Genomic DNA, 60,948 nt, shown 5'->3' on the forward strand with positions numbered 1-60,948 from the left:
GGTAAATACTATTCCTGTTGAAAAAGACATAGTAGAGACACCCGCAGTTGTCCAAAATTCTGATATAACGCCAGAAGACGTTCAGGTACCTGAAAATTGTGAAAATGACGAGATCTCGATAAATTATGTCTTTACAGGAGAGAAATGGGACCGAAATAAGACAATTGTCAATGAAATATTTGCATATAATGTGGCATTAGATATCATGCATGAAAGTAAGGATCTTGAGCCAAGATCAGTCGAAGAATGTCGACAAAGAAGTGATTGGCCAAAATGAGAAGCAGCCATGAAGGCTGAATTAGACTCACTTGCAAAACGTGAAGTCTTTGGACCTGTAGTCCATACACCTGCAGATGTAAAACCTGTTGGATACAAATGGGTATTTGTGAGAAAACGAAATGAGAAAAATGAAGTTGTGCGCTATAAAGCCCGACTTGTGGCACAAGGTTTTTCACAAAGGCCCGGTATAGATTATGAAGAAACGTATTCCCCAGTAGTGGATGCGATAACACTGCGTTATTTGGTCAGTTTATCTGCATATCATAAACTGCATATGCATTTAATGGATGTGGTAACAGCCTATTTATACGGCTCATTAGATCGGGATATCTATATGAAAGTCCCCGAAGGACTAAAGATATCTAAACCATCCAATGAATATTCGCAAGGGTTATACTCAGTCAAATTGCAAAGATCTTTATATGGTCTAAAGCAATCTGGACGAATGTGGTATAATCGTCTTACTGAGTATCTGGCCAAAAACGGTTTCAAGAATGATGATATATGCCCGTGTGTTTTCATAAAGAAAACTGCTTCTGGATTCATTATAATTGCTGTGTACGTTGATGATTTAAATATCATTGGGACTCCTGAAGAGATTCCAACAATTATAAAAATTCTAAAGGAAGAGTTTGAGATGAAAGATCTTGGAAGAACTAAATTTTGTCTCGGCCTGCAGATCGAGCATATAAAAAGTGGGATCTTTATTCATCAAACAACATACACAGAAAAGATCTTGAAAAGATTTTATATGGATAAGTCACATCCATTAAGTACCCCAATGATTGTAAGATCTTTAGATGTGAAAAAGGATCAATTCCGTCCTAAAGAAGAAAATGAAGATATCCTTGGTCCTGAAGTACCATATCTTAGTGCCATTGGAGCGCTAATGTATCTTGCTAATAATACGCGACCTGACATATCTTTTGCTGTGAATTTACTAGCAAGATATAGTTCCTCTCCAACCAGAAGACATTGGAGTGGAATCAAACAAATCTTTCGATATCTTCATAGGACGGTTGATATGGGTTTGTTTTATCCCTATGGATCCAAGTCACAATTAGTTGGCTATGCAGATGCTGGATACTTGTCTGATCCACATAAAGGGAGATCTCAAACAGGATACCTGTTCACATATGGTGGTACAGCTATATCATGGAGGTCCACGAAACAAACGATTGCAGCAACCTCCTCTAATCGTGCTGAAATACTGGCGATTCATGAAGCTAGTCGCGAGTGTTTTTGGCTAAGGAGTTTGATTCAATATATTATGTCATCATGTGGACTGATTGATCATAAGATAGCTCCAACTGTCCTGTTTGAAGATAATACAGCATGCATTGCTCAACTTAAAGGCGGATACATCAAAGGTGATAGAACAAAGCATATTTCTCCCAAATTCTTTTTCACTCATGACCTTCAAAATCAAGGGATAATTGATGTCCAACAGATCCGTTCAAGTGACAATCTGGCAGATTTATTCACAAAGTCACTCCCGAAATCCTCCTTTGAAAGATTGGTACATGAGATTGGGATGCGTCGATTTCGAGATATTAAATGATGTCGACAAGAGGGGGAGACTGTACTCTTTTTCCCTTGGTCAAGTTTTTTCCCATTGGGTTTTTCTTGACAAGGTTTTTAATGAGGCAGTCCCCATCACTAAAGGATATTGTACTCTTTTTCCTTCACTAAAGTTTTTTTCCCACTGGGTTTTTCTTTAGTAAGGTTTTAACGAGGCAATAATCCTGAATGGTCATCCAAGGGGGAGTGTTGTGATATGGATGACCACGTAGACTCACCTTCTCAATATTGAAGGAATCATTCTCAAGAGAGAATGGATTTAATGAGGTTTGAAAAAGCTAGTTTTGTATGCCTATAAAAGGATGTACGGGCAAAAGGAATAAACAACAATAACAACAGAACAAAAATATTATTCTTCCTTCCTTTTCATACAAATAAATCAATCCTCTTTTATGCAATCAAATACCCTTCTCCTTATATTACTATTACAATTCTTTCTCTTCTTTTATTTTATAAGTATTTTAAATTCTATTTTCTATTACTCTTTACATATAATATTAATAGCAATATTAACCATCTTTATTATATTGAGATAGTATCAAATACAAATCTCTCTCTCTTTATTTTTAATACTTTTTCTTATCTTTGTATATATATACACAATACAACATATAATATTATTATATATATAATAATTATTGAGCTAATTATATTAATAATAGAGTCTTCTATTTATACATCTTTATTATATATATATATATATATATATCTTTTATTTCACAACAATAATGACTATCCTAATTATGCACAATAAAATAATTAGCAGACGGTGCACTGATTGATTGCTTGACATTTAAATATCTAAGATTTATTAAACCAAATCAACACTAAGGTCTAAGAAGAATTCTTTCACAACTTATTTTAGCCATGATAATTAATAATTAATTAATTATTATTTCTTTTTGTGATATTTAAATAACATTATTCATTCGGAAGAAGCTTCCTTTTGACATGTGCTACTTGGCCAACAAAAACATTTAAATTATGGTTACCTATGGTTTTCATTTGGGTTACGGAATATATTTGCATGATTGCCTTGGCTGACGATAGACTTGCGCCATTTATTGCCCAAAAAAACAATCATAAATAGAGACTTGCGCCATTTCTTGGACCATGGATACTCAATAACCAGTTTTCCACCTCTGGTAAATGTACCCCACACAGCAGCTTATCTATTTTGTTATTATCCATTTATGAATAATTGAGTTGTGTTATCTTTACAATTGCAAACAAATCGTATCAACTTTTGTTCTCTTAGTAAGTATTTTATTTTTCAAAAAATATTATATTATAAAAAATTAATTATTAAATCAGTTACTATATATTTATATAAATATATTAATTTAATTTATTTTTATTCCAAAAAATATTTTTAATGTATATTTTATATTACAAATTTTAATATAATTTTTTTATGTTCTTTTATTATATATAACTTATAAAAATGGATTAATAGTTAAATTAGTCCCTGAAAGATAAGACATTTTTTAAATTCGTCCTTAAAATATTTTTTCGATTAAATTGGTCCTTCAAATATTACGAATTAATCATATATGTTCTTTAGTTACTCTATTCACAATTTTTGTTAACGATTGATGATGTAAAATGTTAACTGATAGCATACATGACAAATAACATGTTCAATTGAACGTTAACTAAATATGTTTAAGAAAATCTATCAATTTAGTCACTAGGTCATATTAGGAATATAATTTTTGTAATTGAAAAAAATGACTAAATTAATAAATTTTCATAAATATATTTGGTTAATATCTAATTAACCATATTAGTCGGGACGGAGCCACATAGTGGCAAAGGGAGGCAATGTCCCCCTTAATTTTAATTTTTTACATGTAAATTATATGTAAATTTCAGTTTAGCACTCTTTAAAATTTTATTTTAGTCTTATTTATTATGTAAATATTTTTGGGCCTCGTCTAATATTTCATCTAGCTCCTCCCCTACATATTAGGTATTATATATATATTATGAATTAATATTTTACAACATCAATCTTTAAAAAGAATTGTTAATAGAGTGATTGGAGGACAAATATAATTAATTCGTAATATTTGAAGGACTAATTTAATTAAAAAAAATTTTAGAGATAAATTTAAAAAATATCTTATCTTTTAAAAACTAATTTGACTATTAACTCTTATAAAAATATACTTTTACTATTTTAAAGAGACCAATTTTATAATAAAAAGGTTTTTATATGCATAGAATGAAAAGAGATAGTTAATCTTATTTTTAAAATTAACAAAAACAAAATAGCATATTTTATGTAATAATTATCTAACCACTCCTCATACTCTCAGAGAATCTTCATTCTCTTCACCATTTTTCTTTTTCACCCTAATATATAGGGCTACACACAGATCGAATCGGATATAACCTAAAATTCTATCCGATCCGCACTGCATTTATTGGATCAGATCGGATACGATATTTACAAATTTTCAGGTCAGATCCGATCCGATCCGCAAGTATGCGAATCGAATCGGATCGGATATTGGGTATATCCGCATAATTCAAAAAAAAATGTTTTCAAATTTTATTTGGCTATTTTTACAAAAAAAAAATTCATTTTTCACCTGTTTAAGCATATTTAATTCTAAAATATTATCAATAAAATTTCTCTTGAATAACAAAAAAAATAATAACACAAGATTTAAATTTAATTATTCTAAGTCGAAGTACAACATAAAAAAATAAAAAACAAGATATCATAAAATTCATAAAACAACACACTAAAATTCATATCACATTAGGGTTTATTTTCTGAAACTATGCTATTTATATGTGATGTGCGGATATGCCGATTTACGGATCGGATCCGCGGATATCACTACTAAATCCACAATTCGATCCTACCATAGTGCGGATCGGATAATATCCACAAAATTCGGATCAGATGCGGATAATTACCACGGATATGCGGATATTATCCGATCCATGTGCAGCCCTAGTAATATACATCTTTCAAATATTCAAACTCGAAATTTTATGATTAAAATATTATATTTTTGAGAAAATCTCTACATACAAGTGTTTTGCGTTTACAAGCTTACAAGTCTGAAGAGAACGAAACCCACTAAACGTGCTGCTTATGTTACGTGCCTCTTTAACAGACTTTTAAATCAATTCAAATCAATTAACGCGCAAATATATAACTTCCATTTTTCAAAAGATTTCGTTTCTTTTTTCAGTTTCTTGCCAAATTTGTTGGATCTCCTTCGTGCGTTATCTCTTTGCTTCGTTTTTTTTTCAATTTTCATGGTTTTTGAAATCAAGCTTTGAAATCGTTTTGAAAATAATGGAACTTTAGAAATACACCCAAACGATTACAGAAATACACCCAAACGGTTACAGAAAGGATTACAGAAATACACCCAAACGGTTACAGAAATACAGCCAAAGGATTACAGAAATACACCCAAAGGATTTAAGAAATACACCCAAAACAGGGGAGACAGTATATTTCTTCTTGAAATCTTTTAATGTTTTGCTGGTTAAGGATGAGGCACATGGCAGAGACAATCTAGAAGAAAAATCTAGTACCTTGAATAATGTTTCTTCGTTTATTCTGGTGATTTTTGATGGAGATTTGTATCTTTTTTTCTTGATTTCTTCTACTCTTCGCGAGGAGTTGGAACGTTTCTGCAGAATTGTAGTTTGTTTTGAATGTCCCTTAAATCTTGACGGTTTACGTTTTGATTGAGGAAGAAGAGGAAGAGTGAACGTGTTGTGGAAGGGTGATTAAGGCGCGTGCGTTGGACGCTTGATTCTAAAAGAGTGGTGCGCGTGTATTTTTTTTTTTGAATTTGGAGCAACTTGTATAGCTTGTAAGCCAAAAATGCTTGTATGTGTAGCAGACCTGTATATTTTTACCGTCTTAACTGATCTCATATTTAATATTATTATTATTATTATTATTATTAAACTTTACACGTGACAAATTTTTTTGAGTGCTTATTCGGTTATTCCTTCCCCCAGCACAATGATGTAACTCAAACTCTAGTTGATTAATGCAAAAAAAGTTTCCACCTCTAAATAATTTATAACCAGAAAATTTTCAAGTGGCATTTTGTCTCTTTGAGGATGAGTCCAAAACATTATCTAGTCAGATTTTAGCAATCTTGTCATTTGGTTTATTTACCTGCAGCACCTAATTCAAATTTTGTACAATCTTCCTTACCTTTACCTGAAGCATTGTCACCAGCAGTTACCACCACAATCATAATTCATAATCATCCTATGCTAAGTTATTCAATTTTGCTTCAAATTTTTCTGGCATGAGATGAAATGGATCCCTCATGCTATAATATTTTCTGCATAATTTTGTTGCTCAATCTTCTAGCAGCTATAGTTCCATACAGATTTGCTGTTTCTTCTTATGCTAGTGATGTTCCAATCAATGTTACCAAACACTTTTTCTTCCCAAATTTCAACTTGAACAACAACCCTAGATTAGTCCATGAAGTGAAGCTTCTAGGCAGTGCCAAATTCTCAGATGAAAATGGTGCAATTCAGATCCCAATTGAGTCCCAAGACACTGACATAAGGCACCAAGCAGGTAGAGGAATCTACAACTTCCCAATTCGCCTTCTAGATCCAAGAACACAAACTCCGGCGTCTTTCGAAACCACCTTCGCTTTTCAGCTCAACAATTCAACATCCGCTGATGAATCCTCCAATGGAGGAAGTGGTTTAACTTTCATAATTGTTCCTGATGAGTTCACAGTTGGAAGATCTGGTCCATGGCTTGCAATGCTCAATGATGTTTGTGAGAATGACTACAAGGCAGTTGCAGTTGAATTTGACACAAGGAAGAACCCTGAATTTCGTGATCCAAATGATAACCATATTGGTATCAATTTAGGTACCATAGTATCTACAAAAACTATAAATGCTTCTGATGCTGGTGTTTCTCTTAAGGATGGTTCTGTTCATAGGGCTTGGATCAAATATGATGGTCAACAAAGGAGGATGGATATTCATCTCGGCCTCGCCGACCAATTTGTTTATCCATCCAAGCCAATCTTCTCAGAGTCCATTAATCTTACTCCTTATCTGAATGAGTACATGTTTGTAGGGTTCTCAGCTTCCACAGGTAACAAACTATCATCTGCATTGCATAAAAAATACTATATGCACACAAAATCAGTCACCATGTATTTGTGTATAAATATGTGTGTTGTTTGATTCATTTTTAATGTGTATTTTATATTTGAATGTGTATTTTATACCAGTAGCTGATTTATTCACTGATTTTTAGTGTACAAGTAGTATGATTGGTATTGGATATTGCCATCTTCTTAAATTTACCACTAATTTGTTATATCTAATACTAGTATTTTTATCTGTGCAACATAGGTAACCATACTCAAATCCATAATATACTCTCTTGGAATTTCACTTCAACTAGCCAAGCTTTCCTCCGATTACCATCATCCGAAACTTGCCAGGGCCAGATCTTGCTTCAGAATAATACTGGAGCTGCAGAAGAAGCTACCACAAAGTCTTCAAAGGACGAACCTTCTAAAAGCTTCTTGATTTTCGTGGCTGTGGTCGTGATTGTTCTCGTTTTTCTGATTGGTTTCTACTTTGTAAGCAAGCACAGAAGAAACGCTGCCAAATCAAAAAGTCCAATGGATGTAGAGATTCACAGGCCAAGGCCTCCAAACAAGCCTCGCCGCTTCACCTTCTCTGAGCTTTCGTCCGCAACTCGGTCTTACAGTGAAATTGAGTTGCTTGGAAATGATTCCAGAGGAGTGTACTACAGAGGGAAGCTTTCTAATGGTACACAGGTTGCTGTGAAGAGATTCTCGGAGCAGTTCCTTGGCACACACGGATCTGATAAGAAGCGTTTGTTAAAGGAAATCAAGACAATCAGCGCAGTTCGCCACCCGAATTTGCTTCCCCTTAGAGGCTGGTGCCAGGACAATCATCAAGTCATGGTGGTTTATGACTTTGTCCCCAATGGCAGCCTAGATAAATGGCTATTTGGGGCCGGCGTTCTTCCGTGGACGCGAAGATTCAAAGTCATAAAGGATGTAGCTGATGGCTTGAGTTTCCTCCACGGCAAGCAACTAGCCCACAAGAACTTGAAATGCAGCAGTGTGTTCCTTGATGTCAGCTTCAGAGCCGTGTTGGGGGACTTTGGATTCGTCCTAATGGGGGCCGAATCAAAACAATTCGAGGCTCAAGTGTGCCACGGCGCAGACGTGTTTGAATTCGGAGTCCTTGTGTTGGAAGTAATAGCAGGAAGGAAAAGGAATGAGAGTGATGAAGGGAAGCCTGAGGAGAAGAATTTGTTGGATTTTGCTTGGAACTTGCATGAGATTGATGAGAAAGTGAAGATTGTAGATAGAAAGATGGGATCATTGATAAACTTGGAGCAAGCAATTAGAGTTCTTGAAATTGGTTTGCTTTGCACTTTGAATGAGAACAAAGGGAGACCCTCAATGGAGCAAGTTGTGGAGTTTCTTGGTAACATGGAGAAGCCTATTCCTGAGCTTCCAAGAACTCGCCCTGTTGCCTTGTTTCCTTATAGTAGTGCCAATACTGGACTTTGCAATGCTTATTCTTGTACCTTTTAGTGAAGCAAGATTGCTGCTGCTGATGAAAGATTATATATGTGTGTACATATATTGCCTTTGTTAGTTGGGACATAACGCAAATATAGTTGTATTCTTTTTGTCTCTACTATTTAGAAGGACAACAAAGATACAAATTTGTGTCTTAAGATTTGCTTTTTGTATTTGTCCAAACATATTTTTCTATCTATCTATCTATCTATCTATCTATATGTATTTGTGTCATTATTCAATTACTAAACACAATTCTTAATATGAGAGACTACATTGATTTATGCATTTCTCAATATATTGATGATCCCACTTAAAATAAACAAATCTCAGCTAATAGTGGATAAATATTAAGTTGATATAGAGTCTTACCCTCCTCCTCCTCCTTTTTTTCTTCTTCTTATTATCTCACAGCATGGAGACCAAAAACTAATCCATTCACAAATTAAAATTTTATTTGAGAATTTATGGCTGATCAATAAATTATTGTTTGTACAGGATAGAATTTGAACCACCCATAGTTACTTTACGAGACTAATGAGCACGTAATACGATTGTTGTTTATGAATTAATCGGATAAAGACCACGTATTGGGCTTGCAAAAACTGATTGAGTAGTTTGAATATGGACATGTGCAGAAGAAGATGGGATGTGTTCGGTTGATCTGCTTCACCTTCATGGCGTTCCAGGACACGACACTTCTCTGCGTCATTTCATCAAACATGTGGCGTGCACACTCAACATAAGTGCACTTAGCATACATGTCAACAAGTGCAGTTTGAACAAATAAGTCATCTTGAAAGCCAAGTCTCACAATATGGCCGTGAATCATAGTCCCATGAATAATGAAACCAAGGTTGGCACAGGCCTTTAGGAGCAAAGAGTAAGTGAAGGTGTTCCCATCCATGGAAGTGTATATGTTTAAGGTTTCAGTAAAGAACTCGTTATTAGTAGAATCTTGAATCATCAAGTTTTATAAGTAAAAGGGCTTTCTGAAGCTGCTAAGTGACGCAGAACGCATTACTATTTGAATAATGTACAATTATCTGATTTTGTTCTTAATTGTTTTCATTAATATTCAGATATCCGAAATTGATTTGTGTGATATAATTGATATTTATTAATTTATTATTTTCTAACACCAAATCGTATTTTTTTAAAATAAGAAACTTAATTGACTATTTTAAAACTTAATTGACTATTTTAAAATATTAGAATATATACAAATCGATTTATCAACCAAATTTTAACTACCAATATGAATATTATTATCTTACATATAAATATTAATTATTAAAATCAGTTTTCAACTTTTCATCAGAAAGTTTACCTCCACTTCCCATGCTCCATCATTGGCATATCCTATTTAAATGTGCTACGGAAACTTTATTACTCTCCCCATACTCCATGAATGGCATACCCCATTTAACTATGCTACACAACCTAAGTACATGTTCTTTCTTAATCATTTCAAGCTCTATAAAAGAGACCTGGACCGGTTTGAATTTTTTTTAGAAAAAAACCATTTCCAAAACGACGCCGGTTGACGTTTTTTTTTTTCCAAAACTCTAGCTTAGCTTAGTCCTTTCTCAACCCATTTACCCACCCCCCAACTCTCTCACTCTCACCCCACCTTCCAAAATGACCACCACCCCCGAGCTCTCTCTCTCTCACCTCAATTCATCGCCACGGCGCCACCGCACGCTCGCCTCCGTATTTGCGGCTCTCGTCGGATCCACCTCACCATATTCTCGTGAGTCGCGTCTGGCCTCTCTCTTTCATGTGTGCTCGGCCGCTCGCGTCTCGCCGTGCCTCCCCTGATGAGTATTCGCGCGCCTTGCTTGTGCTCATTTTCGCCGGCGGAAGAAGCAGCAGGTCCCAGACTGGTCGTCGTCGTTCTCTGTCTCGTCATCCCCATCGTCGGCTTCTTTCGCGCAACCAGAAGCTGGTCCCAACAAATTCCCCGATAGTCCGACCGACCGGTTTGATTAATGGTTAACTATGAATTACAGTTTAGTTTGTTTTGCAACATGTCATGTTACAACTATTGCTTTGCAATTCAGTTTACTTTGTGACCCATACTCCTAAGAGATCCATACTCCGACCTATTTGCTTTGATGCATGTTACAATTAAATCTTTTCTTCTTTTGTATATATCATTAATTTATGAATAAAAAGTTGTGTTTGCTTAAATCAATTCTTTAGATGAATTCTAACCCTCTATTTATAGGAGGAGAGAATCATCACTCTCTCCAACCCTCTAAACTTCTACAATGAAATCAGTTTTTATTGTTTTCTTTATCATACTAATTGCATTTTCATCTCCTCCTACTTCCGATGCTTATCAATTCTTCAAATTTGTCCTACAATGGCCACCATCCTTTCAGCTTGAACATGGATTACTAACAACCCAGAAGAATTTCACAATATACGGTTTATGGCTTGAAAATGGCTCTTATCTTTCGCCAGAATATTGTTCTTTAAACGATTCATTTGACCTAAAGGAAGTAAGTTAATTAATTAGATTTTATTTATTTTTATATATCTTGTTATTTAATAAATTACTTGTTAATTATTATTGTGGTTTATTCTCGCAGATAAGCAATTTGACATCTCAATTAACGAATGATTGGCCAAATCTATTACGTGGCAAAAAATTCAATAGCCAATTTTAGGAACGGTAATGGAATAAGCACGGAACTTGTAGTGTTGGTAACTTTAAACAATTTCAATATTTTAAATTAGCGATTATTATTAAAAATAAGTTGGACATTCTGACCATATTAAAAAATATAAAATTAGGTCCTAATGCAATTACACCTTATAATTATGTTGATATTGTTAATGCAATAAAAGTTAAGATTAGACAAGGTTAGGAGTGGTAACATGTACTCTACCCGCGGATACCCAATCCGACCCCATCCGGTCGGATAGGGTTGCCAACCCAATCCGCAGCGGGTAGGGTTCTCGTGCGGGTCGGGTATGGTGCGGGTTGAGCCTCAACTCTACCCGACCAACCCGCACTCTATATATGCATATGTTATATACTTATATAAAAATATGTTTTAAGTGGATGTTGAATCAAAGACCTCTCATTAAATGCAAAAAATCTTTAGTCATTAAAAAAAGATCATTAATTGATAATTTAATAAACTTTTTTTACATAAAAGTCAGTTCTATTTTAAATTATAATCAAGTTATATAATAATGTTGTTTCTTTTTTTGTAACCCGTGGGTAGGGTCGGGTACCCGCGGGTTAAAAACGGGTAGAGTTAGAGTTGAGATATTCTCAACCTGTGAGTAGGGTTAGGGTTAGCTCTAAATCCTACCCTACCCTACCCATTGCCACCCCTAGACAGGTTAACCCCAAACTAACGTGCATACAACTTCAACCTCAACCTCAGAGTGATGTGTTATTACGTGATGTTCGTTTATGCCTTGATGCTAATGGAGTGAGATATATCTCATGTCCTGTTAATAGAGACATCCATGCTACCTTATGAAAAATATTCTATTAAAATATCCGTGTAATATTTATTTATATCAATTATTATTATTGTTGTTATTATTACTATTATTATTATTATGGTGTGAAGAATAGAGATCAATTATTGATTTCTCAAAAATAAATATGTTTGTACTCAATTATTATTATTATTATTATTATTATTATTATTATTATTATTATTATTATTATGTGAAAATAGGGATCAATTATTGATTCTCTAAAATTAAATATGCTTCTTGTATTCAATTATTATTATTATTATAGATGTCAAAAATAGGGATCAATTATTATTATAATGGAATTGTATTAAATTTGAAAATTTATTTTAAGGTAACATCATTAAATTGCAATTTAATTTACTTTACAGTTTAGTTGTAAAATTATCTAATTTGATAATTTACATATCTTTTAAAAAATGAGTTTGGGTCTAAATGGTCGATGAGCTAGTTCTTTTCTAGACAAAGTTATTGTTACGGTAGGTAATCGGAGATTAATGGGCTGGATGGCGTTGGTTGGCCCAAACGTATGAAGGAGGTGGCTTTCGAGCGGATCTGTTACTCGGTGTTCCTCCGTCCGACTTGTACGTGTGAAAGAATGGGGGGTGGTACCTGCAAAGACACTCCGATGCCTAAGTTAGCAAGAGTGTGAGCAGGTTAGAGAGTATTGGAACTTAGAGATACCTGAATGGTGTCAGTGTATTTATAGTGGTGAACCAATAACCACCGCTGAAGTAGTGCCACCTTTTTAGGTGGATAACCGTTCCCATATCTTAGGGAGGTTAAGATATGGCTCTATGAAGTGGTTAGAGAGTTTCTAGGGGCAGTTACTCATTCGAATGAGTGTTATCTGCCAGCTAACCCCCGTATCCGACTTCTTTGGAGCAGGTCGTGTTCAGTACCGACTTCTTGGGATGAAGGCTGGTACTGGGTGAGGGCCAACCCTTTGGGTTGGGCTTCTTTGCTTGGATCCTGGGCCTTTATTATTGGGCCAGGGTATGAACAGTGCCCCTACTCGAGCCCAATTTCTTTTTAAGATTTGGGTTCGAGTATTCTACTCGGGGTCGTAGCCGATTTGTAAGAGGACCGACGTGATGGTTTGAAACCGACGTGACCTTTCGTGACCTTTTGGTTCTGACAGTTACGTCTAATCAAGCGTCGTGTCCGTTAGGGGTGTGCGTAGGGATTCAATAGCCTTGGTAACGGTGCATCTTCATTAATGACTGCCCCTATTTTACCATTATGCCCCTAACGTTCTTATAAATATTTTCCCTCTCTTTCATTGTTTCGTTTCTGCGATCTTTCAAATTTCCCTTGCATTCGTTCGTACTGCATTCTTGTGCTTTCGAAGGCTTTTGCTTCCAACCCTCATTTCCAGATAAAGGTTAGTTCTTTAATATGCCTTTGTAGATAAATTTGATTTGCAGACTTTAGTTTCGCATCCCCCTCCCTTTAGAGACCGTGTTGGTGATTTTTCTTTTCCCCTTGTAGGTTTTGTCACCCCTTTTTTAGAAAAAGAAATGGCTTCTGTAGATGCTCTCTCTCACTGGGTTGATGTCATAGTCTTAGGGGAGGAACCCTCAGTCGATTCTGAGTTTATCACCCATCTTCGTACTCGCCACAGAATTTGTTCTTCTGAGGAGGATGAGCCGAAGTATGAGTTAGTGGCCCCGGGTCCAAAAGACCGGGTTTGCTTTTGGGAGGGCTAATGAGGCGGCCTCCCATTTTTTCTTTATGTATGAGTGTATGATCACCCGTTTGGGTGTTTTTCTTCCTTTTTCAGACTTTGAGATGTCTGTTTTACGTCATTGCCGAGTCGCTCCTACCCAGCTTCACCCCAACTCTTGGGGTTTTTTGAAAATTTATCAATCCATCAGCCAGGCTTTAGAGTTCCCGACTTCTTTAAAGATTTTTTTCCATCTTTTTCATATGACAAAACCCTTTAGTGGGCTAAACAATAAACAACAGTGGGTATCGTTCCGAGCCATACAAGGTAGGAGAATTTTCACCCTTTTTGACGAATCCTTCCACGACTTCAAAAACTATTTTTTCAAAGTGCAAGCTGTAGAGGGTCACCACCCCTTTTTCCTGGATGATAATTCTTCCCCCCGCTTTCCTTTATACTGGTTGGAGGCCTCCCCTTGTGAAAAATATGGTCTTGACGACCTGGATGATGTGGAGGCAGCCATTGTGGGGTTCCTCCGAGAAGTTTGGGGGAGGTCTCCATACTTGGACACGAAAAAGTTTCTCCAGGGGTCTCCGAGTTTTATCCAGGCACAACTAGGTAGCTTTCATTTGGTTTTCCGACTTGTCTGATTAATTCTTCCAACTTGTCTAATCTATCAATTGTTACTTTTTTCAGAGATGGCAAAGACAAATGCCCAGGAGTCTTACCAAAGAGTTCAGGAGGCCAAGGCGAGGTCTCGTGCCAGGTCTGGTGGTGCTAGGGCGGTTGTTTCTCCTCCTCCTCCTCCTCGGAACGTCGGGACTCCCTCCCAACCTATTGTGATTTCCTCTTCTGCTTCCTCTCTGCCACCCCCCTCCGTCCGACCTACTCCTGAACCAGAGAAGAAGAAGCGTAAGACCTTAGAGTCTGGCGCTTCTGGTGAGGCGGACGCTCTTGCGTTCGTCCAAAAGAACATTTATCCCCATGCTCGTATGAGCATGGATGATGTTTCTGTTCGGCACTACCTCACTGCTGTGGTTGAGGAGAGTCTCAAGACGGCGGGAGTTTGTGGCAAACTCTTAGATATATTTGAGAAGACTCCTCTCAGCTCTTTAGGGATGACCTCGAGGGTCGAGGAGCTGGAAGGCAGGCTTCGCATATATCAGGAGCACGAGAGGGAGTTGGAGGGGAAAGTCGCCAAGCTGAAGGAGGAGAGGGATAGCCTTCGGGAGAAGGAGAAGAAGTTGCAAGCCCAATGCAACATGGAGGTGGATTTGAGGAAGGCAGCGCAAGCCAGCTACAACAGTTTATTTGATGATCTTGTGTCTGTAAAGAATGACTTGCTGAATGCCCGGAAGGCCTATACCGAGTTGGAGGACTCTATTGCGGATGGTGCTGATGAGGCTTGGAGGGTTTTTAAGGAGCAGGTCGGAGTCATTGCTCCTGACTTGGACCTTTCTCCTTTAGACCCTGATAAGATTGTTATTGATGGTGCCATCGTGGATCCTCCTGTCCCCGTGGTGGAGTCCGAGTCCGATTTGAAGACTCGGGGGCAGAGGATCATAGAGTCCCCTCCTCGCTCTAAGGACGCTCCGAGCTCTTCTACCGCTCCTCCGACTTTCTCTCCAACTCCTGGTCCTGGTGGTGATGATCCTTCTACTCCTCTTGCAAAGAAGTAATTTGTTGGCTATTGGGGGTCCGGCCTGTGGGCCCCCCCCCCTTTTTTTAAACTCTTTATATTTATTTGTTGATGTTTGAACAATTTTTGGCCTTTTAAGGCCGTAAACAAAATAGTTTTATCATACCCCTTTTTGATAAGGTTTTAATTTTAACGATTAAATAAATACCCTTTTTTTTATAAGGGTTTTGAGTTACCTTGTGCGCGCATGCTTTTCTATTCGTAGTTCTTTTGATTTTCGATCTTTTCTGGAAAAAACCTTTTCTTTGGGCTTGTCTGCTTTTCTGAATCTTTTTTATCTTCAGGGAAGCCTTATAATCTTTTCTTAGTTTTTTCCTATCTCTTTTTGTTATTCCTGGTACTCAATTTCGTTTCATTGAACTTTTTCGTGATTTAGGCTACTTTTGCGATTCATTTTAGTTTTACTCGGTTTCACATTCCGACTTATGAGTCGGACTGCTCCCGAGTTTATCATGATCGACTTCCATAGCCTCTTTACATCGACTTGTACCTCGTCGTTTTATCCTGACGACCATCTAGGTCGGTTCATGGGATTTTCACGTTTTGTCGAGCTTAAATCAGCGCGTTTCGTAGAAAGAGAATAAAAAAGGGAATTTAAAAGAGATATTAAAATGAAAGAGATCTTTATTAATTGAGGAGGTACCTTATTGCTACTAAGGGCTTTTGACAATCTATTTTCCCTTAGCCCCTACTGTGATGCCTCGTTAAAAACCCTTCTCAGAAAAAACCCTTTGATTTTGGGAAAAAATCATGAAGTTGGGAAAATAGTACATCAGGGAGTAGGGTTCGCTTTTAGCTGTAGTACCTTTTCATATTACAAGCATGCCATGATCTTGGTAACTCGTTGCCGTCAAAGTCGGTTACCCTATAATAGCCTTTTCCTAAGACCTCGTTGATCTTGTATGGTCCTTTCCAATTAGCAGCGAGCTTTCCTTTCCCAGATTTGTTGACTCCAATATCGTTTCTGATTAGGACCAAGTCATCTGGGGTGAAACTCCTTCGAATGACTTTTTTGTTGTATCTTGCGGTCATCCTTTGCTTCAACACTGCTTCTCTTATATGGGCTTCTTCTCGGACTTCGGGGAGCAAGTCGAGCTCCTCTTTGTGCCCCTGTATATTCCCAATCTCGCCGTGTAAAATCACTTTTGGGCTTTGCTCATTGACCTCTATTGGGATCATGGCTTCTACGCCATAAACTAGTCGGAAGGGTGTTTCTCCAGTGGCGGATTGGGGGGTTGTTCTGTAAGCCCATAGTACTTGTGGGAGCTCTTCAGCCCAAGCTCCTTTCGCATCTTGTAATCTTTTCTTCAGCCCTGCCAGTATGACTTTGTTGGCTGCTTCGGCTTGCCCATTGGCTTGTGGGTGTTCCACCGAGGTGAACTGGTGTTTGATGTTCATACTGGCTACTAGGCTTCTAAAGGTGGAGTCGGTGAACTGGGTTCCATTGTCTGTGGTAATGGAATAAGGTATCCCATACCTTGTGATGATATTTTTGTAGAGGAACCTCCGACTTCTTTGTGCCAGCTTCAGTCCTGCGATCAAGGCTTCATACTCTGCCTGATTATTCGAAGCTGGGAATTCAAACTTGAGGGAAACCTCTATCTGGGTTCCCCTTTCACCTACCAATATTATGCCTGCACCACTTCCTGTTTTGTTGGAGGATCCATCTACATAGAGTTCCCATGTAGTTGGTTTATCCTCTTGATCTCTTGCGTATTCTGCAATGAAGTCGGTGAGGCACTGGGCTTTAATCGCCGTCCGAGTTTCATACTTCAAGTCGAACTCGGAGAGCTCTATTGCCCATTGAACCATTCTTCCTGCAACATCCGTCTTTTGGAGGATTTGCTTCATGGGTTGGTTCGTGCGGACTCTTATTGTGTGAGCTTGAAAGTAAGGCCGTAGTCTTCGTGAGGCTACCACTAAGGAGTAGGCAAATTTCTCTAGTTTGTGGTACCTTAGCTCAGGGCCCTGTAGGACTTTACTGATGAAATAGATTGGGTGTTGACCGTCCTCGTCTTCTCTTATCAAGGCTGCTGAGACAGCCTTGTCTGCCACGGATAGGTATAGGACGAGGTCTTTTCCGGCTACAGGTCGGGTCAAAATAGGAGGTTGGCTCAAAAACTTTTTGAACTCCTGGAACGCCTCCTCGCATTCGGGAGTCCATTCAAACTGGTGTCCCTTTCTCAATAGGGAGAACAGTGGAAGGGATCTTAGTGCTGATCCTGCCAAAAACCTGGAGAGAGCTGCAAGTCGGCCGTTAAGTTGTTGGACTTCTCTTAAACAAGTCGGACTTCTCATTTCCAGGATAGCTCTACACTTATCGGGATTGGCTTCGATCCCTCTTTGCGTTAGCATGAATTCCAGAAATTTTCCTGCCTCCACCGCGAAGGCGCACTTTGCAGGATTTAGTCTCATCCCGTGCGACCTTATGGTGTCAAAGACTTGTGAAAGGTCAGGCAAGAGGTCGACTTCTTTCTTGGTCTTTACCAGCATATCGTCGACGTATACTTCCATTAAGCTCCCTAGGTGAGAGGCAAACACCTTATTCATCAACCTCTGGTAGGTGGATCCTGCATTTTTTAATCCGAATGGCATGACCACGTAGCAAAAGTTGGCTCTGGGTGTGATGAATGATGTCTTCTCTTGGTCTGGCTCGTACATCGGGATTTGGTTATACCCCGAGTAGGCGTCCATGAACGACAAGTATTGATACCCCGAGCTAGAGTCTACTAGGGCATCAATGCTTGGTAGTGGATAAGGGTCCTTGGGACATGCCTTATTTAAGTCGGTATAGTCGACGCACATCCTCCATTTGCCATTTTGTTTTTTGACTAGCACTACATTGGCTAGCCATGTTGGGTATTTGACTTCTCTGATGAAGCCAGCTTCCAGGAGCGCCTGTACTTGCTCTTCCACTACTAGGGCTCGCTCTGGGCCGAGCTTGCGTCTTCTTTGTTGCACAGGTCGGGACCCCGAGTAGACCGAGAGTTTGTGGGACATGAGCTCGGGATCTATCCCAGGCATGTCGGAGGCCTTCCAGGCGAAGAGATCGGAATTATCTCTTAGGAGCTTAGTCAACCCTTGTCTTAGGGTTTCCCCTAGGTTGGCTCCTATGTGGGTGGTTTTTCCTTCCTCTTCGCCGACCTGAATCTCCTCGGTTTTTCCCCCGGGCTGTGGTCGCAGCTCTTCTTTAATCCTTGCTCCATCGAGCTCTATTGTGTAGATTTCTTTGTTCTTTCCTCTCAGGTTTAGGCTTTCATTGTAGCATTTCCTTGCCAACTTCTGATCTCCCCTCACCGTTGCTATCCCCGCTGAGGTCGGGAATTTCATGCAGAGGTGGGGCGTCGATACCACCGCTCTGAGTCGATTAAGGGTAGCTCTGCCAATTAAAGCATTATAGGCTGACCCCACGTCGATGACTATGAAGTCTATACTCAGAGTCTTTGATTTTTCCCCCTTTCCAAAGGTGGTGTGGAGGGGCAAAAATCCTAGTGGCTTTATTGGCGTGTCGCCTAATCCGTACAAGGTGTCGGGGTAGGCTCTTAACTCTTTCTCATCTGATCCCAGTTTGTCGAAAGCGGGCTTAAAGAGGATGTCTGCTGAACTTCCTTGGTCTACTAGTGTTCTGTGGAGATGGGCATTTGCCAGGATCATGGTAATTACCACTGGGTCATCGTGCCCTGGGATTATTCCTTGCCCATCCTCCTTTGTGAATGAAATGGTAGGGAGGTCGGATGACTCCTCTCCGACCTGGTAAACTCTCTTTAGATGTCTTTTACGAGAAGATTTTGTGAGTCCCCCTCCCGCAAACTCTCCTGAGATCATATGGATATGTCTCTCCGGAGTTTGTGGTGGTGGGTCTCTTCTATCCATATCATCTCGCTTTCTTTTTCCATGAATGTCCGACCTTTCTATGAGATATCTGTCAAGCCGACCTTCTCTGGCCAGCTTTTCTATCACATTTTTAAGGTCGTAACAGTCGTTTGTGGAGTGCCCATATATCTTATGGTACTCACAGTAATCACCGCGGCTCCCCCCTCTTTTATTTTTAATGGGCCTGGGGGGAGGCAGCCTTTCAGTATTGCAAATTTCTCTGTATACATCCACTACAGGAACTTTTAGAGGAGTATAAGAGTGATATTTTCTTGGCCTATCGAGGCCGAGTTCTTCCTTCTTCTTGGCTTCCCTCTCCCTCTCTTTTGTTGAGGGAGGGTGACCAGGTCGCCAACTCAGGTCTCTTAGCTTAGCATTTTCTTCCATATTGATGTACTTTTCAGCTCTTTCCTGTACATCACTTAAAGAGGCGGGGTGTCTTTTTGATATGGACTGTGAGAAGGGACCTTCTCTAAGACCATTGACTAGCCCCATGATGACTGCCTCGGTGGGCAGGTCTTGAATCTCCAAACATGCTTTGTTGAACCTTTCCATATAGGCTCGTAAGGACTCCCTGACCTCCTGTTTTATTCCCAGGAGACTCGGTGCATGTTTTACTTTGTCTTTCTGGATGGAGAACCTCATCAAGAACTTCCTTGAGAGGTCTTCAAAACTGGTAATCGACCTCGGAGGGAGGCTGTCGAATCACTTCATCGCTGCTTTTGACAAGGTTGTCGGAAAAGCTTTGCATCGCGTAGCATCAGAAGCGTCAGCCAGATACATCCGACTTTTAAAGTTGCTCAGATGATGCTTTGGATCAGTGGTTCCATCGTAGAGGTCCATATCGGGGCTTCTAAAGTTTCTCGGAACTTTTGCCCTCATTATGTCCTCACTAAAAGGATCTTCCCCCCCTAAGGGCGAATCTTCTCTACCGTCGTGGGAGTTCTAACCTTTGAGGGAGGATTCTAACTTTAAGAGTTTTCTTTCTAACTCTTTTCGTCGCTCCATCTCCTCTTTTAGGTTCTTTTCGGTTTCCTTTTGTCGCTCCCGTTCCTGTTCTAGCTGCTCGAGGCGACTGTGGACTAATCCCATGAGCTCAATTGCGTGGGATGGTCCTTCTTTCTCTGATTCGCGCCCCTCCGAAGAATTTACCTTCGGGTTTTTGATTCCGGAGGTGCCTTCCCTGTGTTGATCATTGGCTTCCTGGTGAAGGGTCTGGTCTGCCTCATTGTTTCCAGTGTTCAGATTCTCTTGTTCAGAATCTGTCTCCACATGACCCTCTTCAGGGGATCTATCCGCCATCACTGGCTGATCTCTCGGGTCCCCGGCAACGGCGCCAATGTTACGATAGGTAACCGGAGATTAATGGGCTGGATGGCGTTGGTTGGCCCAAACGTATGAAGGAGGTGGCTTTCGAGCAGATCTGTTACTCGGTGTTCCTCCGTCCGACTTGTACGTGTGAAAGAATGGGGGGTGGTACCTACAAAGACACTCCGATGCCTAAGTTAGCAAGAGTGTGAGCAGGTTAGAGAGTATTGGAACTTAGAGATACCTGAATGGTGTCAGTGTATTTATAGTGGTGAACCAATAACCACCGCTGAAGTAGTGCCACCTTTTTAGGTGGATAACCGTTCCCATATCTTAGGGAGGTTAAGATATGGCTCTATGAAGTGGTTAGAGAGTTTCTAGAGGCAGTTACTCATTCGAATGAGTGTTATCTGCCAGCTAACCCCCGTATCTGACTTCTTTGGAGCAGGTCGTGTTCAGTACCGACTTCTTAGGATGAAGGCTGGTACTGGGTGAGGGCTAACCCTTTGGGTTGGGCTTCTTTGCTTAGATCCTGGGCCTTTATTATTGGGTCAGGGTATGAACAGTTATATAAAATTAATTTGGTTATATAACATAGAATCAACAGCGAAACAGGTAATTGATTTGGTTCTGAAAAACAATGGGAGCAATGAGCCCTCTCCCTGCTTACGCTTTCCTTTTCTCTTCCACTTGAATATTTTATTTTGATATGAGCTGTCAACTGCAAAGCAAATAAAAAAGATGGTCAATTATTGGAAATCATTCAGTTCAACCAACTGCAGTAAAAATACAATTTGGAACATTCCACTTTCAGTGATATCATTCTTCCTTCTGAGTTCACTGGAGAATCAATGGCAAAGCATGAGAATAGATTCAAGTAGCTAATTTACTTCTTTGTTCTTTCTGTAATTTTTACTCATTGGAGAGTTTGTAATTACTAATTAGGCCTCTCGAGTCACTTTTATAGAAAATTCAAATAAAGATGTAAAGTTCGAATTAGGTTAGTACCACAAAAGCAGGAGGAAGGGGTTGAAGGAATAGTGTCCTCTAAACACGCGCAGTAATATCACATAGAACATGATGGGTGCAGTGGAGATACATCACTTTTTCCATCGTTGGCTTCTCCTTTAAATCATTGCAGTTGTAAGTGATGAAGATTTCTTGGAGGTTCAAGTCAGGACCATAAAAATGATGTTTGGGTATGTGGTTAGTTATGAATTAGGAGCATTAAATTTTAGGATCAAACATTCAGAATTTTACTTATAAATAAGTCAACTTCACTCAAGTCAAATTAGTTAAAGTTTATAAATGCTAAATATTGCTGAATTAGTTCTAAAAAATGGTATAAAGTAATTACTTTCTCCTTCTCAATTAAATTTAATAATTATATACAATATTAAAAAGATTTTAAGTTTAATATATGTAGTGAGGAATATAGTTTATTGGTCTAATTATAAATATATATTTTCATATAGTTATCAATAAAATATTATCGCACACACTATTAAAACAATTTAATTTTTGTAATTATTATTAACTTTAAAAACTATATATTGTTATCATAATAATAATAACATACAAACTTTACACTTCTATCATGGTCAAACTCTAAAATACTTATAAAATTAATAAAATCAATGACGAATTAGAAATCATTTTGAATGATTTATACTATTATATTTATTATCCTAGATGATAGGTTAAGCTACTTATTTTGTATGTTAAATAATATAAATTATATTTTGTATATTAAATTTATTAATTTATCCATATTAAAAGGAAACAAATTATGCAATAAGTCATACGTTATAAAGATTAATTAGTTGATTTACATATAAATTATCTTTATAAAAAATAAAAATTTGCTCATCATACATAATAATATCCTTGGTATATGTAATGTCATATATATATTAAAATGGTCTATTTTTATTATGTAAATGATTATTGTTATTCATTTTTATTGCATTAGTAAATAATATCTAAAACTAAGAAAAAATTAGAACATTTTCTTAATTTGAATTGAAAAATATCTTGTAAGTATATCCAGTTTTTATATATACTAAATGTAATAAAATTCAATGAAAAAATCTTTGTTATCTTTTAGTGTATTTGGCAAATTTTTAATAGTAAAAGTAAAAGTATTAAAAAAATATAAAAAAAACATCTTTTTTGAGAAGTTATAATTTACATCTTTTTTTTAAAAGATCTTTTTTCTTTAAAAAAAATATTTTTCACATAATAAATAAACAAAAAAATATTTTTATGTCATTGTACTCAAACATAATTGATAGATAAAAAAATCTGTTTGCATTAAATATCCAAATATAAAATTACTTTTATTTTTTTAAAAGATCTTTTAAAAAAAAGGTAATCGAAAAAAAAATTCTTAAAAATTCATCAAACAAATCTAAAGAAGACTTATTAATAAATTGGTATTATTATAACATATAAGAATAACATATGAATTTGTATATTTACAAATTGATTAATTTCTGTAATAAAAAAAAAAAGAGATTTTCTTTGTAAATCCATGTGCCAAACATATTTATTTTGATATTAATATTGTGAATTACTTTGCCACTAATAACATCAAAGGAAGCCAATTCACGGTTATTATTTCCCATAAAAAATATTATATCACATTTGTTGCTCATTCCCATTGGATGCCACAAATTTGTAAAGGGTCCAATTTCACCCAAGATTCCTCTACACCAACTTCACCCAAAATTGATATTTCAATGCGACTATTCTCATCAAAAGAGGAGATCAGAGTAATAGATTCGTTGAGCATTACCAAAGTTCTGGTAGGGTGACCAGTATCACTTTGTCCCCAATCAATCAATGTGGTTCGAAACGGTTCAATGCTGAGATTAAATGACACAAGTACCTCTTTTTCATCGTCCTCCCATCCCCACCAATGGCATACTCCATTCAAATACGCTACATAACTTTCATGAGTCGCTTCTTTTTGAGTCATTTCAAAATCAAGTTTCTTCCAACAATTACTTTTTAGACTATAAATTTGCCAATTTGCTAGCGCAGACGCATATGTGTCAAATTCATGATGAATATAATATACATATTGAATCACTTTATAGTCATCATTCACATTATCATAACCAAATCTATGAATACGTACCTCCGGATCAAAGTCGGACTCATTAGTAATAATACTTGGAGGAATAATTTTACGCTTATCAGTTTTGGGGTTCCAAAGTCCTATTTTTACATTAAGACCAGCTGTTTTATAGTGATATATGATACCGTTAACACAATCTAGAACTCTATCAAAATCAATTTCTTCAAACAGACTTGGCAAAACTAACGTAACCATGTTTTCATACCTTTCTCCCGAAAACAAATGCACATCATTTTCATAAATGCGTCCATCACTTCTTTTGTCATCAAAATATCTCCATAGAAAGAGAGATAATGAATAAGCAGTTTTAGATTTTAAATTTTCGTAGTATATGCTCTTGAAATCAGAATTCTCAAGTAAATTTAGCCAAGACTTATGCACGCAACTAAATTGCTTCAAAGACTTAACAGGTAATTTTGCTAGAATTTTAAATACAAGGTCCTTAGGAATCTCATCGCTGTGGGTTGCCATTTGCGCTAAAGATGAAGATGGAACAATAGAAGATAGAGTTTTGCGCTTGTGGTGTGCCTCGCAAAATGTAATGAAAAATAAATTAGATTTCAACATACAAGTTTAGAAAAATTTTAATGGTATTACATTTTTGTCGCCCTATTTATTTCTCTCCTAATCGATATCTCTAATATATAGGACTAAACATCAAACCAATTAAATTTATTGATTGGAAATATATATCACAAACCTAAATAGAATAAAAGGGAAGCCAATATAAATTACCAACACTTGAATTGCATTTTCAATTACAAACATAAATGTATAATTATTACTCATTATGCTTTGTTTATTCCTAAACAATACTAAATTCTACTAGTTTAAAAAAAATAAACAACCTAAGTTGAAAATAATTACTTGTCATTAATGTGTTACCTGTACAAAATAGTAAAATAAATAAATCTTAAAACAGATCTCAAGTTATTATTATTTGTGCTACGTTACTAGGCAAATAAAATAAAAAAAAATTGGAGGTTAAATCAAAATGATATGATTCGAAAAAACAGTAATATTAGGGAGATAATAAAAAATTAGAGCTGAAAATAACTACGTCTCATTAATATTTTGCCTGTACAAAATAGTAAAGTAAATAAATCTTAAAAGTGATTTCAATTTATAATTATTTGTCCTATATTGTTTGGCAAATAAAATAAAAAAGAATTTTGGAGGTTAAATCAAAATGATATGATTCGAAAAAACATTAATGTTAGGGAAATAATAAAAAATAGATCAAACTTACTTTATTTAACATTTATTAATAGTTTTATCATTTTGAACAATAAATAAATATAAAAGTAAGTTTTTTATCATTTTGATTTTCCACTGAATGTTGCCTCCTCATTTTAGTTATTGGGGAAAGGAATCAAAATGAGAGAACACAACATGGGAAAATGTAACATCCAACTCAAAACTTTAAGCATTAACTTAATAAGTCTCTCATCTTATATACTCTTCACTTATTAATATTTTGTTTGACATGGGACTAATTTCTTATACTCCTCACACTTGCACCCTTAACAATAATTTAATGATAAAATAATTAAGAAAAATTAGATGTAGAAACGTTATGTAATTAGATATATCATTATCTAATTTTTAAAGATGCAGAGAAAGCATTGAATCAAAGATGTAGAAAGTGGATGGGTAAGGGAGGCAAATAAGAGGGAAGACTATGCCATTGAAGCTAAAGGTCTCAGGTTCGAATCTCATTTCTAACTTAAAAAAAAAAAAAAGAAGGCAAAAAAGAAGTTTTAAAGAAGGGTAAAGTATACTTTTTGTCCCTAAAGTTTGCTAAAAGTTTTAAAAATATCCCTAAGTTTTAATTTGTTTCAATTTTGTCCCTCAAGTTTTCGATTTGTATCAATTTTACCCTTATTACTAATTTTTTGATAATTAATATTTTTCTTTCCAAATATACCCCTCCCTTATTATACCTATCATCATCATCATCACAACCCTCTGTCTCTCTTTCTTTTTCTCCATCTCCATCACCACCATCTCCGTTGAGCCCTAATCTTCGATGACCACCACCCTTTTTCTTCTTCTTCGCACAAACCCAGCAACAACGAAGTCATCGCTCTTCCTCTTCTGTTAGCAAATCCAGCCTCATTAATTATTAGTACTAGTTGGGTTAATACCTTTTTTTTTTGTTTTCAGATTTCACACAAAGCAAAGCAAAATCCTTTTGCTGCCACACCAACTTGAAACCCTGACCCCAACAACAAAGTTTCTTCCTTTTTTTTCGTTTCCAGATTTCACACAAAGCAAAGCAAAATCCTTTTACTGCCACACCAACCTGAAACCCTGACCCCAACAATAAAATTTCTTCCTTTCAATATTACTCGTACTATATCTCATTGGAAAATTAATAACACACAAATTAAATGACAGAGAACCAAACATGATCCATTTCAACACACTTCTTCTCATTTCTCAAAATGCCAACATCCAAAACAAACAAATTTATCATCATGACCATGATTATACTCCCATCTCCTCCCCTCTCCCAAAAAAAAATTAAAAAATTAAAAAAAGAGAGAAAATAAGAAGAAGAGGAGGATGAGAGAAAAGACCACATCTTTAAACACATGCATCATCAAAAAGTATGATTTTTTTTTAAACTTCATTGTTGGGCAAAAATGCATGCTTTTTGAAATTTTAATGAACATATTGATGAGAGTGAAAAGTGGTAAGAGCATTGCTAGAGGGATCCTGCGAGAAGAGCTCCTCCAAAAACCGGTTCTATAGAACCTATCCCACATCTCATTCTCTGTTTACTAACAGAGAAGGAGGAAGAGCGATGGCTTCGTTGAGTCTGGATTTGCGCGAAGAAGAAGAAAAAGGGTGGTGGTCATCGAAGATTGGGGCTCAACGGAGATGGTGGTGATGGAGATGGAGAGAAAGAAAGAGAGACAGAGGGTTGTGATGATGATGGGGTGAAGAGGACGGTGAAGATGAAAAGAGAGAAAGAAGAAGAGACAGAGGGTTGTGATGATGATGATGATAGGTATAATAAGGGAGGGGTATATTTGGAAAGAAAAATATTAATTATCAAAAAATTAGTAATAAGGATAAAATTGATGTAAATCGAAAACTTAAGGGACAAAATTGAAACAAATCAAAATTTAGGGATATTTTTAAAACTTTTAGCAAACTTCGGGGACAAAAAGTATACTTTACCTTTTAAAGAATAAACTTAATTATACAATAAAGGTATATGTTTAAAGAATAACTTAATTACAAAGTGATCCTAAATATTAACTTTGGTTAGATTTGAAAAATCCAAATTAATAATTGTTAGTGACTAAATCAAAAATTAACTAACTAAAAATTGACATATCATAAAAAATAAATTACATGTTAATTAATTAAACATCATCTTTTTTTTTAAATACTAGTATATAGATTTGTGTTTTATACGAGCATGAAAAGAAATTCATAATAAATAAATATATTGCATAATATAACTTCTTGTCAGGTATAACGGATTAAATTGATGATATATGAATAAAATTAAATATAGTTAACTACCATAATATAATTTATGAGCATGCATTACCCAAATTTTTTTACTATTAATTGTGTTTGTCAAGTAATGTAAAATAAAATTTAATTATTTTATATTTAATATATTGTCATTAAAAATAACATTTTTAATATGAATTTTTACTATTATAAAATTTACAACATAATAATTAGTTTTAATGAATAAAAAAAATTTATATTTCTATGTATTTATATATTTTATATTTATTTAAAAAATAAAAATGTTGCAGTTTTTATTTTAAAGTATTTTATATTAAAAAATATTTATTTATATTCTAATATCTTTTATATTTATTAAAATCCTTCAACACTCTTCTTTTATAACTTCTTTTTATTTTCATTTATATTATGAAATCCAATGAATCATAAAAGTAGCATATCTAATGCATATAGAGTTAGTTGAGCTTATTTTAGAAACATCTTTTATGTAAAATTGTATGTTCGAATTAAAATCTAAAATAAAGGAAATTAGCATTAAATTCCTTCTTGAACATGTAATAGCAAGCTAAGCACTCATCTAAAATTTTTACGGGAAGATAAAGGATACCCTTATTATACTTTTATTTCTAGAAATAGCACATGCAAAGGAAAGAAGAAAGCTAAAAATAATGTAAAGATTTTTAAATTACAAATACAACAAACAAATTAAATTAAAGCAAGTGCTAGCTAGCTGTTCAATAACTAAATTCTCTTTAAAGTTTGGTAATTGAATTTGTGAACCACATTTGTTTTTTGAAAGTATATATAGAACACTAAATGAGATCTGAATCAAAAGTATTAATGCACATGTAAATTTGGTAGAGCTGGTTATTATGTGCAGAATCCATGTTCCACTTAATCCCTGGAGTAAAACCTATTTCCTCTTTTATGGTATTTGTAATGCTCTCTACGCTATAAAATCCATCACCTGGTTCAATTCCTGGAATACATTTTCATCCAATCATTACTGATATGTACCGTATACCTCGGCCTCCAAACCGAGCATATATCTCGGATAAGGACGCCACTTAATAACAAACCCACCAAATCAGGATGAACTCAGATAAGCTCGGAAAGTAACCAACACTTCAAAATGTTATCATCATAACCACGGAAATTACGGAGAATCACGCAAAATGCGATAACCGAACATACTAACAACGCCTATATAAACACATGAATAACCTCGGAGAAAGTCAGGTCACAGAACTCACTCTGATTTACTCCTCTTATTTTCTCATAACTCACATTCTTACTTGAGCGTCGGAGTCCTTTTTGCATGTGCTCTTGCTGCGGTGTTCCAACCTAGCCGACGTATACCTCTCCCACTTGAGCATAACACCAGGCAGAAGGAGCCACTATACCTTGGCCCTATACGCACGGAACATTTGGCGCCCATCGTGGGGCCTGAATTAATCTAACCCCACCTTTATTCCCACATTACACCTGTTCCTTTTCTTTCGTGCAGGGATTTCTAACTTTTCAGGCATGGCTGAAAACGGAGCTCAATCCTTCAACCAAGCCAAGCTCTTAGCCCAGATGGCCGAACTTCAAGCAGAAGTCCGCCGGCTCTCCGAACTCTCCACACAGAATAACGCAGAAAAACATGAGGAGGGCAACTCTAAAAACTCGGCCTTGGGAAACTCGGACCCCTTGAGTGTAACCCCGCCGAAGGAAAAGCTGACGCTGGACAACCCCTTTTCCGAAGAAATTACAAACTTCCAGATACCTAAAAATTTCGTTTTACCTAACTCTCTAGAACCTTATAAGGGGATTGGTGACCCCCGATCTCACGTTAAAAAGTTTCAATCTATGATGTTCTTTAACGGCGCTAATAATGAACCTATATTATGTCGTTCTTTTCCCACTTATCTTGACGGCGCTGCTTTACTATGGTTCTCAAAATTGTCTGCAGGATCGATCTCATCCTTTGAAGATTTAGCAAGATCCTTTATTGACTACTTTGCCGCCTCAAGGATATACGTCCACGGATCAGATTACCTCGGGACAATAAAGCAAGGACAACACGAGAGTCTCAAAGATTACCTAACCCGATTTGCGGAAGCCACCATGGAGATCCCAGATTTGGACCCTAACGTCCACTTACACGCTCTCAAGACCGGACTCAGACCAGGAAAATTCAGAGAAACAATAGCAATCACCAAACCCAAAATGTTGGAGGAGTTCCGAGAAAGAGCTGCATGTCAAATGGAGATCGAAGAATTGCGAGAGGCACAAAAGTCGGACAAATAGCCAACCAGAAAGGAGGAAGAAAAGGCATTCAAACCGAGCAGAAGGGACCAAAAGAAACCCTTCAAGCTCACTCCGAAGTTTGATACTTATACCAGATTTAACACAAAAAGGGAAAATATAATCAAGGAAATCCTCCCTGCCAAAATAGTCAAACCCCCAGTCAGAGCTGGAAGCTATCAAGATCAACAGTTCGTGGATAGAAGCAAGCACTGCACTTTCCATCAGAAGTACGGGCATACGATGGACGAATGCGTGATAGCCAAAGACTTGTTAGAAAGGTTAGCTCGGCAAGGACTCCTGGATAAATATGTCGAAGGACAAAAAAACAGGGAAACCAAAAAGGAACCAGAAGACCAACCAACAGAGAAAGGTAAATGGACAACAGCGGACCCCCCAGGGGGATCATAAACTGCATATCAGGAGGATATGCAGAGGGAGGCGAAACAAGCTTGGCACGAAAAAGAAGTTACCGAGCAATGCTGGCAATCGAAGGAACAATACCTATAACAAAACACAACACAGCAGAACCCGAGATAACCTTTGGACAGGACGACCTAACCTCAGCAGGCCCAAACCTCGACGACCCAGTAGTGATCTCCATCCAAACAGGAGAATTATTGGTAAGAAAGGTCCTTTTGAACCCAGGTAGTAGTGCTGATGTATTATTCTATTCAACCTTCGTTAAAATGCAATTATCTGAAAAAGCCATGCAGCCCTCATCAGGAGAACTGGTCGGGTTCTCCGGAGAAAGGGTCCCAATAAAAGGGCACATATGGCTAAAAACAACAATGGGGGACCCCCCATTAGCAAAAACCATTGATATTCAATACCTCATAGTCGACTGCCCTAGTCCTTATAACATTATTCTCGGACGACCCACCCTGAATAAATTCAGAGCGGTGGTATCTACATTACACCTGTGTGTCAAGTTTCAGGTACAAAATAACAAGATAGCAACAGTACATTCAGATCATCAGCAAGCTCGACTATGCTACAACGCCAGCCTAAAGAAAACCAACATACAACCAAGATCCAATCAATGGACGAAGATGATCCACACCGCGACTGAGGTACTAACACTCTCTGAGTTAGATTCCAGGGAGGACTTCCAGGAGAGGCCCCAACCAATAGACGAACTCCAGAAGATTCCCCTGACGACAAAAGCCGAACAGTTTACCTATATCGGCTGAGCTCTAGAAGGAGAGGAGCGAGCAAAGCTAATAAAAGTACTCCAAAACAACGCCGACTTATTCGCATGGACACCAGCTGATATGCCAGGGATAGATCCGAACATAATCTGCCACAAGCTTGCCATAAACAAAACATGCAAGCCAATCGCCCAGAAGAAGAGGAACCTCGGAACAGAAAAAATGAAGGCAGCCCTTGAAGAGACAAAGAAACTTCTCAACGCTGGCTTTATAAAAGAGCTCTACTTCACCACATGGCTCTCAAATGTGGTAATGGTAAGAAAACAATCAGGTAAATGGCGCATGTGCGTCGACTTTACAAATCTAAATAAAGCTTGTCCAAAAGATGCATACCCTTTGGCTTGCATTGACAAATTAGTAGATAATGCTTCTGGATTTAAAAGTTTAAGCTTCATGGATGCATACTCTGTGTACAACCAGATCCTCATGCACCCGGAAGACCAAAACAAAACTGCCTTTATAACAGAACACGGAAATTTTTGCTACAAAGTTATGCCATTTGGTCTTAAGAATGCAGGAGCAACATACCAGAGACTCATGGACAAGGTCTTCCAACAACAAATAGGAAGGAACATGGAGATCTATGTCGATGATATGGTAGCAAAAACCTCAGAACAAGGATCACATTGTGATGACCTAGAAGAAGTCTTCCAACAGATCCGAGCATATAACATGAGACTGAACCCTGAAAAATGTGCATTCGGAGTTCAAGGAGGAAAATTCCTCAGATTCATGCTGACCTCACAAGGAATTGAAGCAAATCCAGAAAAGTGTCAAGCCATCCTCAAAATGAACAGTCCAAAAACAATAAAAGAAGCACAGCAACTAGCAGGGCGAATTGCTGCACTATCACAATTCCTACCCGCAGTAGCAAACCGATCATATCATTTCTTCCGAACAATCTCGAAGAATAAAAAGTTCAACTGGACAGAAGAATGCGAACGATCTTTCACAGAACTTAAGCAAATATTATCATCACCGCCAATTCTTCAAAAACCAGAGCTCGGTAAACCATTATATTTATACTTATCAATATCTAACCATGCCGTAAGCTCGGTGCTAGTTTCTGAAACAGGAAAAATACAAAACCCGGTGTACTTCGTCAGCAGAGTTCTACAACCAGCAGAAACCAGATATCCAAGAATAGAACAGCTCGCATTAGCCCTGGTAACAACAGTAAGAAGGTTGAGGCCATACTTCCAAAGCCACATCATAATAGTCAGAACAAATCAACCACTACAACAAATCCTAACCAGACCCGAGCTGGCTGGGCGTCTAACGAAATGGTCCGTCGAGCTCTCCGAATATGACGTCTAATACCAACCTCGAAAGACTCCAAGACTGCAGATACTACCCGACTTTATATCCAAGCTAACAACCGAAGACAAGCAAACAAAACATAACTGGAAACTCTATGTAGATGGTGCAGCAAACAAGGATGGAAGTGGAGCCGGAGTAACACTTAAAGAAAGTGAACAGGTCATAGCCGAGCAGTCATTGCAATTTTTCTTTACAGCAAGTAATAACCAGGCAAAATATGAAGCTCTTCTGGTCGGATTAAAGCTCACCCAAGATTTGCAGATAACACACCTCACTGTATATTGCGACTCCCTACTCGTCGTTCAGCAGATCAAAGGCGAGTTCCAGGTAAAAGATCCTTTGCAAGAGAAATACTGGCTCATAGCAAAGGACCTTATTGCAAAATTTCATAAAATAGAAATAATACATGTGAACAGAGAGCAAAATGCAAGAGCCGATGTTTTATCTAAATTAGCAACAACAAGGCCACAATCACACATGCCAACACTTTCACAATTAACACTTGACAAACCAAGCTTTGAATTTAATAGTATGTTGAGCATTACACAGGAAAAAGATTGGAGGACACCGTTCCTCGAGTACATTAAAACAGGGATCATCCCAACAGACGAACAGAACCAAAAACTCTTTCGAAGAAGAGCAAGCTATTATACAATCGTCAGGGACAACTTATACAGACGAGGATTTTCACAACCACTCCTAAGATGCATAAGCAAGGACGAAGCTGAAACAGTAATGGCAGAAACCCATGAAGGGATATGCGGCAACCACATAGGAGGCCGAGCATTATCCGCAAAGATATTACGCATGGGTTACTATTGGCCAACCATGAAGAGAGATTGCATTGCCAAAGTAAAAAAATGTGACAATTGCCAAAAACATGCCATGATATCCAAAACACCCGCAAAGGAACTACACACTCTAGAGGTAAGCTGGCCTTTCGATAGATGGGGATTGGATATCCTCGGCCCCTTCCCGAAAGTGCCAGGACAGGTAAAATTTCTTTTGGTATCAATAGATTATTTTTCAAAATGGATTGAAGCACAACCTCTAGCACGAATAACAGCTGAAAAGGTGAGATCTTTCCTATGGAAAAACATCATCTGCCGTTATGGTATACCTAGAGAAATAATCTCTGACAATGGAAGACAGTTTACAGATCAAAATCTCGCCTTATTTTTACAAAACTTCAATATAAAACATCACTTTAGCTCGGTCGAGCATCCACAAACAAATGGCCAGGTAGAATCGGCTAACCGAGTTGTTTTACAGGCCTTGAAAAAGAAATTGGACGATGCTAAGGGGGAGTGGGCTGACCTTGTTCCAGAGGTCCTATGGGGTTACAACACAACAACTCACTCAGCAACTGGAGAGACCCCGTTCAAACTAGTGTATGGCGCAGAAGCCCTCATACCCGTAGAAGTCGGAACGCCTACACTCCGAACCGAACTATATAATCGGACCAGAAACAGCGAAGAAAGAGCAACCGATCTAGACCTCCTTGAGGAAGAAAGAGAAATAGCAACCATAAAGCAGCAAGCCATGAAGCAGTTCCTACAAAAACGGCATAACAGAAGAGTGGTCCCCAGAATATTTGAAAGTGGGGAACTTGTACTCAGAAAAACAGAAGAGGCAAGAAAGCCCAAAGCCCACGGAAAGCTAACAGCAAACTGGGAGGGACCATTTCGAATCAACAAAGTACTCAGCAAAGGAGCATACCAATTGGAGACACTGTCAAGGGAACCAGTATCAGGAAACTGGAATATATCCTCCTTGAGGAAATATCTATCATAATGTATCCAAAGCAGATGAAGGTACTCTTTTTCCCATTTGAGGTTTTATCCCAAACAGAGTTTTACTCAAAGGGTTTTAACGAGGCCAGACGCCATGTCAAACCTTTTTAAAGCGACTATCCACAATACATATACAAACTTCTTACAATCGGTTTTTCGTACTTATCCTTTTTTATTTTCGCGTAGAAATCCATTTAGAAAAACAAAGCCCAAACAAACGGCTAACTCAGTTACGCAAAAGACTCTAAACAAATTCACATAGATATGCATATCAAAACAAAAAACAGAGCCGAGCTTTATACTCGGAAAGTCTTAACAAACCAGAGACCAGAGTCAGAATCTAACAATCTTTCAAAATGACATAACAAAACAAAATTCATAAAAAGGGTCCTCATTCTATTTTATCTCCTATACTAGAGCTGTCACTCTCTTTCTCAGCTTCATCATCTATCAACTCCCCATTTACAATGAGCTTCGTAGCATCCAACTTGTTGACATCAACATCAGGGAACAAAACACGAACCTGTGCGGCAGCCCGTTCGAAACCCTGGACAAAACCCTCATACACTTCACCCTCTAGCTCCTTTACACGAGCTGCAAGTCGACCATTCTCAGACTTCAAAGTACCAACCTCTTCCAAAACCAACGAGTGAAGTCTTTTTTTCTTCATCCAACTCAATCCCTTTTTGCTTCAAAGATGAAGACAGCTCAACAATTGTTTTCTCTTTCTCTTGAAGAGAAGCAGACAATTCAGCAATATTCAGAGACTCTTTTTCCTCAGTCTCAATAGCAAGCTCTTGAGCCCTTCCCACAGCAACTATCCGGGCACCCACAACCTATGGACATAAGGCAACAGTTATATAATAGGGAAAAGAAATAACCTCAAAAAACCAAAATAACTGTAAAATACCTGAAGAAAGCGACTAATGCCAGCTCGCCCAACCTCGTTAATCATTTTTGAGTCCTCAGGAAAACGACACAGCTCATCGGTGAGGGTAGCAAACGGAAAAAACCTCGACCACAACAATCTCATATTATCATCCTCACGGTAAGCATGAAGCCGTTTTTGAGATTCATAAGCAGCCTCGACGATTGGCAAAATAGGCGAATCCCCCTCTTTGCTCTCAGCAAGCTCGGCCTCCTTCTTGGCCCTCTTTCTTTTTTGCCGAGGATTCACCTCGGAGGGAACAGCAACACCATCCTTTTTAATGTTCGTCGACCCTTCCTTCTCTGCCTTCTTCCTCTGACTGAAAAAGGACTTCAATCCAGCAGTGGTTATGGTTGGCGCCTTCTCAGCTGAAAAAAAACAACAAACACGTCAGACAGAACTACATAACAGCACCAAAGAGCATTCATCAAAGTGAATTACCTAGGTAATCCAACACGCTTTCCTTATCAGTATCCCACTTTAACAATTCCGCAACAGACAACAGCCCTGCTGATTCTGACACCTCTAATAAAAACTCCAACATAATACTCTCATCAGACACCCTATCATCTACATCAAGAACCTGAACAGGATCGGGAGACCAAGAAACTGGGAACTTCTCCTCCAAAAACTCATTTAGGTAAAAAAGGAAACTCCTCCTCCACACTCCTAATTTTTACAAACATTGTCTTGAAATCCTTAAAAGATGACTTATAAAGGGAAAAGACAGCACGGCGAGGATGGCTACTAAGGTTTATCCACACACCACGTCTAACACCTTTAGTCTGAAACAAAGAAAAGAAGACTGCAAGGGAAGGAGGGCACTCCAGGAGGTCCATTAAATTCTCAAAAGCTCTAACAAAACCCCATGAGTTAGGGTGCAATTGGGACGGTGCACAGTTCAGCCAAAACAAAACACCACATTCAAAGTCAGTAAAAGGAAGACGAACCCCGAGCTCAGTAAACAAACATGAATAACAGTAAAAGTAAGACCACCCATCAACTCTCTCACATACACGATCATCCTTACTACAAGGCAAAAACTCTACTCTCACATTCTGCCCATCCCTAACCCACACATTAGACCCCAACGCCTTCACCGACTCGGTATCACAAAACTGAGATACACAACACCTCACCTGCTCGTTTACCCAGCTACAAGGATCGTCATCCGCCACAACAGTCTTACCCTTTTCCATTATAAGGAAATAGCAAAACAATAACAACAGAAAAGAAAAGGAACAAACCAGAAGATGTCAAAACCTACCTTTGCTACTCATCTTTTTCTCCAAAAAATGCTTAGAGTGAAGAAGCAAAAAAGTTAAACTAGGGGCTCCCCAAAACAGGCCAGGTAATAAAAACAAAAGGGAAACTGAAACAATTTTCTTTTTACATTCATTCATAACCGCCTCAATCTCAACCATCCATTTATTACATCAACATCCAACGGTTGCAAATTCCTTCGAAAAATGGGCCACGAGTTGCACATCAATCATTTCTAGCACGGGAAATGAAGCGCTAATTAAATGCCACAAATTCACATTCCCAACGAAAACCAAGGCAAGCTCGGGGGACAGCACTACCCTCAGAAGAAAAATTCTCGGCCGAGGTAAAACTCAAAAGCTCGCCTTTGTTTTCTTACAACAAAGCAAGCTTGGGGGCTATGATATGTAGCGTATACCTCGGCCTCCAAACCGAGCATATATCTCGGATAAGGACGCCACTTAATAACAAACCCACCAAATCAGGATGAACTCAGATAAGCTCGGAAAGTAACCAACACTTCAAAACGTTATCATCATAACCACGGAAGTTACGGAGAATCACGCAAAATGCGATAACCGAACATACTAACAACGCCTATATAAACACATGAATAACCTTAGAGAAAGTCAGGTCACAGAACTCACTCTGATTTACTCCTCTTATTTTCTTATAACTCACATTCTTATTTGAGCGTCGGAGTCCTTTTTGCAGGTGCTCCCGCCGCGGTGTTCCAACCTAGCCGACGTATACCTCTCCCACCTGAGCATAACACCAGGCAAAAGGAGCCACTATACCTCGGCCCTATACGCACGGAACAATTACAATATGTTTTTCCTAATTTAATTAAGATAAAATAGTAAATTATGTTTAGCAATTCTTAACTTGGACAATATTATACATTACATACACAAAAAACAAAAGAAAATATTCAACTAAAGTATCAAATCTAACCACAAAAGATTGAACGCCGATAAAATTCACCATAAAAAAAATTTAAAAGTAATTTATACTCACAAAAGATAACTCCCGTTAGTCGAATCTAACCAAACGTCCATTGTTGGATAACGGGGTTAGTGATCCATCCTAGTTGTCTTGTTAGTGTCCAAGATAGCACTCTGACATGACAATTCTATTAAATAAATAGATTAAACAATTTTAAAAAATTAAAAATAAAATAAATCCTAAATCCCCAAATGTGTTGCTGCTATATCATCTTGTTCAGCAACCAGATTGAAAAATCCTATTTAACAAATTAGACACCTAACCTGGAGGAGAAAAGATAATACAAGGTACGGCAAGGCAACGATTGAACCATGTTACTTCGATTGGGAGTAGTAGTGATTTTGTAGCTTCCAATTTCAGAAGGAAGGATGTGATGAAGTAATTGTGGACTCAATGTGGTGATGTTGGAATCTGACACTATGAACAATCCTGGGAGATGGTTCATCTGTTGTCCTTTATGAGCGGTATGCATTAGGTCTGAATTTTTTTAATGGGTTTTGAGTTTCTGTGAGTTACATTGAAGAAATTTATGTATTCGCACACAAATAACTGTCAATATTTTGTCTGGGTTGATGATATTGAAGGTGGTTGGTGTGTTTGGTCAGAACACTAATGGGGGCAAAAAAAGGACGAGGTTGAAGCTACTACTTAACTGAGAGAATTCAGATGAAGCGATAATAATGAGACAAAGAAGAAGATTGTGACGAAAATGGGGAAGCTTAAAGCGGAAATTCAATATATGAAACTGTGGCTTGTTATGCTTTTTCTGGGTTTGTTAAGTGTGTTTCATCATGAACTTCTTGTTAGTGTTTAGAGTGAAGTAAGGGCTCTGATAGAAGATGATAATGATTTAGGGTTGAATCTGTCTTCTCTTTGAATCGTGTAGTTGTTGATGTTTGTATGAAACGAGAATGAAAACTTTGACAATTATAGTCAGGGTTAATACTCAAATTCGTCCTCGAAAGATCGTCCCCGAACGATTTTTTTAATCAAATTAGTCCCTGAAAGATAAAAAATAAGTCAAATTAGTCCTCTTGTCAGTTGGGCGATGACGTGGCACGTTAAGTGCCACGTGGCATGATGACATGTCACGCCACGTGGCAGGTCAGTGCCACGTGGCAGGTCAGTGACACGTGGCATACCCAGGTCAACGCCACGTGTCACTTGACATATAAAAAAGATTTTTATAGTCAAAATAGCCCTTGAAAGTCCAGAAATAAGTCATTTTCATCTCTCAAATTTTAAAAATTAGTCAAACTAGTCCTTATATAATTTTTTTTTATTTTTTTTCATAATATTAAATTTGAAATATTTTTTGATACTACTAATTTTAATAGAAATGTAATTGACAAACAAAACATTAGTAATTGTATCTTTTCTTCTTAAAATTTTTTTCCAATAAAATTATCTCTCTCCTTTAATTCTTCTCAAAATCTCTCTTATTCTTTTCTATTATAAAACATTTTTCTTACATACATTTTGCTGGAATAAAACATCCTTCAACCCGTACCAGAGACATCTTGTACATGTATGTTAAGCTAAACAAAGTTATACCACTATTTTTTTTCGATTACATCTTTTTTTGTCCATTACGGTATTACTTACATATAGGATGTAATGATAGTAATACTTAGAGTCAAAATTCACAAATTTTGACTCTAAGTATTATTATCATTACATCCTATATGTAAGTAATACCATAATGGACAAAAAAAGATGTAATCGAAAAAAAATAGTGGTATAACTTTGTTTAGGTTAACAAATATAAATTTTGATTTCGAGCATATAACTTTGTTTAGGTTAATAAATACATACATTTCAATTTTGAGTATATATATATATATATATTCCAGCAAAATGTATGTAAGAAAAATGTTTTAGAATAGAAAAGAATAAGAGAGATTTTGAGAAGAATTAAAGGAGATAGATAATTTTATTGGAAAAATTTTTTAAGAAGAAAAGATAAAATTACTAATGTTTTGTTTGTCAATTACATTTCTATTAAAATTAGTAGTATCAAAAAATATTTCAAATTTAATATTATGAAGAAAAAATAAAAAATAAAATTATATAAGGACTAGTTTGACTAATTTTTAAAATTTGAGGGATGAAAATGACTTATTTCTGGACTTTCAAGGACTATTTTGACTATAAAAATCTTTTTTACATGTCAAGTGACACATGGCGTTGACTTGGGTATGCCACGTGTCACTGACATGCCACGTGGCACTGACCTGCCACATGGCGTGCCACGTGTCACTGACCTGCCACGTGACGTTGACCGTAGCGTTGACCTACCACGTGGCATGCCACGTCATCATGCCACGTGGCACTTAACGTGTCACGTCATCGCCCAACTGACAAGAGGACTGATTTGACTTATTTTTTATCTTTAAGGGACTAATTTGATTAAAAAAATTGTTCGGGGACAAAAATGAAGATCGCGTAATCTTTCGGGGACGAATTTGAGTATTAACCCATTATAGTCACGTTTGTTTTAAAATTTGACATATGTGACCATTTTTTATTTAAAATATGACACATGTAACCATTTTTAATTAAAAAAAATGACATATATAGACACAAAGGATGAATCAGTCAATCAGATATCAAAAGTAGCACTTGCAATAACATGTAGCCAACATCTAAGAAGACTATTTTAACAATACTAAATCCATTATTCACATTACCTAGTAACAGAACTAAGCTGTGTCATAATCCAAGAAAATTACATAATCGAAACCAACACTAAAATTAAAAGTAACAAGCATCAAAAGTCTTCTTCAAGGTCTAATGGCCATTGTTTAAGTAGCAAAAAAGGTAGGAGTGTTCAATTACATCTATACATCAAAAAAAAAAAAAAAAGCAGCAGCAAAATACAACACTTGAAATCACATGCATCAACAAGTTAGGGTAGAATTGCTACTGCCACTGGAGAATACGTTGCTTGAGTTAGGTGTTGGGTCTTTAAAACCAGGAACTGGCCCTCTTACTCCAGTTGATGTTCCTCCCATGCTGGGATTAGGCATGAACTGCATGAATTTTCTTGTTTGTGCCAACACTAGTACCTTGCATTGTCTCGGGGGCCATAGTAGGGAGAGATGGATCTGTAGATGGTGGAGGAGGCCTTAACTGGATATTGGTATATGTAGGAGGTGATATAACGATGTTATTTGATCTCGGTGGTTTGAAACGAGTTTCCAGAAATCCAGGAGGCCTTTTGGTGGTCTTTCTATTTGTGGGCTTTTTGGTTGTGTTTTTTATTGGAAGAGACCTAATTGGGAGTGGTCTGATTGCAGGAGATGGTACAAATTTAGTTTGATTTTCACATTGTAGCTGCAAGAAATACTGAAATAGACAACATATTCAATTTGAATAACAACTAGTTAGCACACCTAGAAATTATTAGATCCAATTATCACATTTTGGTTTAAATATGTTAGATGTATTAGCTTGTGGGGCAGCAACCTGAGACCTAGAAGTTTCAGCATCTGCACATTCAATCACTAAAAACAAAGAACAGTGACCATGGAAACAGAAGGACCAACAATATCAGCATTAGAAACAGACCAGAAAATAGCAATGACCAGAAACAAAATAGCAATGACGAGCAACAAATTGAGGTAGTTGAAAGGGAGAGGCCAAGTGTTACTATATAGAAATTATGCTAAAGGGTAATGATAGGAAAAAAATATTATTCGCAAAGAACAAAATTTTTAGATTCTATTTTTAAATTTATGAATCTCACGGGAGTACAAAAGACACTAATATGCAAACATCTCTCTACTAATTTTTTGCATATTGCATGTACCCCAAAGCAGCAAAGCAATCTAGAAAACTTTCTGATCGGTTGCTCGCGTCCTAAACAGGTCGAATCTGGTGGGTGTCGAAGGTGAGTGGGTTGCTGGAAGTTGGATCTGGATGGACTCCAGGAGTCAGGCTCCTCCGAGTTGACGAGGTGACGAAGTGGTGGGGCCACCTGCAAGGACTCCAACGCTCAAGTCAACGTCCGTACAAAAGACGGCTATTAAAGTTAGGGTAGATGACGTATTTTGGGGAGGGGTAGACCCCTCCTCTTTTATAGTCTGTACTTGGCTTGTACTCGGTGGAACCCTGGTGGTCAGACTCACTTTTCTAAAAGCTTCTCCGAGCTGTCTAGGTTTCACATTGAAAGGGGGGTAACGTGCGGGTCACCTCCTGGCTCGGGTCCAGCAACCCGTCGGGTCAGTCGTTCAAGCTTGGACCCAGATCGCTGGTGGGCTGGGCCGGAACAGAATGATATGTCATGTATGATGTATCTGATGCATTCTTTTAAATAGAATATCCAAGACAATTACCAGTCAATATGTATGCTGAGTATATCATCTCTTAGCTATAATTTCTATTAGGAATGAATATTGCTATTTCCATTTTGATAACATTTCTCTTTTTTTTTTTTATAAATTTATGCATATATACAATAAAAAGATTATGTATAGAAAAACATTATAGAAAATAGGAATAAAATTATCGTTTTCCTTTCTAATAACTAATTCCAAGTTAGTATCTAAATTAATTGATAATGGACTTACGGTCCTATTATATTCAGCAACTAGTGTGTTTCCGGCGCGAAGCGTGAGCTGTTTTTATAATTTTTTTATAAATTTATTTCATCGTTTAATTTTTTAGATAGTTTAATTTTTTAATCTATGAATAAAGAATTTTATATATGAATAATAAAAATTTTTATATGTTATATCGAATGAGAGATTAATCTCCTATTGATATACAGAAATGTTATTGTACAACAAATCAATTACTAATATATTTGTGTATAAATATGTGTATTTTAATTTAATTTTAATGTGTATTTATATTCCAACATATATTTTATTCTAATAACTAATTTTAATATACATATAGCATAATTAATTGATATTTAATCATATTACAAAAAGTAAGTATTTAAAAATTGGAGTCATTTTTAAAGCACATTTTAACTAATAAAAAGAGTTAAATAAATAAATAAATGAGTTGTTATATAAAAGTAAAATCAACTATTGAAATTGTTTCTTCTATATATTAATAGACTATACTCATCCAATATTTAGATGATCTCTTTTTATTTGTATAACTATTCCAACTTAATATTTAGTACATATTTAATTCATTTGTTTTTATTTCATTAGACACAATCTTTTTCATGATAAATAATTGAATGACAATATAGAGAATAGAAAATATTCAAATAACAAAATTTTTAAAAAAAATGCTACTTGAAGAAAATACTCTAATACCGTAACATCTAGTATTTGTATATAACCCGATTAGTTCACTCATTATTGTTTTAACAATTATGTATTATTTTTTAATAAATAGAGCTTTTCCTTGATATAAAATTCAATCAAAAGAACACTATTTAAAATTTAAAATTTTGTTTATTATTCGTGTTATTTCTTTAAGCAAAACTTTAATAATTTCGCTAAATTATTATTTGATCTCTTTGTTTTATTAATAAAAAAAATAAAATATATGCAATTAAAAACTAATACGTTTATCTATTAATTGTTTTAATTATTTTAAATTTTAAAAATACATTATTCATGCAAACGTTTCTCAAACAATCAAAATGTCAAAATTTTTAATTATTATAGCAAAAAAAATATTCTAAAATTTAAAACAGTATAAATCATCAAATTTACTTTCACATATAAAACACCCAATTGAATTTTCTTTAAAAAACACATTTGCCTATAAATTAGTAATAAAATACATGATTGACTTTCTCTAACAAAAACTGAAATACTTTAAATTACATATTGAAAATACCAGCAGAAAAATATATAATGATCAAAACTAAATTTTCATGGCCTTCACATTTAAAATGACACCAAAACAAAGAATCTATTCATTCAATAAAACCATGGCTTTCACATTCAACATGTTATGGCTTTTGGTCCGTAAATACATGGGTTCGTGGAAACAAAAAGTCAAAGAGTTATCCTTAACCTTCTATTACTTTTATCGAAAATGCTATTTATACACCAAAATCAGCCACTACAATCAATTACCAATATATTTGTGTATAAATACATATGTGATTTAATTTATTTTCAATGTGTATTTGTATTTCAACATGTATTTTATACTGATGGCTGACTTTGGTAGCTGATTTTAGTGTACACATAGCATAGTCCTACTTTTATAGGTCCAATAACATACAAAACCATAACCTGTCTTTGGTGTAACCTACAAATGCATATTATCAATCGAACCTAAGCATAACATACATATTAATATATTACTATCTAAATACCTACTTCTAAGTTACCATTTCGTAGTTCATGCTTTTAGGGTTAAATTTATTTTAATTGGAATGATTCAACTTCAAAATAGTAATACTACTACTTAGTACAATGAAGCAATAAAACTCAAAACACTTTAAAAGTAATAACAACAAAGAGTACAGAAAGTTTCCAAAAAACCAAAAGTAAAATAAATACACACTTCCATGAAGATAAGCAAAAAGTATTTATCTAAGACCCTTCATTAACAGTATGAGAAACATAGGAGATTACCTTACGTGCTAAGAGACTGCCTGCAAAAAAAGTTTGATGTCCAAAACCCTTACAAAATGAGTATATTTATGTCTAAAACCCCAAATTTAGTCAAATAGATATAATACCTTTCTAAGATGAAATATGATATGCATTTTAAGGTTAAAAATACCACAAATCTTTTTAATCTCATGTCAAGTTTATTTTTGAGGGACCAAATTCCTAATCTGAATCTTTAAGTAACTTAGTAATCCTCTTAAAATGAAAAGCACACAAAAAACAAAGAAATTTTGATGTTTAGTTTAGAACTTTTAGAATCAAAAAAGAAATATCGACAGAAGATATGCTTGAATGTTTACAACTATCAATGAGGAAAAATGAGAATAAATCAAAGGATACTTTTCAAAGGAACCATGGACAACTCAACGAGAAAAGATTACTTTATTCTCTTCCTTCGTACAACATCAATCCGACCGTCAATGAGTTTGATTAGCAAAAACCAGTGTGTCAAAAATCCTTCAACCCACAATCAACAGGAAATAAACAAACCATCGTACAAAATAAGAGCAAACATTATTGTCAAAAGTAACTTTTTTTCCTTGTCAAAAGTAATCACCATAAGAATTGATTGGTAAAATATGAAAAGAACCAAAAAAAGGACTTTTACTGTTAACAATTCTGGGAATAGAAATGAGATTGTCCTTTTCTAGAGATTTTAATTGAAGAATGAAATTGTTTCTAAATTTTTTAAAAGAAAGAGCAAATGTATGAGAAGGCACACTGCATATGTAAGAAAGAAACAAACCATAATACAAAATTAGAGCAAACAAAGGCATAAATCAAAGCAAAGAAGTCCAACAAATCACCACAGAAAATTTTCAAAATCAAATCCTTTTCCTCAAATCAAAATAAACGATACACGACCTTAACCTAATTCAAAAATAATGAAACACAAATTATCAACACATATATAAAATCAGAAATTTGAACAAATGGAAAATCATGTTTAAAATTTAAAAAATCAAGAAGAAACAAAGGCCAATGCAACAACTTCTGGAATAACAAAGAATACAGGGCGAAAATGGGGGGAACAAAACCAACTCAAATATAGATTAAAAATTTCATAGCTTACGTGACTGACCTGGTTGTGATGAATGGGAGGCAGAACCATGGGTGCCAGCCGCAATGCAGTCACAGCAACGGCAGGATCAGAGACAGCAATGAACAGGAGTCGCCACTTAAAGCTTCAGCTGCCACCACAGCAACAGCAGCCGGACCACCAGCAGGAGCAGCCTTCCGAGGACCACCACATCTGTGTCCACCACCTTCATCACGTAGAAGCACCCGGTGGAATGAGAGAAACAAAATGAAGGAATGAGAGCAAGAGAAATTCAAATGATAGATTCAAAAGCTCTTTTGGGAAATTTTAGGCTCAACTAATTTCAAATTTCAAATTTTGTTTGTCATAAAAGCAAGGAAAAAGCTGTTGACAGTGGCACAATTCGGCCACCCAGAAATTAAATCTAGACAACATAAGCATTAAAGTCAAAAGGATGAATAGAGTTTCATGTCAGTAGAAAGTGCCCCATTACTCTCCATACGAAACCAAAAAAAATGTTAGTATCCAACTCCAGCTAGACAAAACAACAATGCCAACATTCATTGAACATTTCAATTCATTTTGAATTCCAGTTATCATTCCATTGGAATTATAGAACTTCTGATTACCTACCTATCTTCACTTATATTTTATCGGTACTCAAACAAAATAAAATAAAATACCTCCTTGGTGAGCTGCCCAATTTCCTTCCCCTTCCTCTCCAACTCCGAACTAAGCCCCAAAACCTTGACATCCCACCTTAATACACTATCAACAAGAGAAGCCTTTAGACAAACTTCAAGTAACTATCTTCTACTTGTAATCACTATCATTGCTAAAGAAAAATATATCTAAATCCCCAATTGCAACATGGATGTCAACAACCCAAGCAATTTGAGATAATATTGTGAATCTTGGTTATAGTTTTAGCAAAACACATCACAGGCAAGTAAAATTATTTATAGTCTTATATTTGTGTATATATATCCACCAAAAAATTTGACAGTGACATTCACAGACGTTGATATGCAGTTCTTAGTTGCTGGATACAAAGCTAAAGATGGAGAATTTTTCTGCACTCCAAGATAATCAAGTTTTTTTCCACTGCACAAATATGCAATAAGGAAAAATATAAAATCTTAAACTAAGATATTCCAAATTTGCATGAAAATAATTATAATATAAAAAAATTGAACAACTTTCAATGGTGATACTGATAAACAGGGGGAAAAAAAGAACATAGAGAAGGGGTTACCTGAAATTGAAGATAGCACCAACAGTTGCTATTTCATTGCTTCTCAATATGAGTTCCCTTCAAAATGGTAAAAAGATTTCAACTTTAGAAATTTCAGAAAATAGGTAATTAAATTCATAACAAAGTGTACCTTCAGTTTAAGTTGCTGTTGTTGGATTTGGTGTAAAACTTGAGGTTGGTGTAGAAGGTGCTAGAAGAAGACGCTGCCGTTGAAGCCATTGTTGGTTGTTACTTGTTAGAAGAAAAGAGCTGAGAAAATTGAAAGGCTATGTTTACAGCAAAGTATTGTTCAGAAGTATTGTTCAGAGGAGAAACCCTCAAATCAGAACTGTAGCACATCAGTTAAGGGTACAACGAAAAAAAAAAGCAGCTTCCATTGTGCTCGAATCCGACGGTTTCTTCCAGAAGAAGAGTTCGGCATCCCAGTTATCAGTGCCACTAAAGTCGTCACGATCAGGACCAAGAGCGACACGCACGCCCAGCACTGACTGGAATGTATGCAGAAAAACAGTGATCGAAATATCACGAGCGAGTGTGAGTGAGACGGACCAATTCTCTGTTTCAGGAATTGAATGGAGGAACAAACAAAATATGGGAAAACAAGATATTTAAAGGATTAATTTGAAATTCAAAATTTTTTTGGAAGAAGATTCCCACTCAACTAAAGCATCTTGTCTGAATATAGTAGAACCAAGGAGAGAATTGTTGAACACAATCCTTCTCGTTCATTAGATATAGAGATAGAGATATAGAGAATGCAATGCACAATGGTCAATGGAAGATAATTAATGCATCAACCTCCGTTTGTGTAACATGTATATGCCTAACATGCAGAACATAACTAAACCACCGTTTTAACACATAATTAAGCATCTAAGCATAATTACACCACACCGACACCGTGATGCATACCTATTTAAGTACATAAAAATATTAATTTCATAACGCAATGCATGGAAATTATCATGGCCACGAAATGATATCCATCCCTTGGGAAATTGTATTGGGCATTACCATCAATTCCACTTTTGTTGGTAGTTGCTTGAATCATATGGCATTGAACAAATCTACTTTCGTGGACGAGGCCGGATATAAGTGGCAATTCTGTTATCTTTTTAAAGTTCGTATCCGAGTTTGATTCCCAGATTTAACTGAGATTAGTGTACATTAAAATCAAAGGTACAAAATAGTGTTAATAGTGAATAGAGCTTTTCTATTATAAATTTTGGAAATTCATATAAATGGAAGATGCATATAAATGGAAATTCAAATTTTACAACATCCTAGAAATACCAATTCCCACAGCAATATTCTTTCACTTTGACCATGACCAATTAAGGTGATCTGGTCAACCATTACATGTAATTTGCATACATTTCTCATTTTTCATAATTTGTGTGTCTAGCCTGTCTTGGTTAAGATTGATAAGAAAAAATCATCTGCAGCAGTGCCCTCAAGTGGTGCTCAAATTCCACTTGAACAACATACTTTGGAATTCCAAAATCGTAAGGAAAGAACATAAATGTAATGAATTGAAGTACAACATCTTTTAAGTATAATTACAGTTTTAAAACAACACAATAAACACTCAAGAATGTATTGAATAACATCATTGTATTAAAGTATACAAATACAAGAAGAATAATGAGTACAATAATATGTTGAATCCTCAATCAACAAAACTCGAAATCCCTCTATGAATGCATTAAGCTGCCACAATGCATACTACAACACACCACCATCAGAATCCCTCTTCCGAATAATAAAAAGAATCAAATTACCCTAAAAATGACACCCGCTGATATCAATTTAGTCCTCTATAGATTTTCTTTGAATTGCAATAATTACATACCATTCCCAAGATATATTCATATTCACAGTGTAAAGAAATTTAAGAAATCAATTTAAGTAACAAATTAATACCAAATATACACTGCTGGAATAGATCAAAACCTACCAAATCAATGCTGAAAATCTTCAGAAAACTAAATTGGCATGGCGTCCGCAACTCAAAATCGAAGAACAAAATCCAGAATCCTCGTGAACTAGAATAGGCCAAACAACATTGAAAACCCTAACACAATTAGCCACACAATGTGTAACAAGAGTAATGCCTGACCGGGTAGCGCTGCAGATCCACCACTTCCGACTTCGCAGAACCCTAACTTGGCAACTTCGGCGCCGGCACAAGCCGCCTCGGCGCATCCGCACCAGTAGGTGACGCCGTCGGCGCCGCAGACAGGATCGGTACGGAAGCACTTAGCGGGGCAAGAGGACGGCGATGGAGTTCCGGCGCAAAGTCCGGCGGACTGCGACGGCAGCCTGATGACAGAGGAGGATTTCCCTTCGGACTCGGCGGATGTTGCGACGGAGAAGACGATGCATAGAGAGAAGAAGAGGATGTATAAAACGGATTTCGGCATGGGGTTAAATTGAATTACGAGCTACAACGGCTCACCGTGAAGGAACCGAGGACTCGTTGGGTTAAATTTCGAGATCCCGGAGAAGGTTCAAGATGGTGGTGGCTGGAAGAAGGGCGTGAGATTGAGATTGAGATGGAGATTAAGACTGAAATTAACCCTAATTGGCTAATTGGGGAAATTTGAGTTCTTGGAGAAGAAAAAGAGAGGAGACTTCGAGACGACAAATGACAACGAAGAGAAAGGTCCGTTCCTTTCCTTTTTCCTTTTTTTTCTTTTGAGAAAAAAATAGTAAAATAATCATTAATTATTATCGTAAAAATAATTAATTGCTTTATTAATTTTAAGATCCGTTTAAAAATTTTAAAAGTTATTTTTTTTAGTTTTAATTTATAAAAATAATAATATTAATGTTTAATATAATTTTTAAAATTAAAATATTAAATATAAAATAATTTATTTATAAATTATTTTTAATATAAATATTTATTATTTAAATTATCTTTAAAAAAAATTTAATTAAACTATTTACTTAAATTGAACTTAATTATAAATAAACTTTTCATCTTTATCAACAAAAGCTACATATTAGTGTTGCATAGCCGCATAAGTCTCTTCTTTAAGCAGGACAATTTCTTTTCTTATAGAAAGATTCTTATCTTCTAGTTCTGCTTACATAAAGGAATATTTGTTATCTTTATTCTGGTGGTTTGAATGGATATAATTTTTTATTTTTGGCACATAAGAATAAGAGATAAGTTGAATAAATAATTTAATTAATTTTTTTTAAAAAATTTAAATATAAAAACTTATATTAAAAATAATCTATAAATAAATTATTTTAATTTTATAATTCAATTTTTTAGTCACAAAATATTTATTTAAAAAATAATTAAAAAATTATTATAATTTTTTTTATTTTATCTATAAATATTTTAAATAATTTTTTTAAAAAATTACAAATTAATTTTAAAAATTATACTAAATATTAATATTATAATTTTTCAATTAAAAAAAAGTTACCAATAGAACTATATAAACTATGTTAAGAATAATTTTTTTTAGGAAAAAAATCTAAACAGTTCTGACAATTACTCCAAGAATTATTAAAATACTCAAGAAAAAAATTAATTTCAGCCCTTGAATTTGATTTCCGTCAAACTAATTAGTCCATTTGACAATATTTTTTCTTTAGATTAACGAAATATATCTATACTATACATTAAATTATTGATTTATTTGATAAACTGCTGACACAATATTGTATCTAAAATAGATATAATAAATAAGGATATTTATCTCAACTATTCACATATATATAACATCAAAGATTTAAATTTCAATATTTTAGAATAACTAATAATAAATATGTAAGACTAATGATAACAATTAGCATTGTTATTTTTATTAATATGTATATCTTCTATTCAATTTCTATAAGTAAAAAAAATTAAAATTACTAATATTTTTCAATTTTTATCTAATAAATTTAGCTAATATATATAAAAAATGTAACAAATAAAAAATAAAAAAAAAATTTAAACGATCTTGACAATTATCTTAAATATATCACGTACACACATTTCTTTAATTTAAGAGAAATATTATTAATAAAAGAACTAATCAATCTTACAAAATTAAAAATAAAAAATAAAAAAAAGATATTTTTTTTGGCTAAAACTTCCGTTGTTCTTTAAAAAAATTATTCAGAGTCAGGATGGATATTCACAATTTTTTTTATTACTCCATGTGATTTATAATACTTCTACTGAATTTTTGTTAGTCTTCTTTTGTTTTAACGGTATACTATTTGAAAATTTATGATGAATATTATAAAATATTTTATTTAATGTATTTCACTATTATCAGAAGAAAGTAAAATAAAAGTGTTTAATAAAATAATTGCTCAACGCATAATGTAAAATGGAACTACATTAAAATTAACATTAAATTACACCGTTGATCTCTACACTTTTAGTAAAATATAAATTAGTCTCTACAATTTAAAAATTTATAATTAGGTCTCTAAAAAGAATTAAAATTTATAATTTAGTCCCCACTATTTAAAAAGTGTTTAATTTAACGGAATATTCTTAGAATATTTTCTATTTTAAACATGTAAGATGCACATGTTTGACAATATTACAATTTTAGTAAAAGTATGGGTCCAACCGTGTAATTTAACCATTTGAAAATGACTAAAAACTTCTTAGGCTATCTGAACCCACATCGCCCCTCCCCAACTTTCTCACTCTCATTTTCTCACTTTTCAAAATGACACTCCAACCCCAGCGCTCTCTATCTCTCACCTCAGTTCACCGTCACCGCGCCGGATCCACTGCATTTGTGCTCACGAGTCGAGTCTCTCCTCCTTCTTTCATCTCGCCTCTCTCATCTGGCGACTTTTTCTTCTCTTCCAATCCCAATATTGAACACCAATAAATAGAATAGAATAATTTCAATCTCAAACATGCTCAAAGTGAATAATTTAATGTCTAAAAAAAATAACAACAAATTAACATAAAAATACAACTCAATTTAGCAGTGGATCCGGTGCAGTGACAAAGGCAAGAGACACGGCGATGGTGAGCTGTGGTAAGAGACAGAGGGCGCTGAGATTAGGGTGTCATTTTGGAAAATGAGAAAGTGAGAGTGAGAGAAATAAGGAGGGGCGAGATGGGTTCAGATAGCATAAGGAGTTTTTGGTCATTTTCAAATGGTTAAATTACACGGTTGGTCCCAATACTTTCACTAAAATTGTAAATTGGTCCTTATTGTTAAATATGTGCAGCTCACATGTTTAAAATAGAAAATACGCTGATAATATTCTGTTAAATCAAATACTTTTTGAACCGTGGGAATAAATTGCAAATTTTAATTCTCTTTAGAAATCTAATTATAAACTTTTAAAGTGTAGGGACCAATTTGCAATGTCACTAAAAATATAGGACCAACTATGTAATTTAACCTAAAATTAAACACTAAAATTAATAAATATATTTATGTATCAATATATGTGATATTTTAACTTATTTTAAATATATATATTTTATATTTTAATATATAGTTTATATTAAAGACCGATTTTAATATATATATAGCATAGTTATATATTAAGAGGAGTGTTAGGAGGCCAACAGATTTTGTGATTTGTAGCCATCAATTAGTCATCAATAATATTTTTAATAGTGTGAAACTTCATTTAATGATGGAGAATAATTCATTTTTCTTTTGCTGACTAAGTGCGGGCCAAATTTTAATAAAAGTACTGACCTTCTTGATTTTCTCATATATTAATATATAAACAACTGAAAAATACAAAATACCATAAATAAATATGAAAGAAGAAAAAAAATGAAAAATTAAGAAAAAAAGTTTTTAAAATAAAAATAATAAAATAAAAAAACAATCATTATTAAATTTATAATTTTTATTATATAAATTCTTCTATCTTAATTTAAATGTGATGAAATTTCTATTTTTATTTTATCAATTTATTCACATTAAAAAGCTTAATTTGAAAATAAAAATTCTCAAAATTTCGGGCAATTCACGTAAATAAATTGTTTCACCTTTAAAATTACGCAAATGCATTGTTTCCAAAACGAAGACGCAAATGCATTGTTTCATCTATTTATGAAAACTGCTACTGACAGTAGCAGTTTACAAAAACACAGAATCCGCTGCTGCTAATCGCGGATTACATTGAGTTGTGGCAGTATGGAAACCTCTCTTGCCTGTCGCAGTTTCTGCATGATTATGGTTAGTCATAAACCGCTACTGTCAGTAGCGGTTTATATGTGTTGGGGCTCGTGAGTAAATCGCTAGAGGCTGTAGTACAATCCAATGGCTCATCCAACCAGAATCGGTGGCTGTTTAGCCTAGCCAAATGGTACAATTCAGCCCTCTCTAAATATGGGATAATCCTTTTTATGCATGGGCATATTTGTTGCCGTCTCACACTGTATATACACCTAGTTGGCTGCACAGAACATGAAAGATAGATAAAAAAACAATTAAATTCTACTATCCACAACAAATTCCCCAATCTGATGATAACAAATATCTTAAAAACATTATACAATAGTAAATATAACATAACACTATAGAATAAATAACAGCCACAATATAAAAATATAAAAATAGAATAATAGCGAATACAACCCTTCATATCATAAAAATATAATAACCCAACATAAAATAAATAACAAGCACAACTATAAAACTTTGTGAATTTAAAACAAACAATGTTCCAGAAAATAATTGTAAAAAATAAAAAACGAACGGATCATAAAAAAAAGACTCATCTGAGCCTAAACAATAAGAATTCCATAAAATAAACCAACAACACATACAATAATATTCATTGAAGGGAACTAAATTCATTTACTTAATCATATTTGGAAATTAACGAAAAAAAAAAATGGTACTCAAACCGACTAAACTAACATCCTAACATGACAAGCCTAATTTCAAACTATAAGGATTAATCTATAAATTCTAGTTCCTCTACCTTACATACCATTTTTCTAATTAACAAATGCTAATGCTAACAAAAAAAAAATTTAACTTACCTCGTCACCAACGACACCGGCAATATGTGCAACACCGTTCAGTCGGTACAAGCTCCTTTTATCTCCCATGATATCCTACCGGAGGTCGGCACTCAGATACCTCGGACCCGCTCTCAAGTTGCTCTGACCTCTCTCTAAAATTTTCTCTCTCTAACCAACCTCAAAAACACTCCAAATGAGTAATCCGCAGTTACCTTCAACGGTTTATATAGGCAGCCACTATCTACGTAAACCGCTATAGCCTCTAGCGATTTACTCACAAGCTCCAATGCACATAAACCGTTGCTGGGCAATAGCGATTTATGACCAACCATTATAATGCAGAAACCACGGCAGACAAGAGCGGTTTTCATGCTGCCACAACTCAACATAATCCGCGGTTGGCAGCAGCAGATTCTGTGTTTGTGTAAACTGCTACTGCCAGTAGCAATTTTTATAGATAGGTGAAACAATGCATTTGCGTCTTCGTTTTGGAAACAATGCATTTGCGTAATTTTGAAGGTGAAACAATTTATTTACATGAATTGTCCCAAAATTTCATAGGGTTAAAGTTTAAACACAACCTAAAAATAGTTTATAAATTTTAATTTTATGGCTAGAGTCACTTAAAGTCCGAAAGTAATTCAATTTATTGGAAATGATTTTGATAAGTCATTGTACTTTATTGAAAGTTTAGTCTACCAACACAAGTTGGTATAAATGGAGGAAGATTTGTGTCTCTTAATCATTTCTTCCGAATTCGATATTCATTGGAAGATAAGAATTAGATTTATTTATTTGGGAGGGTCGCCCACTTTATATCTTTACAATATTAGAAGAATTAGTCATTGAACTTTCAACCTAATAGATATCCTAGTGAAAAAAAAATCTTTCATCCCTTTACACCGATGAAATTTAATGTAAAATATGTGAAGGACTGATATTAAGAGAAAGAGAGTTGATGTGAACACGAATATATGTTGGTGTAGGATGGACCTTTAACTGGTTGGACCTTTCACTGGTTGAGTCTTTGTAGAGTTTCGAGTTACAAGGGAGCTGAGCGGTTATGGATTTGGACCTTTTGTATAATTTTTTGTGATCATGATTTAGAGCACATTTTTTTCTTCTAAGAAATTATAATTTATATATTTTTTTAAAAAAATTATTTAAAAAATATTTTAATATAATATAATAAATAAATAAATAAATAAATAATTTTATATATTGTATTTGTTCCGTTCTGATTCAGCCGAAGTATATAGCTCCCGATGAGACTGCTTGGCCTTGGGTGAGCTATAAGTCATCCGAAAGACAGCCTTCAAGATTAATCTCGGCGCTGCGAAACACAGCGGCGGGAGCACCTGCAAAAAGCACTCCGACCCTCAAGTTAGAAGAGTGTTTAAGAATTTAAATGTGAGTAAATGAATGAGGGTGTATTTGTGACCTAACTTCCTCTGAGATATTTGGTTTCGTTTTATAGATGAGCGTAGTGTTATCTTCTGTTTGTTTGTTCCGATATTATCGGTTTAGATAGTAAGTTCCATTGTTGTTGGTAACGGCTGGGAGATGATATTTGACTTGTGCGTGATTGCGATCAGGTTGTGGTTTTTGTTCAGCTTGCTTGTTCTCGGATTTTGTGGTCGGTTAGGATAGTGGGATTTGTTACCGAGCTTCTTGGGGTACACGTCATTGCCCCCAAGCTTGTCTGGCTCTGTGCCTCAAGTGGCAGGCAAGCTTTATGTGTTTGTCCTTCTGTAAGAATTAGCCAGTTTCTTCATTTTGTAGTTAGTTTTTTTTGGGCCCCCTTTGGTGTTGAAGAAGAGATATTGGTTGCAAGGAAGTCAAGGAGTTTTCTGTGTTGTAGAATGTGCTGGCATTAATGCGTCCCTTCATTTCTTTCGGTTTTCGATGTCTTTAACGGTTATCTTTTAGTGTGCCCACTAAGTTTAGTTGGCTTTGTAATAATATCCCATTTTTGACTTGGAATTGACATTTTGCTTCTTCGCATTCTGCCTGTTTAAGCTGCATTATAACTTCTAAAGGTTAGTTCCCTTTCTAATTTTACTATTGTTTTTCTTTTGAAATGGCGAAAGAGAAAGATAAGAAAACGGCTGTTGAAGGGAAGAAAGATAACCCATATCATTGGGTTCATGATGACGTCAAGACTCGGTCTTCGTCGTACATTGATGTTGAGTCCATGCGTGAACTCGAGGGCTTGCGGGTGGTAAGGGAAGGTGTGGGTGTCGAGCTACTTTACTGTTCTAATGACGATAGGGTTTTCGAGAGAAGGGGTGACTGGAAGTACTTTTATATGTATACGCCTTGCTTTTTTGAACTTGGTGTGAAGCTTCTTTTCTCGCTGTTTGAGTGTGATGTGTTGACTCAACTGAATTGTGCGCCTTCTCAGTTACACCCAAATTCTTGGGCGTTTTTTCGTGCTTTTCAATGTTTAATGGAGTTTCTGTCTTTTCCTTGTTCTCTTTCTGTATTCTTCTCATTATTCCAGTCAAAAGGGGTGCGGAGGGGGTTGTGGGTATGTTTGAGCAGTTTCACTGGACGTTCCATTTTCCTTCTTTATAAATCCTCTTTTAGGAATTTTAAGTCCTTATTTGTGAAAGTGCGGTCAGTCGAGGCTAAGTATCCATTTTATCTGGACGACGAGATGATAGAGAGATTTCCTCTCTATTGGTGTTCGGAGCCGTGTCAGATTCTTGAGGCTGTTGAACGGAGTGAAGAGGAAGAGAGGGTGTTATATTTTTTAGTAGAGTGTTTTGCTGATGGGGAGTGTTTGTCTATCCCCGATGTTCTTCAATATCACGATTCAGGTGATAGTGAGGGTTTGAAGGCCTACATAGGTAATGTCTGGCTTTTTGTTTTTGTTTCTTCATATGTTAGGTTTAATCTGACTTTTGTTGCCCTGTGCAGGTGGACGAGTTCCTCTCCTCGACCCGTCACATTTTCAGTCCTTCCTTAAGAAGAAGAAGGAAAAGGCTACTGATGCCTCTGAAGTTGTGAAGGAAGGTGGTGGGGACGCCACTCAGTCTGTTGCTCAGCCAGTGTCTTCTTTCAAGAGGAAGAGGGATGATGCTGAGAAATCTGTGGAAGTGATTTATGAAGGTGATAGAGAAGCTGTTGGAGCTGGTAAATCTGCGTTTGATAGACAAAAGAGGTTGCATGGATTTATTCCCGGTACCAGCTCTCATTCGTTGTGGAGCGATCAATTCCCCTTTGCCGAGCTTTCCGACAGGGTGTCTCAATATCCTGGTGATATGCTCATGACTCGCCGGATTGGGGTAGAGAGTTTAGGGAAGTTCATTCAGGTTAATACTCTGCTCTCAGCTTCTTTTGTTTGTTCTGTTTGTCTTCATTTTGACCGAGTTTATGTGGTTGGTGTTTCGTAGATTGTTGCTTTGCGACTAATGTGTGCTGGTCGGACGACTGAACTTATTGGTGCCGAGCACCAGGTGGCTGTGGATAGGATTGTTGAATTGGAGAGGACTTATAAGGAGAGAATTGCTGAACTGGAGAAGTCTGCGAAAGAGAAGGACGACGTTGTTATAAATGCTACAGCCAAAATGAAAGAATCCGAGGAGGAAGTTGGTCGTTTGCGGGAACAGATCCGGCTGTTGCAAGCCGAGGTCAAAGACACCAATGTTGCCAAAGGTCAGCTTACTTCTAGGGTTCATGAACTGGAAGAAAATGGGATGGAGATGTTTTCTTATTACTTTGAGCGTGCTGTTAGCCAAATCGCTGTGTTGGCCCCGGAGTTCGATTGTGATCGTCTCGACATGACCAAGATAGTGGTCGGTGGGAAATTGGTGGTGGATGGTACTGTGGAGGATCATGGTGAAAATATCCCTCCTACTTGATTTCTGATATGTAGATTGTTTGTTTTGGGCATGTGTTCCCTTTTGTTGTATTTTGGTGACTTTGTGTTTTAGCTAATCGGTTAACTTTTGACTGCTAATTATTACTGGTTTTTCGATTGGGTGTTTTGAACTTAAGCATGTTTTGCTCTAATAGACTGATGTTGGGACGATTTGGTGATGTTTTCTGTTTTGACTATATATAATGCGTAGTTGTATGTTTTTTGCATTTGAAAATAAAATAAGATGAAGATAGAAAATAGGACTCAGATTGATATACGTGTCAGTCTGATTTCATAATTTGATAATTTGGGCGTCCGGCCTCGTTAAAACCCTCTTTAGGTAAAACCCTTTCTTTTGGGAGAAAACCTTTAAGGGGGAAAAAGAGTACCTTCATCCGCAAAATGTATAATTCATGATCTATACAACTTTAGCAAAGAAATATTCCAATTTCCTGAAACTGGGTTACCTTGTAGTGTTTGGAGCTGGTAAGCCCCCATTCCGAGCACTTTGGATATTCGGAATGGTCCCTCCCAGTTTGCGGCGAGCTTTCCATGCGAAGGAGGTCATATGGCCTCTTCTGTTCGTCTGAAGACTAAATCGCCTCGTTGAATATCCTCGGCACAACTCTCTTATTGTGTTTTCTTTCTGCCAATTGTTTCTTAGATCTCTGTTTAATGGCAGTGATTTCTCTGTCCTCCTCAGCTAGATCAAGCTCGGCGTTTCTCGTGTTTGAATTGTGTTGTTTGTCGTATAGCTCGATTCGTAAGGTGGGAACACCGACCTCTACAGGGATTAATGCTTCCGACCCATAGACTAGTTTGAAGGGCGTTTCGCCCGTGGTGGATTGTACTGTTGTGTTGTAGCTCCATAATATTTCTGCGATGAGCTCCGCCCATTCTCCTTTAGCTTTATTAAGCTTTTTCTTTATTACTTGCAATATTACTCGGTTAGCAGCTTCGGCCTGCCCATTTGTCTGTGGATGTTCGACCGAGCTAAAACGATGTTGTATGCTAAAGTTATTTAGAAATGATGCGAGTTTGTTATCTGTAAACTGTCTACCATTGTCCGATATTATTTCCTTCGGTATTCCAAATCGGCATATGATGTTTTTCCATATGAAAGATCGTACCTTTTCAGCGGTTATTCTTGCTAGTGGTTGTGCTTCTATCCATTTTGAAAAATAGTCTATTGATACTAAAAGAAATTTTACCTGGCCTGGTGCTACTGGAAACGGGCCGAGGATATTGAGGCCCCATCTGTGGAAAGGCCAGCTTACCTCCATGCTGTGTAATACTTCGACTGGCGTCATAGCAACGGGGGTGTGCTTTTGACAGTTGTCACATGCCTTGACTTTTGTTATGCAATCCCTCTTCATGGTTGGCCAATAGTATTCTGTTTGGGAGATCTTGGCGGCCAGAGCTCGTCCTCCAATGTGATTTCCACATACGCCCTCGTGGACTTCATCCATTACTTCTTTTGCTTCATCGTTGTCTAGGCATTTTAGCAATGGCTGTGAGAGACCTCGTTTGTATAGCTCCCCGGCTATGTTGGTGTAGAGACTTGCTTTTCGTCAGAATTGTTGTGGGTTAAGTTCGTCTTTGGGTATGATACCTGCATTAATGTACTCTAGAAAAGGTATTCTCCAGTCATGGAGGTGGTTAATGTTTGTTATAGATAATAATTCAATGCTAGGTCTATTAAGTGTAAGTTGTGATAACGTTGATGTTTGTGTTTCCGTCCTAGTGGTAGCAAGTTTAGATAATATGTCGGCTCTAATGTTCTTTTCTTTGTGTACGTGTAATATGATGAATGAACTAAATTTTGAAATCAGATCCTTTGCTATAAGCTAGTACTGCTCTAGCAAGGGATCTTTTACCTGAAATTCTCCTTGGATTTGTTGGACCACCAGGAGGAAATCACAGTGTACTGTTAGGCTATGCACTTGGAGGTTGAGGGCGAGCTTGAGTCCTGCTATGAGCACCTCATATTCGGCCTGGTTGTTGCTTGCCGAGAAGTGGAAGTGGAGGGATTGCTCGACTATCACCGTATCTCCCTTTTTCAGGACCACCCCGGCCCCGCTTCCTTCTCGGCTTGATACCCTGTCAATGTGTAACTCACAGGTCTTGTTGTGATGGTGCTCGTCAGGTGTGAACTCAGAGACGAAGTCTACGAGGATTTGTGCTTTCAGGGCCGGCCTTGGTTGGAACTGGATATCGAACTCGGAGAGCTCGACAGACCATTTGGTCAGTCGTCCAGCCAGCTCTGGCTTTGTCAGTATCTGCCTTAGTGGTTGGTTTGTTCTTATGATTATTGTGTGGCTCTGGAAATAGTGCTTGAGTCTTCTTGTTGTTATCACCAGTGCTAAGGCCAGCTGTTCTATTCTCGGATATCTTTGTTCTGTTGATTGTATGACTCTACTGACGAAGTATACTGGCTGTTGTATTTTCCTTGTCTCAATGACAAGAGCCGAGCTTATAGAGTAATTGGAAGCGAATAAATATAAGTATAAAGGTTTACCGACATCTGGTCTTTGTAACACCGGTAGTGATGATAAGATGGTTTTGAGCTCAGTGAATGCTGTCTCGCACTCTTTTGTCCACTCGAATTTCTTATCTTTGATATTGTCTGGAAGAAGTGGTATGATTGGCTTGATACTGCTGGCAAGAATCGTGACAGAGCAGCTACTCTCCCTGCTAATTGTTGTACCTCTTTCATTGTTCTAGGGCTTGCCATGTTAAGTATTGCTTCACATTTTTCAGGATTAACTTCGATTCCTCGTGAGGTCAGCATGAATCCGAGGAACTTGCCTCCTTGTACCCCAAAGGTGCATTTCTCCAGGTTTAGTCTCATGTTATATGCTCGGATCTGCTCGAATATTTCTTTGAGGTCATTGCAGTGGGATCTTCCTGGGGTGGTCTTGGCGACCATATCGTCGATGTAGATTTCCATATTCTGACCTATTTGATTGCGGAAGACATTGTCCATTAGCCGCTGGTATGTTGCACCTGCATTCTTTAGACCAAATGGCATTACTTTGTAACAAAAATTTCCATGTTCAGTTATAAAGGCTGTTTTGCTCTGGTCTTCTGGGTGCATGAGGATTTGGTTGTAACCAGAGTATGCATCCATGAAGCTTAAGCTTTTGAAACTTGAAGCGTTGTCTACAAGCTTGTCAATGCTTGGCAAAGGGTAGGCATCTTTAGGGCATGCCTTGTTCAGATCTGTAAAGTCGACGCACATGCGCTATTTACCTGAATTTTTTCTTACCATTACCACATTTGATAGCCATGTGGTGAAGCGGATCTCTTTGATGAAGTTGGCACTGAGAAGTTTTCTGGTTTCGTCTAAGGCTGCCTTTGATTTTTCTGCTCCGAGGTTCCTCTTCTTTTGAGCTATAGGTCAGTTTTTCTGTCGGTAGCGAGCTTGTGGCAAATGATATCCGGGTCTATACCTGGCATGTCTGCCAGAGTTCAGGCAAACATATCGGCGTTGGCCTGTAATACCTTTATGAGTTCTGATCTTTCTTGTCCTTGTAGTGCTTGGCCGATATATGTGACTTGTCCTGGTTTTGACGTCAGTGGAACTTCCTGGAGTTCATTTGCAAGTTGGGGTCTTTCTTGAGTGTCCCCTCTGGGGTCAAGTTCTGCCAGGGACAATACCTCATTTGTGCTGTGAATTGCTTTGACTTATTGTTGAAATTCTTGTTTCGTAACCGACCTCTTTAGACTTGCATTGTAGCATTGCCGAGCTTGTTGGCGGTCTGAATGGAGAGTAGCTATCCCACCGTCATGTGCCTGAAATTTAACACATAGAAAAAAAGTGGATACTACCGCCCTGAACATGTTCAGAGCAGGTCTTCCGAGAATAATATTGTAAGGACTTGGGCAATCAACTATTAGGTATTGTATATCAATGGTTCGTGATAATGAGTCTTCTCCCATCATCATTTTTAGCCATATGTAACCCTTGATCGGGACCCTTTCTCCAGAGAATCCTATTAATTCTCCGGAGGAGGGTTGCATGAGTTTTTAAGATAGTTTCATTTTAAGAAAAGTAGAGTAAAAGAGGACATCTACACTGCTACTTGGGTCCAAAAGGACTTTTCTTACCAATAAATTGCCTGTTTGGATAGAGATTACCACTGGATCGTCTAGGTTTGATGCTGCCGAGCATATGTCTGTCTGACTGAAGGTGATTTTGAGACCGGGCTCATCTTTGTTGCTTTGTGGAGCTGCTCCTTCGATTGCCAACATTGCGCGGTGGCTTC

General features: G+C 36.4%; 5 protein-coding genes and 1 pseudogene across 5 annotated transcripts; 3 read left to right on the forward strand and 3 right to left on the reverse strand.

Moving 5' to 3' along the window:
* Positions 1-5,875: 5,875 nt before the first annotated feature.
* On the forward strand, positions 5,876-8,673 carry LOC107609220 (putative L-type lectin-domain containing receptor kinase S.7). Its single transcript, XM_016311093.3, has 2 exons — positions 5,876-6,976; positions 7,240-8,673. Exons 1-2 carry the CDS (start codon positions 6,169-6,171, stop codon positions 8,463-8,465), a joined length of 2,034 nt encoding a protein of 677 aa, XP_016166579.1. The 5' UTR covers positions 5,876-6,168; the 3' UTR covers positions 8,466-8,673.
* Positions 8,674-22,980: 14,307 nt separating this feature from the next.
* LOC107606931 (F-box only protein 8-like) lies at positions 22,981-24,116 on the reverse strand (annotated as a pseudogene).
* Positions 24,117-29,806: 5,690 nt separating this feature from the next.
* On the forward strand, positions 29,807-30,622 carry LOC148550746 (uncharacterized). Its single transcript, XM_088494608.1, has one exon. It carries the CDS (start codon positions 29,807-29,809, stop codon positions 30,620-30,622), a length of 816 nt encoding a protein of 271 aa, XP_088350734.1.
* A 3,742-nt stretch (positions 30,623-34,364) lies between these two features.
* LOC107609946 (uncharacterized) lies at positions 34,365-35,225 on the reverse strand. Its single transcript, XM_016312011.3, has 3 exons — positions 35,123-35,225; positions 34,664-35,049; positions 34,365-34,589 (listed from the first exon to the last, which is right to left on the reverse strand). The coding sequence occupies exons 1-3, from the start codon at positions 35,223-35,225 to the stop codon at positions 34,365-34,367; spliced, it is 714 nt and encodes a 237-aa protein (XP_016167497.1).
* A 12,199-nt stretch (positions 35,226-47,424) lies between these two features.
* On the reverse strand, positions 47,425-48,517 carry LOC107609963 (uncharacterized). The gene has a single exon (XM_016312027.3). The coding sequence runs from the start codon at positions 48,260-48,262 to the stop codon at positions 47,885-47,887; it is 378 nt and encodes a 125-aa protein (XP_016167513.1). The 5' UTR covers positions 48,263-48,517; the 3' UTR covers positions 47,425-47,884.
* Positions 48,518-54,895: 6,378 nt separating this feature from the next.
* On the forward strand, positions 54,896-56,681 carry LOC148550747 (uncharacterized). The gene is made up of 5 exons (XM_088494609.1): positions 54,896-55,205; positions 55,319-55,345; positions 55,440-55,667; positions 55,738-56,132; positions 56,214-56,681. The coding sequence occupies exons 1-5, from the start codon at positions 54,896-54,898 to the stop codon at positions 56,679-56,681; spliced, it is 1,428 nt and encodes a 475-aa protein (XP_088350735.1).
* Positions 56,682-60,948: the final 4,267 nt, after the last annotated feature.

Source organism: Arachis ipaensis, chromosome B7 (assembly GCF_059453495.1).
Source record: "Arachis ipaensis isolate K30076 ecotype BB chromosome B7, ASM5945349v1, whole genome shotgun sequence".
NCBI classification, from domain to species: Eukaryota; Viridiplantae; Streptophyta; class Magnoliopsida; order Fabales; family Fabaceae; genus Arachis; species Arachis ipaensis.

Excerpts from the sequence above, each read along its gene's own strand:
- LOC107609946 (XM_016312011.3), bottom strand. The coding sequence starts at position 35,225 with ATGTTGGAGTTTTTATTAGAGGTGTCAGAATCAGCAGGGCTGTTGTCT. Across the intron at positions 35,050-35,122 it reads AAGCGTGTTGGATTACCTAG|CTGAGAAGGCGCCAACCATA; the intron begins GTAATTCACTTT and ends GTTTTTTTTCAG. Across the intron at positions 34,590-34,663 it reads GCATTAGTCGCTTTCTTCAG|GTTGTGGGTGCCCGGATAGT; the intron begins GTATTTTACAGT and ends TTATGTCCATAG.
- LOC148550747 (XM_088494609.1), top strand. The coding sequence starts at position 54,896 with ATGGCGAAAGAGAAAGATAAGAAAACGGCTGTTGAAGGGAAGAAAGAT. Across the intron at positions 55,206-55,318 it reads TGTGTTGACTCAACTGAATT|TCAAAAGGGGTGCGGAGGGG; the intron begins GTGCGCCTTCTC and ends TCATTATTCCAG. Across the intron at positions 56,133-56,213 it reads GTTTAGGGAAGTTCATTCAG|ATTGTTGCTTTGCGACTAAT; the intron begins GTTAATACTCTG and ends GGTGTTTCGTAG.
- LOC148550746 (XM_088494608.1), top strand. The coding sequence starts at position 29,807 with ATGGACAACAGCGGACCCCCCAGGGGGATCATAAACTGCATATCAGGA.
- LOC107609963 (XM_016312027.3), bottom strand. The coding sequence starts at position 48,262 with ATGCCGAAATCCGTTTTATACATCCTCTTCTTCTCTCTATGCATCGTC.
- LOC107609220 (XM_016311093.3), top strand. The coding sequence starts at position 6,169 with ATGGATCCCTCATGCTATAATATTTTCTGCATAATTTTGTTGCTCAAT. Across the intron at positions 6,977-7,239 it reads AGGGTTCTCAGCTTCCACAG|GTAACCATACTCAAATCCAT; the intron begins GTAACAAACTAT and ends TGTGCAACATAG.